Genomic DNA, 60,948 nt, shown 5'->3' with positions numbered 1-60,948 from the left:
TGTAATAAGAAAGAAATAGTTGAGTAAATATCTTGTAAAGCTTAGAGGAGTTATATACGTTTTAACAGCTTGTTTGTACATTCAGATATAGAAGAAATATATTGTGTGATATCGACAGTCAGCTCTGAAAAGTTTGGCTTTTTGCTGAACAATTTTGATTTGTGAATATAAAATTTGGTCAAAAATAGTAAGCAAATTAATTAATAATAACTGCGAGCAGAGATTTCTCAATACATTTTTTCCCCAGTGTAGCCTAATTTAAAATGAGGGTAAACCAAAATACATGTACCAGCGTTTCTTTGAGCTCCCCACAATGTTTCTTTCTGCAAATAATGATTAGTTGGATAAAACCCGTGAAGCATTTTAAAAGATATATTGACTTTGATGGTCAATTTCAACCTCCTGATCGTCTCCCAGAGCTGAAAGTAAAGGGTCGTCATGTTACCATGGCAACATAGAGTAACGGTTGCTCAGAGCCGTTGAGAGATTGTCGGCCGTTGAAAAACAGATAACGATAAGTAGACAGCATTAGCTAGCTAGATAAGTAGTTTCACCGCTGTGGGGAAACCACAAAAATGGGTACCCCTCCGACAGAAATGAAGAACACCAGTCTGGTGCTTAACTCGTAAGTTCACACAGATTCACAAGTCATTTTGACAACACGCAATGAATAAAGTTTAAGCTTGGTAGAAACACAGCGGTGGCTATGCTAACTTAATGGTTTTGTTGTCTCCATTAGATCATCTCGAATAATGAAGAGTTCAATAACAGGAATGCATCGAGTCAACCCAAGTTCACAAAGGTTCACAGGTTCACAAAGCCGAAGATGTTCCATCCTGGCTGGAGACAGCATATTTATGGATAAGAGCACCAGTAAAATAGTTCGGGTAATTTCTAATAGCTAAATGCAGCAGACTTATTACATAACTTACCCAAACCTCGCACTCCCATTCTACAATAATATTGTGACAACAGCTAGACACATGCTGTATTATTTTACAAATAAACATCACTTAAGTTTATATAACATTAATAAATAAGTAATAATAGAAGAAGAAGAATTGAAGACTGAAGGAGGATTAAAAAAATAAAACAAAACACTTCCAATATCAATAATTAATGTTGATCACATTCAAGATTCAAGATTTAGTTTATGTCATTTTCTTGTGTATTTGCATACACAAAAAAACAAATGCTGTTCCTCCCAGCCCACAGCAGTGCAACAACAACAGAGAGGATAAAGATATACTGTATATCTAAAAAATCCCTTAAATAAAAATATTAAAAACATATAAATCCCAAGGGGATAAAAAAGAACGAGCAGTTAGTAGCACAGTGCATTTAGAGAGAAAAGTGCCTGTCTCAGTTCGATGTAGACAGCTCTTGCATGTCAATAAACATAAACAATAAGTAATGGGGAAATAAACAGCACTTTCAGTTGTTAAGTTGACTCACTAAACAACTCTTAATTACTCAGTCATAAATCCTTTTCTATTTTATTGGTTGTCGTAGTGAATTTATGTATTATGTAAGTTCAATTCTGCCTAAAAGCAGTTTATATCAGAAGACTCTCAGCTTTGTATTTGTGTAATATATCCATCAGGAGCAAAACATTAACAGCAAAACTCAAAGAGTCAAAGTCAAAATTTCTCTCCCCACATTTGCAAAAAGAATGTTTTATTGAAAATAAATTACTGCATATCTCCCCAAAATTTACTTGATGAGGGGAAAACATACAATAAATAAATAACTGATTGCGGCTCTGGTTTCTCTCTTTGCAGGTGCTGAATGATGATGGCAACGATGTCACTCCTCTGACTCTGTACCAGGCCGAGTCAGGTGACATACAGCCCAAACCAGGCAGATACTTTCTGGATGAAATCTTTTCCAGCGCGGGATCAGACCAGTTGACATCCCTGTCAAGCTTCACTGGGACGTCTTTTGGGTAACTGCTAACAATCTTATACATCAGCTGATTTGATGATCACACAGCAGGTCTGAGACGGGATGAACGGAGGGTGTGCGTCCCGTTTGTTATGGCACAACTTGAATTCAAGAGAAAATAAGTAAAGCATTACATAACCACCAACTCTGCTGAATACGAACAAATCACCATCTCCGTGGTCATGTCTACCATTTATTGATGATATACAGATGATGGTTGTGAAATAATGTCACTAAAAAATTATGATTTATGGTCCTGTTTTAACTCTATCTGTTGCAAATTTTACTTTATTATTATCCAGTATAATCTCTCCATGTGATTGTTGTTTTGTGTCTATGTAGCTGTAGCAGATAAAATCTAAACACACATTTCTGACCACTGAAAATGTACAATGACGCAGTAATGACACTGTTTTGCAGCTCTTTTCTTGGGAGCAGCCACTCTACCAAAGCCTCACTGACCAAGAACACTGAGGATAGCGGTCTCAAATTGGACATGAAAAACATCCCACCAGCTCCATGCGGTTACTATTTATTTGTTTAATTTCTTATAAAAAATATGTGTTTATCATTATCACTTTTTTTGTTATTATCTTTCATCTTGGTGACCAGCATATCCTTCACCATTTATTTAACATAAGTATAATCATTCATTTACAAAATATGCTGTTACAATGTTATATGCAAAACAATATTGCCATATATACTGTAGCATAATATAATTACAGCATGCCTACAAGATGGAATGACACATTTTTGTAGCAGATTTTGAGTCTTTTGTTTTGTGTCATTATGTTTTGTTCTCTGCCAGTAGTACAGAAGAAAAAAGACAGTATGAAACAACATGTAACAGAGGAAATGTTGGATGAGGAAGTCCACATCTGCCTCTCTGAGACAGACACCATTTCACTGCTGGATATACCTAATACCTTGGTGTCAGAGGATGTGGATAATGCAGAAGCTATTAAGTGAGTAATTGGCTCTGTTGATTGTTTTTCTTTGATATGACGCAAGATATAAAGTGTGTAACAGGCATAGGAAGTGGATTGTCTTTTTCATGTACTGATACAGTGTATGTAAAGATAAAAAATAATTTATAGTCAGTGCAGACATGCTAGCCAGCAACTTGTAGTACTCTTCTTTGGTTAAAACAAGCTGTTGATATTTTCACCTTGTTCTTACAGACAGAGAAACATTGACTATGCTGAGCTTTGCAAGAACAGAATGGGCAATGATAAGTATGTAGCGCGATCAATGTGGACATTCAACGGAGCACTTAAAAACAAAGAGATCCAGAGCGATAAGATTGTCAAGGTGGATGTAGGTAAGGCTTAATTATACTCTTTGTGTACTTTTTTTTGTTAATGTGTATTTCTCAAGTTGTAGTAATCAAAAAGAATATATTAGACAGGACAGTGTAGTTTACTCAAACTTTAAGCTAACAATTTATATAAAATATTTTACTAATTCCCACTTCACAATCCCAACAGGAGCCTCTCAGCTGTAACAGATATCGCAAACCTTTTAAACAAAGAGTCTCACACTGCTTGAATGCAATAACTTATTCATTCAGTCAACAATAATTAAACCTGAACTTGGCAGTAAGTCACTCATTCAAACCATGGCGTTTACAGTCAAGTCCAAAGTTTAACCTCTGAAGACAGTAGCTAAGTTTCCTTTTTACAGTTTCTTATCTGATGTCAGGTGGTTTCAGTGAAAATAAACACTTCTAATTTATAATCAGTTGTTTATTCAGATTGCAAAGTTGGCTTTCCAACTTCCGACAGTTAAATTACAGTCAAGGTTGTTTGTGGACATAGAACCAGCACATTGATGCAGGCTTACAAATTTTAAAGTTTGTCATGTTCACAGGCGCAATGGCTACTGTCTGGGATATCTATGACTCTTTTTGTGAACAAAATAATACCCCTGAAAATGAGAAGATTCCCTATCCAGAGGGAACTGTTAAGACCAGCAGAGGTCTAGAGAGCAGCGGCAGCACATTCGGCACAGGTAACAGTAGCTGGGACAACACTGACTCAATCAATGTTCAATATATCAATGTTCAGTTCTTGGTACTTGGGACTGGAGGCATCTAAAGATTAACAAATGTGTCTGTTCTGAAGTCATTCATAGTACTTTATCCTAATCAATAATATAAATTTTGAAAGTTTTAATATTTTTTGCTGTTTATTGACTACCGTAATATACTAAATAGGTATTCATCATCTTCTCGTATTTGTCCTCAGGCAGTACCATTAGCTCACTGTTCGAAATACAGATGTGTGGAACCAGTTTAAATGCTGAGCCAGACCCACAGCAGATCATGCTGTCTGAGTCATTCCAGCACAGCTTATTAGTGATGGAGCGGAGCATCGTGGCAGAAGTCTTTCAACCCAAACTGGCTGCTTACAGACAGCTGCCCATTCTTGCAGGTAAAGTCAGGTTATTACTGTTTTCTTGCTTCATTGGTGCAAGTGCACCAGCCGATGGGTTAAAACTCAAGTACCTTTTTGCTTTTATTAGAACTAAATTCTGTCAGTTGTAAAATGTATAATATACTGCGTAATAATGTCTTTATTGTGTAAGACCCTGACTGCACGGTGAAGCCTGCGACCAAGGAGCAGGGCGAGGAGGATGAGGAGAGTTCTCCGATTCCAACTCTGGAACCTCTCTGGGCTTTCAGCTGTGAGCTCACCAGAGGACGCACCATTACCAGCATGGCCTGGAACAAGGAGAACCTGGTAACGCCACCAAACAGCGGGGTGTAAATATTTTTAAGATTTTGGGAAAGTAGAGAGTACAGGTATCGGATTACTACTCTGTATTGGCAGAGTTGAAGTATCTATATGAACACTGAGAGAGAGAAGGTATTATACAGATTTTATGGTAAGATGTGGACACCACAGACACTTAATAAACGACCAATACCAAGTAGCAGAATTTCAGGAGTCAGTGATCAAACATTTACTTTTTTATGGTTCTGTTGCTTCTAGTCTTAAAAACTCAAATCCAGTGCTTCTTGTTAAAATCAGATGTCTCACCTTTGACTTCAACATGTCTGTCTGTACTCTGCTCTCTCTGTAAGGACCTCCTGGCTGTGGGCTATGGTGACTTTGACTCCGCTTATCAGAAAAGAGGCCTAATCTGTTGCTGGTCCCTCAAAAACCTTACGGTATATTTAAATGGTTTTTTGCCCTCCATTTACTTTCATCCATCATCTTCCAGTGCTCTACGTTGGCTAATTAGTTTGTGTGGTAATAGGAAATATTTTGAATGCTTATGTTTTGATATTAGTTCATGCAGGAGTGACAGCGATTCAAAATGTTGTAATGTGTCCTCTGTGCAGTGGCCGGAGCGTGTTTTCCGCTGTCACAGTAGTGTAACATCCCTGGATTTCTCAGCCAACAACCCCAACCGGCTGGCTGTGGGGATGTATGACGGTACTGTAGCCATCTACAGTGTCCAAATTAGAGAAAACAAGGCATGTGTCGCCACCAGCAGGTGAGAGCTTTTATGTATGTGTGTGTGGACTGTTGAACACGGAAATTAAACCACACTACATTACACACTGAAAAAAATTGGTACTATTGCACCAAACCCCTTTTCTGTTTGCTTTTGTAGCAAGTGTTCCAAAAAGCACTTGCATCCAGTGTGGCAGGTCAACTGGACTAGACAAGAGATGAGATTATCAGGGGAGGACAGAGTAGAATCTCTTGTCTCTGTGTCAGCAGATGGCAGGATTACCAAGTGGTTCCTTCACAGCAATGGTCTTGACTGCATAGGTACTGTGGTCAGCAACAGACTATGATTTCAACAGTGTAATTACAGTTTTACACATATAATGATAAAGACTCTACAGTAAACATAGATTAACAAGTAAACATTGGTTCAGTATTGTAACCCACTGACATAACTGTAATGAAAATATACTAGAAATGTCATTTGAAAATTTCTTTTAGATAATTTAGTAGCACAACATGCTTAGATGAGCTTTGAGTTTAAAAAGTAGGAAAAAAAACAAAGTTCAAGATGTAGCAGTACACACACTTTGGTATCGTAATCTCTCCAATGAATTTAAAAATTATGTTAGTTAATATGTTTTACCATTTGGAACAAAATGACACTAAATTTAGGTATGTTGTTGTAGTAGTTAATATACATGAGATTTGCTTTAAGAATTCTTTCATATGAAGTCTGTAACAAGTATTTTCTTGCACTTGAATTGATAGCATTGCAGTGATTTAACGCAGTAATAATCAGAATCATAATATTTGTATCTTCTGTAAAATCATGTGTGTTCTTAGACCTGATGAAGCTGAAGAGGATTCAAGACGGCAAGAAGAAAGCTGCAGGCAGCAAGAAGAAGACGGACAACGTGTTGTCAGGAACGACTCCTGGTCTGTGTGTTGACTTCCATCCAACAGTAAGTTTGTCACAGCTGGTATGAAGCTGTTCTTTCATTCAGGCAGTTATAGTAGTAATCACCTCTTTCTCTGACTTCCAAATGACTTCAAAATAATTCATATATGTCTCTCCTGGATCACATTGAACCAACAGGATTCTAGCATCTATTTGGCGGGCACATGGGAAGGCCTCATCCACAAGTGCTCCTTTTCCAACAGTCAGTATTTTCTGGACACTTATCAAACGCACTTTGTAAGTCTTTCTGGATAAACTTTTTACTCAGTGATATTTTAAATATGTAAATGCTCACATGATAAATGACCATATATCCCATCACCTCCCTCTGATAAGAGGTTATAACACAAAAGAACAGGACAAGCTAACTTTAGGTTTCACAGTCACAGTCTCACTATCGATTCCTTGAACTCAAATCAAGCTCTGTTGCCACCGAGCACAAAACTTGCTAGAAGTTTTAAATGTTCAAATCATGATATATAAAAGAATATATAATTATATCCAAGTATCTGTGAGGAAAAGTGTTATCGTCTACGTGTTTCCAATATGGACATAAATACTGCATTCACATAAAGTGACAAGCACAGAATAGCAGTTTAACATGATCATATATTATAATGTTTGTAGTATAATCAGTGTTTCCCCAGGCTATAAAACAGTGAAGCCAGATAACTCGTAGTACTAACCTCAGATGTTACAAAATGCACTAAAGCTCTGAGCCACGACCCTTCAGTCATTTCACATTTATAAAAAACATGTAATACCATGTGTTGACTTCAGTGATGCTGCTGCACTTTTACTGCCATTTGATTTATTAGTAAAATTGGAAAATTTGTAAAATATATTGAGTATTGCAGTATATTCACTCCATATCACATCTTGCTGGCTCTCAGTGTCCTGTGAACCACGTTGAATGGTCTCCATTCAGTCCCGATGTGTTCCTGAGCTGTTCCTCTGACTGGACCATCCAGCTGTGGAAGCAGGACCACTTGACCCCTGTACTGGGCTTCGGCTCCACCGAGAGGGCCGTGTACACCGTCAGATGGTCCCCAAACTGGCCCACAGTATTTGCAGCCATTAATGGAAAACAGGTGGAGATCTGGGACATGAACTCAAGCATGTGAGTCAGATTGAGCGGGATCTGTCCTGAGCTCATTTACTCTCTATCTCTCTTTTTCACTGATTTAAACATGAGCCGGAAATAACTGTGTGTCCACTATATACACACACACTTCTCCTTTTAGCTCGGACCCAATCATTGTGCGCCCTGCTGCATCTGGTGTGAAGATGACGTCCCTGCTGTTTGCCAGAGGGACAGACAGCATCTTGGTTGGGGACAATGACGGGCAAGTGACTTTCTACGAGCTCAAGAACCTCAGTGTGGGAGAGGAGGGCAAACAGGTAAAACTGAGGTGGTGTACTGTACGTGGTTAGGCAGGAGGACAAATGTCTGTGATAGTTTTACATTCATACAGAAGTACACAATATATTTATTTATGCATTCATTTTATTTATTTTTCATGTATTTATTGTGTGTTTATATAGGATAGGTTTACTGAGGATACATGTTATTTGACAACAAAGCAAACAGCTAGTTGGAGGCAGGTTATGGGGCAGTAATCAACATCGGTCTTGAAGTTTCAGAGATGTTTGAGTAGTGGATTTTAGAGGATGTGAGCACAGTTCTGTGTTACGTGTTTACATCCCTTTTTACATCCGGTGAATTGTCTTTGTTTTACTTTGCGTTTTAAGCACATTGGGAAGTGAACCTGGATTTGAAAGTGTTTGTGCCATCCGCTGTCCCTCCGCAAATGCCATGTGATGTTATCACTTTCCCAAGACTGTTACTGTAGTTTTAAACCCACTGGCCTTGAATTTATACACTTTTCTCACTCAGAAAATACAGTTTCCACACCTCTGATGGGCTGATAGGAATATATGTTAAAGTAATTAGTATCAGATAATGTAAGTTATATGTGCACAGTGTCTTTGTTTGTGAAAAAAAGGAATATTTTAGGCCCTCCAGATGTGTGTGTGTGTGTTGTGAATTTGTATCTCTACTTGTTAGTCTGTCCCCTCCTGCAGAAACTTTACAGCAAAGCAAACAGGTAGTTGGAGGCAGGTTATAAGGCAATAATTAACATCGGTCTTGAAGTTACAGGGAGGTGTAAGTGTTTTGATTTTTAGGCAGCTTTCTGGAGTCTTTACAAGCCAGCCCTTGTACCAGGTTTCTGCAGCATCAGTTATCAGTTATCAGTTATTGGATAAGCGTTCCAGAGAAGCAAAGATGAGGTTAAAGATGATTTTCTACCATTTTTCTTTTTAGCCAGTGTTACGTAAAACATTTAGTACCCGGGTCAAACTGTCCCTCTTGCTCTTTCTTTCAGGTGGATTGTTTGGAAGACATCGTTCTCTCTGCAATATCCAGGTAGCTTCAGAGTTCAAAAACTACAATGTAAAACTTTATTTGTATTCACCACTTTACATACAGTATACAAAACAGTATACTTGTTTAGGTTTTTGTTTTTCTCTGAAGTTAATTTAATTATTTCCAGTTGTTGAAAATTTTGGAATAAATATTTAATTCAGTGTTTCATGCAGTGTAGTTTATATCTTTATAAAACAACAGAACAGATAAAAACAAATGGGCAAAAGAAAAAAAACAATGAAAATACAATAAAATACTTGTGGAAAATCATTTAAAAAAACCCCAAAAGGACAAGAAATAACAGCATGTAATTTCTACTGAATTCAAAAATCGAAAGGTCTGGATGAGAAGGTTTTTTTGCGTGGATGCACAACTGACTGTGACGCTCAGCCCATGAATTTATTTTACAAATAAAATAGCTTTCAATTTATTTCAGTAAACAACTCAGTCAAACTGTGAGCAGAACTCAAGAATGCGTCAGCTAACACAGTTATTCTGGATGACAGTGTTTTCTTTCATTCACACACTGACTCGGACAGATTGCATCACGCTCCCCAGACCAGCCGGTATGTCTATAAATGACAAACTCCAGTGCATGAAGTTGTGGAGACTTGCCGTCACATTCCACTGCAAAGAGTTTCAGAAGAGAGAATTCATATGCCATGAGTAATAGTGAAACTCTCGTCCCTCTCACGTACAACAACTTCCTGATTTCAGTCATTGGTTTCCAACCTGGGGGTCTGGACCCCAGCTGAGGGCTGTGGGATAAATTTTAGGGGTCATGAAATGATAAGAAAAAACATATTTCTGCTACACCATTTTTTTATTGTCAGACTGTAGTTTATGCAGTTGTTCCCAAACCTTTTAACCATGTCACACCTTCATAGGATTTTTGTTGTCATTGTGTCCCCACTCAACCCTAATTACCCGTTTCCCCCATTTAAAGTCTTTATGCTAAGCTAAGCTAACCATCACCTGGCTCCATATAGACATGAGAGTGGTATCAATCTCATCTAACTCAGAAAAGTGAATGAGTGTGTTTCCAAACTATTCCTTTAAAGGGGAACTCCACCAAACTCCACACATCAAAATCTGTCAAAATCAGGTCTTGGGGAGTACTACTACATGAAACCTTTTGTGGCTTCAGAGGAAGCCGCTCGAAGTCTGATCAGTTGCCTCAAGTGATGTCACTAAAGGCAACATCAGTTGGAGCTGAAGACCACAAGTTTGAAAATGTCAAAAATTTGGGGGTGTGGTGGTCAAGTAAGCTTGAGGCTAGCAGCTCGAGGCTATACTAACCACCACTAGCATAACAGACCCGAATCTGCAGTTGAGCCGCCAGCGGTCAAGTTGAATTGTGGGTAGTGTAGCCTCCAGAGTTTGGCGAAGCCCCCAGGAACAGCACCAGGCAGTGGCATAGGCTGTGTTTGGAATCACTAATGTACTATTCGTTCTAAATATGACGTCAAATTGAGTTTGTAGTGCAGTACAACTGCATAGTATGTGTATTTTGTGTTTGCAAGAAATGCCCAGATGTATACTAGATTAACAAGAGTATGGACATACTCAACTGCCCCAGAATGCATTGCGTCTCCTCAGACTGCACAATGGTGGAGATTTTGAGCCAGGCTAAAAGCTGTTGATAAGTCATTTTATGAAGTTTCAGTATTTTTCCAGATGAGAAAGTAACCATTAGATTCCCAATATGTGGTCATTTTATCCAAATAGGAAAAAAGGAAATTTGCTGTGATGTTTTTGGAGATGTTATGGCGTACTTAATCATTCATCATGCAGTACATACTGATTGGCCAATCCATGTAATTACAACTTCGAGGTCCGTTACATGATGCAAACTGGCCCAAAAAGCATTTTTCCCCACACACACAATCATTAGAAAAGGAGTGACTATAAAAGGTTGAATAAAGAGGGAAGGACTCTAGTGCGCATGTTCAACAGGCCCAAAAACATGGAAGTGTGAGGAAGCCTGCTTAAACTTTTTTTTGGCTTCACGCACCCCTGAGCAACTTTCATAGGGATGGACGGACGCCATCTTTGAACGCAGTATCCAGTTTTCCTTAATGCATCCATGGGTTTGACAAGGAAGAAGAACGTGTGGAATAAAAAGGAAGATAGCTCTATGTTTAACAGTACAATACTAATTCTGTGGAATACCCTTTCAACTGAAGATAATGTTTCTAACTATACAAAACCTGACACCAATAACAAACCTTCAAAATGGATCCATTTACACCAGAGGCTCAGTATTTCAGGAACAACAACAATAATAAAAGGAACTTGCCTGCCAAGAGATTCACTGGTTTGTGTTGTCATGTGAAAACCTCCAAAGACAAGACTCCTTTATACTTATTGAATCAACTCAGATATGCATAATGGACAAATTGAAATAAGGCAGCACCTAATTATTTTAACATCACCAGAGTCTTTAAATCCATTACAGCTTTATTACAGCTATAAAACCAAGACTGACTTCCTGTTTGTTAATGTGTACGGCCCGTGTCTGCTGACAGAGTGAATTCAGACACAATGAGTGTTCACCAGCAGGACACAGATTCACGTGAGCCGTAGTGAAACACGGTGATGACGTAAACACTCAGACGAGTAAACCGCTGTTATATTTTTACCCGGCCGTGATCTATGACTCGTTAAGGTCACACACTGTAACCTCGCGTGGAGTTGCTTAAGTAAGCGTTTCTGCCGGCTTAAATTATAACACAGTGAGCAACAACAGGGATGGGAAGATATAAATCTCATGATGACGGCAGGTCACAGACAGAGCATGTGATTGTGGTTGAGATTGACGATGTGATTCAAATGCAGAAAGAGGAAAAACAGCTGAATCTTATCCTGTAAAGCACTTTTTGGAAAAGTATCTTATCAACATAATATCTTTTTCTTTTTCTATAATAAACTGGGAGTAGTTTCATTTTGAGCAGTGGGTTTTAGAGGATGTGAGTACAGTTTTGTGTTACGGGTTTACATCCCGTTTTACGTCCTGTGAATTGTTTCTTGTTTTACTTTGCGTTTCAAGCACATTGGGAAGTGAACCTGAATTTGAAAGTGTTTGTGGCGTCGGCTGTCCCTCCGCAAATGTCATGTGATGTTATCACTTTACCAAGACTGTTACTGTAGTTTTAAACCAACTGGCCTTGAATTTAAACACTTTTTCCCACTCAGAGAATACAGTTTCCGCACCTCTGATGGGCTGATAGGAATATATGTTAAAGTAATTAGTATCTGATAATGTTATATAAGTTATATGTGCACGGTGTCGAACAGTCGGCAGCTCTTGTGATGAAATAGGAATATTTTAGGCCTTTCATGTGTGTGTGTGTGTGTGTGTTGTGAATTTGTTTTTCTACTTGTTAGTCTGTCCTGTCCTGCAGAAATTGTCTTGAAAGTCAGGACTGTTTTCATCTTTAAATGCTCTTTGTGAGCTCCTTCAGTGTGTCAAATATAAGAATTAACCTGTAAATAAATATACCTTGTTTTGTTTTACTTGAAAAATGAAAGCAGCGCAGCATTATTTCACCAGTGGCAGAATGAAAAGACTGAATTCCTTATTTGATATTTAAATGATGTCTAGTATCATAAAAGAGGAAGTAACTTTCAGTGGTGCTTTATTTAATATTTAAGTAGCTTTTAAAGTAGTATTGTGATTGTTCTTTACTTGATCATCTTCATATTGTTAGACTTACTTCTGTGTTTTTTACTCCTCTACACTCATCTGACAGCTGTGGTTATTAGTTACTTTGTGAATTCATATTTTACATTTATAAGTCTTTCTTGCAAAATGCAAGTAGGATGCTGAATAAACAACCTAGCTTGAATTTCATGAAAAAAACCTAGTGCTTCTCTCACTTTATTCAACAATTTTCTAGTGTATTTATGTATTTTAAATTATGTTGTTTGTTGATGTGGTGTCCTGTATTGTCAGCTGTTTTTTGGCGCTGCCTGGTGAAACCAAAGATGATTTTCTACAGTGTGAACAATAAAGTTTCTCCCATTCCTAAGGTTGTACAAAATGCTCTCTTTAGACACTTTCAACACTAGGAAAAGGAGCATTTTTTACAATATAAAATTATACAAAAGTACAAGTTGTACTTCTAAAATGTATGTACTTGATTAAACAAATTTGAGTACTTTTAGCTGAAACTGATTATTTGTCCATTTTTGTTACTTCTGTGAGGACGATGAAGACGCCTGGTAGTGTGAAGATTTTCTGTATTTAGACCTTAATGTTAAGAAATACAATTTACATAAAATATGTAAATTACAAGAAGTAAAACAGTTGAATGAATTAATGAATTAATGAATGAATACAGTATGAAAAACACAAATAACCTTAATGTTTTTGTTATTTTAAAATCAGGCACTTTCAGGGGACTTTGTATTTCTTAAATCCTGAGCTGGATAAAAGTTTTAAATAATTTTCCTGCAGTGTTCAAAACAAAACTGCAAATGAAAGTCTGAAAGTTGAACCAAAAGACATCAGTGCATGTGTAGCCATAATAACACAGTGACGTTAAACCTTCAGACTCTGTATACCAACATGCTCTCTGTCCACTAAACGTCACATTTTACCAGACATCATCATGTGCACTAAACTCGTGATTATCATTATTCCTTCCAGCAGCAGCAGCAGCAGCAGTTATGGACAGTCACTAACTGCTGGACCTTTTCTAAAAAATGTTGGACTGCACCTTTAATGGCCCTGGACGCGCCTGCAGCTGGGTTTGTCCAATTAGTGTGTAGGTGGAGCACAAACCGACTGCAGAGCGACAACAGACGGACTGACACACGGGTCTCTTCTTTTTTTGTAGTTTTCAGTTCCCGGACGCGGAGAAAAATAGTTTGCGAGTAGTTGTGGAAAGTTACAGATACATTACTGTTCTAATCTGATGCTGGTGGAAGAAGATTTCCTAATGATTGAAGTGTCGATACCATCGATGGAGAGGGAAGTGGATGACTCGGGAAAGTCTAAAAAGGTGAGGACGCTCTCTGTTTAATCTGTACAACTCACCTTTGTCGCAGCGTAAAGACTTTTTATTACTTCACCATCACGGATATTCGTTTGTAATGATAATAAAACTGTGTAGTGTGTAAAAGTGCGGTTGTAAAGGTGAAACTGTGACGCCAGGTGAGCCAGATAACCTGCAGGAAGAGTGACAGTGACATCAGCGCAGGTTTTCTTTGATTTCTTTCCAGAGGTGCACGAGGAGCTCAGATAGTGGAACTATCGATATTACAAAGGAGTAATACTTGAATAGAAATAACAGTCTTGTATTTGGAAGTAAAAGTAGCAACAACAGCCAATCAAATATTAATTTAGTTAAGGTTAAAGTCCCCATTCAAGCTTTTACTTTTAAAGGTGCAGTGTGTAGAATTTAGTGGCATCTAGCGGACCGAACTTGGCAGGAATGGAATATAATATTCATAAATATATTAAGATTAGTGTATAATGTTTTCATTACCTTAAAATGAGCCCTTTATATCTACATAGGGAGCAGGACCTCCTCTACAGAGCCCACCGTGTTGCACTGCCATGTTTCTACAGAACAGACAAACCAAATGTTGACTCTAGAGAGAGCTTTTCGAGTTTCTCATGAGTTTTGCGGCCGCTGTAGGTTCCCCTACACACCTGGAGGGTGGTGGTGCTGGTATTCAGTTTGTTGCAATCTACAACTTCACCACTAGATGCCACTAAATCCTACACACTGTACCTTTAAGTAAATTACAGAAGTATTGGCAACAAAATACATTTAAAGTACATTTAAAGTACATTTAGTATCAAAACTACTATTATTCAGAGCATTTAGAGCCTTAAGTATGTTGTAATTTGTTAACAGTAACTATGTGAAGACAATATGACAATAATTATATAGAAATTAACTACAACTGCTACAGAAGTGTTGGCAACAAATTATAATAATAGTATCAAACGGCCCCTGTCAGAGTTATTATATCACTGGATCATTATTATTGATACATTAACATGTAAGGAATAGATGCTTTAATGTTAGAGTTAGAGCTAATTTTAATTTCTTTGTGTACTTTTAGGTAATTTAATCTTTAACAGTGCATCATATGTTTTGTCTGTAAAAGTAGTCGAGTAAAAAGTACAATATTTCTCTCTGAATTGTAGTGGAGTAGAACTATAATGTGGCAGGATATGAAAATAGTAAAGTAAAAGAACCTCAGAACTGTATTTAAATACAGTACTTGAGTATTTAAATACAGTACTTGAGTATTTAAATACAGTACTTTCCACCACTGAAAAGTAATATATACTTAGTACATTAACACTGAAAAACAATATGTTTGCTGTGAACATACATGACCTCAGTTATACTCACACACCTCCAGGCATGTTGTTTGAGCTGCAGGAGGAAACCGTGTAGTCTGAAGCAGTGTCGGAAACATTCAGATCTTTTGCTTAAGTAAAAGATACAGAGCTGCAACGATTAATCAATTAATTGATCGACAGAATACAACTATTTTGATGATTTGATACATGTAACATTGAGAAACAAGCAAAAATGCCCAAATTCTCTGGTTCCAGCTTCTTAAATGTGAAGATTTTCTGTCTTCTTTTGTCCTCTATGATAGTAAACTGAATATCTTCGGTTGTGGACTCTCGGTCAGGACAAAACAAGACAATTTATGTTACATCTTGGGCTTTGGGAAACTGGAAATCAGTATTTTTTCACCATTTTCTTACATTTTATAAACACAAACGTCAAATCGATTAATTGAGAAAAATAATCAGCTCCCTCTGAAATGTGGTGACGTTCAAGTACAAAGTAGAATAAAATAGAAGCACTCAAACTGGTTGTAAGTGCAGTACATTAGTAAATGTACTTATAGTTAGTCTGATTCATTTATACACCACTGACTTGTTTAAATTGTTTAAACAGTTAACCCTTTTTTAATAAACTCAAAAAATCACCACTTAGCAAAGTAGTCCAGCTATCAGATCGTGTCTTTCTATCTAAAAAGTAGCAGAGTAAAAGCAAAAGTCTCACAAAGTAGAAAAAAATCAAGCTAGGTAAACCATTTCAAACCTGTTCTTCAGTATATGTACTCAGGTGTTGTAAGACCAAAACCTGTAGGACCATTTGATAAAGGAGCTTTTTCTTGTTAGATGTTTTTCTGCAGTTGGACGTAAATGCTGCATAAAGACTGTAAAACATTAAACTGCAGTACGCTCCGTCTCTCTTGATACACAAACACACAGAACCCAACATCTGGAACCGCAGACTCAGCTGTATCCTGTCTGGAGATTTGTTGAGACGAGGAAACCGGAAAAATGAGCATAAGTGGTTTAATAACTCTGTTTATGTGTTACTTAAGTTTTCCACACTAGTTTATTCTTGTGGCTATAAACTCATTTACAGTAAATACACGGAGCTGGAAAAGTTGTTGGTGCTGAAACAGACCAGTGTGGATCAGACTTGCTGAGAAGAATCACCTTGTTATGAATGTGTAACGAATCTCATTCACACGTACACATTTGGAAGTTGACACAAGTCTGCCTCGGGTTATCTCCAGTGAAGAGGATGGGTGTGCATGTGCTGAACTGACCTCAGTTACAGGATCGTTCAAGTTTATTCAAGTTTATTTTTGTTCCTCTCCTTACAGATTATTCAAAAAGCAGAAATGAAATATAATGAAAAGATAGTGTCCCCGGGGCCATAATGCAATACATAAAAACTATAAATTAAAACAAAGTAATAAAAACATGCATAACAGACTCAGAGAAGCCGCTGCGACCTTGCGTGCAATTAGTCAAGTCTGTCCTGAAACAATAGTCAGGAGCCCAAATGAACTTTGACACATGTTTTTCTTGCAATAATCATCCGTCCTGTTCATACTGACCTTTAGAAGATCCCTTCATAGTGCACTTACAATGTAAGTGACGGGGGACCAGTCCTCCTTCTGTGCAGAAAATATATTTAAGTTAATTTGAAGATAATATGAAGCTTCAGATGCACAAATTAGTCAAATCAAATAGATATCTTTCAAAGTTACTGTCTTTTAAGTGCCAAAGTCCCTCTTTTTGTGACTGTACTTCTGCTGCAGCTAAACAGGAAAACACTTGTCGAGACACAGTGAGGGACTAAAAAGACTGTAACTGGAAGATATCCACTTAATTTGACTTAACTCAGACAGCTGAAGCCTCATTTTAACTTCAGATTTAACTTTTGAATACATTTTTGCTCAAAAAAAAGGACTGTGGGTTTTGTCTCTTATCACTTTAATCATAACCACATTTGAAGAGGATCTTCTGATGGTCAGTATGAACATGAGGAATGAAAAAACAAAACGTGTGTCAATGTCCATACTGGCACCTGACTGCTGTTTTAAGACATACTTGAGAAATTATGAACCTTTAATCCTTTATGTTCAGTAATGAAGGTATAATCCTCCACAAGATGGTCGACTCATGTTAGTGTGACTCTTAAACCAGCATCCATCACAGAGACGAGGATTCGTCTCAGCACACATACAGCAGATTTAATATCAGCTGATTTCCTGAGGATGAACTGTGAAGATCTGCAACTCCTCCTGGTGGAGAAATGTCATTGTCTTTGTATCTGCATGCAAACTTCACAGGACAAAATCAACAAACATGCAGTTTTAAATGACTTTTTTCATCATACTAATATTTTTAAAAATATCACTGTACTGTGAGAATCTGCAGACTTTTCCCTGCTTTAAGTTGGTCTTTAATCTATAACATCTTCTCCTGCATTTTTTACAGAAAGGAAATTATTCAGTTCTACAAAAGGGAAACTATGATAAGATTTAATGTGTTGAATAGAAATCTATATTAGCTGAAGCTTGTTAGTTAGTTAGTTCTCTCTATAAATTAAAATTCATCTTTATCATTGTAATTAAAAAAAGATCTGACCAAATTGGAGAACCATGTCTGAACATGATGATGAAGCAAATACTACAGTATATAATAATAATTTGCATATAATATTTCCATCTGCAGCAACTTTAAACTCAGTAAATGACAGATTGTGAATAAATCTTCTGTTTATCTTCTTCTGTCTGTTTTTTTTTTTTTTTTTGCAGCTTTTCAGGGTGGAAGTCTTGTTTAATGGGAGGAAACATTATGTGCTCAGAAGAAACAGTGAATTCCAGACTCTGCACAGAAAAGTATGTACATGCAACCATCCCTGCTACTATTAATACTATTGAATGAATGTTATGGTATGAAATGTGTATGTGCACATATATATTATGCTGTTCAGTTTATATTTGTAACACAAAATAAAGACAGTTTACATGCAGCATTGGGCTTAAAATCACAAGGAAGCTTCACATTGAGCATCTCCAGATGTATTGTGTTTTAAACAAGATAAGGATTAATTAAAATTTTGCACAAACTGTTGAGCTATCACCCAAAAATCACCCCCATGTTGTTACTTTGACAGCTGAGAAGTGAAAGCTTGTTATGTTCTGTAAAACTTGTAAACAGATATTTACTTGAAATATTGTAGGTTTATGTTTTTTATGTTTAGGTTTTATTTGCGACTAATTTTATTCCACCTCATTTCTGTTTTTTGATTTCAGCCACTCTATATGTTGTGTGCTACTGTAGTCGCTTCATTACAGTCGATTTGAAGGTTCATGTTTATGTTTTGATACTTTCAGCTCAGGAAGATCATCCAGACTCCTGATTTCCCGAGTAAAAGGAATCAGCACCTGAGGACCAAACCTCCCGAGCAGAGGAGGCAGGAGCTGGAAGATTATATCCAGGTAACACATCGATGTGTACACCCAGTATGGTGTGAGAAGACTAGATTGGTTGCAAGGCACTTTTTTGTAGAAAAGTAGCTAAAGGGGACGCCACATCTAGCGAGAAAGCTGGCAAGTTAGCAACACTGCTGCCAAGGCAGTGTGTCAAAGATTAGTAGAGATCCCTAAATCTTAAGCATATGATGTTCACTGATGTGAAGTATGTTGCTTTGTGTTATGTCACTCGTTGTAAAATTCATTCATAACATCACATTAAGCAGCTTTAAAATCACTTTTATCAATAATCACTTTGTTGTCTGGCCAGGACATCATCTATCAGGACGAAGACGTGCCGCAGGTGCTGCTGGATTTCCTCCACCTTAAACACTTTCACACGGTGAACAAGATCAGCAGCGTGGAGTGAGTCCCCCCTCCGGTCCAGACTCCTCTGACTGCACCCAGAGATGCTGGAGATGTTATGCTATAATTAGATCCTCTGTTTTTTTGGATTAGGATCAATGCAGCAACATAATAAAACTGCAGAAACATTTTCTTCACAGTGGAGTAGAGCAGACGCAGTGGCTCCAACCCAAAATATACATAATGATCAAGGAGTGAGAGAGAAATGTGATATTTAACATTACAGCTGTGTGTTTTAATTGACTTCAACAAAATGTTTCTTTTCAATGTCGTTTTTGTCTCCTTTTTACTTAATTGAATATATAAGATATGATATATAAGATTTATTTACATGGTGTCCTTGCAGGAAATCTTAAATAGTTTTGTGCTCTAATTTCAGATCACTTGATGAACTGGACAGTCAGGATTACAGGTGAGATCTTTACTAGTATTTCTAGTTTCTCAGTATTTGTACAGTTCAGTACTGTGTCTACTGGCAGGGATGTACAGCAGTCAGGAGTACTGAGCTCTGTGCAACAACACCGTTAATCCACTTATTATACTTAAAGCAGAGCGGCTACTCATCCACAAGTGACTGATTGTGTATCAAACACATCCCTAATTGAAATTTTCTTATTGGTGCAAGTGTTAAGTTAGTCAGCTGTCATGACCATATTTTCACCTGTAGCTAAACCTCACCAACACGTCTCCAGTGCTTTTTCAGTTTGTCTTATAATCTGACTTTTGAAGACGGTTTATTCCTTTGCAGTCCTGCAAGTTTCATTCAAACCCAGCTGAAAAACAGAGTATAAAATAGAATAAGTGTAATGGCCGCCCCTCGGCTCAGGAAAGGCTTAAAATATGTGTGCCGCCACCGAGTCTGCTTATCAAGCATCTGGCGCAACCAAATTTGAATGTAAATACATGCCGCATTGACACAAATGATAAGTTCTATCACTTTTTTTTCTCTTAACTTCATGCAATAATGTTAACCTTAATGTGTCCTCAGTTATCAGTTACCACATCAGCGAGTGCTGGGATTTTTTCATGATCCTTATCTCTCCAATGGCACATCAGGTAGGAAAGAACAGACTGCAAATCTACTCTGAAATGTTTTGACCCACAGAAACAGATGTTGACTGTGTATTTTCACGTGCATCTTGTTGCTGAATGTTGGATTTTTTAACTGATATGCATTTAAAAGCATAACAACCTGACCCACACCGTATAAATCTAGATCGTCCTGTCCTGCAGGTCTCCCAGATGTGGTTGTGGACGGGGTTCTTCAGGGTTTTTACCCCCGGGACGTCAGAGTCAGCTTCACTGCCCCCACTCTCACCGAGCCCACTTCTATAGAGGGCTGAGATTATAAACATAGTTTTTAAGATTATATATATGTATATGTGAAAATATAGAACATACAATAATGCCAGTAAGACTGATTCATTACAAGCTTGTAGTGTACACTTGTAAGAAAAATGAGGCCTGAAATAGGTCACTTGGAGGCTGCCTTTGTCCAAAATGTCCTACAAAACCATGAATACTATTGTTTGGTTGGTCCCAGTGGGACTGAAACCAGTTACTCAGACTTTGTTGTTCTGCTGCTTCATATGTTGTTACAGCGGAACTTAGATTTGTTTGCAGAAGTAGTCGAACTCATTCAGTCGGTGTTTTTATACATGAAGCTGTCTGTTAGTTTAAATGACATACAAACTGTTTTTATAATTTTATTCATACTGTGGCTCAATTTAATTTTTAACTGAAATGTCACTGCGGGAGTGTTGAAAATCACTTGAAAAGATTAGTTTTTAATATATACTTGTTTACCTTTTTGTCAAAGTTTGTCTCATTTGATAAAGACTCTCAAGGCCGACCAAGAGCGTCCAGTTTCTTACATCCTCTCTTAATGGTAATTCAGAGTTTATTGAGGCTAATGCCAGTTACGTTTGTTACAGTAAGTCAAACACAACCTGCCTTAAACCTCTTATACCAATACTGGTGCAGAGGTTATAACACTTGTGATATTTTAAAGCACTTGTATGATGGAGTTGTGTATATATATATACTGTTTTTTTTATCATGTATATGTTGAAATTTTAATAAAGGAGGAAACATGACTCATTCTGTGTGAATTGTCTGTATAAACTTTTAACTGTAGAACAAGAAAATCCGCATTCTTCAGTTTTAGAGGCTGAAGGTTGGAGGCGTTTTGGACACAATAGTGCAGAGAATCTTTTTTTCCTTTCTTATCAGAGCATCTTTACAAGTCCTGCTTTTATTTCAAGTGTTACAGGACACTAATCAGCCAAACGGGTTGTAAATACTTAACTTTTTACAGTGAGAAGGAAAAAAAAAAACAAGAGCATTCCTCCAGAGGGTGAGGAGATCTGAACGATTCCTTTTCAACAAGCATTAAAAAGTGTTTCCTGTTGGCTTTTTCACACCTTATTAACCAAAAGGGTATAAAGTACAAGGTTCAATACAGCCTTGTGATAAAATTCTAAACTTTTGTTTCTTAGACTTTCTTAGATTCTTAGACTTTTTGAAATGATTTCTCAATTTGTTTTATATAATATGTGTGTTATTTTAATGACCTTAAACTCAGAATGTGGCAGATTCAAGCATCTAAGGGACCATTTATGGGTTTTTTTAAAACGGTGCCTCACTGAATTTAAAGCAGCTATTTCTGCGTAGAAAATGCATTTATCCCATAATTCGATTTCCCCCCTTTGAGAACTTGCATTGAAGCGAAACTCAATTCGATTCCATAAAGCTACTGTTTTAATCTCCTTATACTCAGCTAACATGGCTTTACTTGAAGAGTTAAGTTTCTGTTTAAAAACCACTCAGACTGGGGCCATCTTATGTAAATGTTTAAATGTTATCAGACTGAATGATTGCTTTATACTGAGGTATAAAGGGTGTCAGTCCTCCCTACAGCGGCTACACCACACCTCATCCTGGAGCAAAATAGTTTGCAAGCAGCAACAAGCAGTTCAGGTCGAACTCTCACACATAAACTGCCTGAAGGAGAAAAGAGAAGAAGAAAGGGTTTAAGACTTTATGTTGTTTGGTTGTGGTTCACTTTAGTCTTAATGGGCCTCACTTGTTAATTTCAAGACCAGGACCAAAGAGTTAAAGCAGTTTATTAATCAGATGTTACTGGTTACTACAACCTATCTGTTATCTTAAAGTAGAGAATCAAACAACTGTTGAATGTTGCATCCACGCATTTAGTCAGAATATCTGACCAGTTTAAAACATTATAACATTAAAACAAAGATGAGTGATACCATTAAACTCTAAATAAGGGACAAACAAAACTCTTCATGTACTATCAAGCCTTAAAACTTTTAAATCTGCTGATGCTAATTTTTCTGTTTCATCAGACTTCCTGTTATAAGTACAACTTGATTTAGGAGAACTTGATTTATCTTTAGTACATTGTCCATGTTATATTTTAAAGAGACTCTACAGCAGTTTAGTATTGCAGTTGAGAGGTCTATGAGACAGATTTTTAAAGAGAGTGGTCAAAAAAAAACACAGCAGAGGCAGAAAGATCCTTATTTTTAGACCCTAGTATGGGTTAAGCTCCAAAAAAACATCCCTTATTTTCCATAATGCAACTCAGTAGCGTCTCATTGGACCCTCTTTGCCTGGTAAACGCTCACAACTTCCGTAACGTTCATGTATGTGTACTCTCCAAACACAGGCTCAGACTCCTCACACTTGGCAAAGCTCCCACACAGCTGCACAAGTCATTTTACAGTAGCTGTAGCTCCTCACGACAAGTAAACCGATCATCAATCATGATGTGCTAAAAAAAAATGGTGGATTAAAATACTAGAAATGATAAATATATCATTCTAAATTGAGCCATTTTACCTTATGAGTACTTTGGATAATTAAAGTACATTTTGCTGACAGTACTTCAGTACTTTTACGTAATCAGAATCAGGCCACATGTGTTTAAACACACAAGGAATTTTACTCTGTTTTCCAGTTTACTCACATAAAATGTACCGAAGCTAAACAAGTACAGCAGGCTAACAGAGATGAGCACACATAAACATATAGCTTTTATACAAGCAAGCGGGTGGAAGAAGAAAATATTTATACAGTACTATCCAAAGGTTTGGGGAACTAAAAGTAAAGTGAGGATGCTTACAAAATAATGCCATGAATAGCTTTTATTTATCAATTAACTTCATACAAAGTGCACTAAACAGAGGAGATGTATTTGGTGTGACCACGCTTCACCTGCACACAGTTCTTCAAGGTATTTGGCAGGTCAGTTGTTCCTGCATCTTGGAGAACTTGTTTCAGCTGCTTCTGTCTTTTCATGTCAAGTCAATTTTATTTGTATATCCCAATATCACAAATCACAAATTTGCCTCAGGTGGCTTCACAGTCTGTACAACAGACTTTAGAGTCTTGATTCGAATAAGGAAAAACTCCCTAAAAAACTCCAAAACAGTGGAAAAAATGGAAGAAACCTCAAGAAGAGCAACAGAAGAGGGATCCCTCTGTGTACAGAATAGAACTAGAAAGACGTATTACAGAAATATAGACAACCAAATTCTAATGGATTTATAATATATATGAAGAATGTGATGAAGAGGATGCCAAGCAGCCTCCAGGTGCCAGCAGAAAAGAACAGGACCTGAGCCACATGACCTCCATCACCATGGATACCTGGCAGGAGGACAGACTACACATGCACACATCACACCAATCACATACACGGGAGAAAAGACACGAAAAGACATTATTCACAGAGGAAAGAGAGAAGGATAAAGACATTGTTCAGAGAGAAAGAGACATGAGGTGAGGCTGAACTCCTGCAGGATGGGGAACCAGATCCAAAACCTCAGGAAATGGCACCGACAGCCAGAGAAGTTGAGCGGCTCCAGGATGGGTGCTGGTCCAGCAAGAGGAGAAAATAGAAAGAGAGAGGGAGGAAATGTAGAGGGACACACAGCTCTGACGCTCATGTGCTTGTGGACCAAACAAACAGAAGGTTAGAGAGATACAATGGTTATCCTGTAATCCCAAACTGACTCGATGATGTTGAGATTAGGACTCTGAGGGGGCCAGACCATCTGTTGCAGGACCCTTGTTCTTCTTGTTGCTGGAGGTAGTTCTTTATGACTCTGGTTGTATGTTTGAGGTCATTGTCGTGCTGCAGAATAAATTTGGGATCGATCAGACACTTCCCTGATGATATTGCATAATGGATAAGAATTTAAACATCTAAAGTATGTTTATAAAGTATGTAGTGCAAATAGTATGAGTAATGTAATAAGTTCTTTATACATGTATATATAGTGGGTTATGTACAGTATATGCATGTAGATAGTACAGTATACACATATTTGTCCAGTATGTACAGTCATGCTTCAGTAAGATTTTGTCATTTTCATTGTGGAATTGCTTCTTTTACTTAAAATCTTTCTCCGTTAAAAAATATGTTTTTCTTCTTGTTCCTACAGTTGAATGTTTAAGCTTCATTGTGCAGAATGATGTACGTGCAGCATTTGACACTAGAAGACTTTTTTCACATTCGTCTGCTGAAAATGGAAAGTTTCTCTGTGCTCATTGAAAATCTGATTTTAAGAGGTGGGCCCACGAGCATTAATGTGACATCACAACTAGTTTGGAAGCCAATTCTGGTCCAATATTCAACATACAAGTGTGATGTAGAAACTTCAGAGCACAAACAAACACTGAGAATTGACTTTACACTGAAGTAGGAGACATCTTCTGTTCAGCAGTTAAACTTTTGAAAGGTTAAGGTTTAGGGCATGAGGAGTGAGATTGGTTAGGGTTAGGGCACTGTAAGCCAATCAGAGGCAGAGCAGGGCGGGTCATGACTTCGCCATCCTAGGATAAAAAAAATAGCGCGATTGCCTATGTACCCAGTAAGAGCGCATGCGCCGAGCGGCATACGGAAGACGCTGACTGCTGCTGTGTGCGCTGGCGGTATCGGACTGGACAGGCTGTCTTTCCAATCATTGCTCCTTCAATGACTTGAACCGACTCTGACTTCTACAGTTTCCTCTCCCAGTGGCGGTATTCAGCTAACTAAATGCTCTGTATGTGATTAACCAGGAAAGAGGGTCCTCTTCCCGACTAACAGACCTGAAGCCTTCACATTATCGGTACGTGTCCGCTAACAACTCTGAGGGTTTGACGACTAATCAATCAAAAGCTGCTTTCAAGTCGGATGTGCTGCCAAACAGAAAGTGCTCGCCTTTAAATTTAGACTGCTGTGCTAAGTCGAGCTGGCTAAAGCTACTTGCTGCTGTCAGATTAAGGATACACCGTGTGTTTGCTAGCTCAGTTAGCTAACTGTGTCCACGTTAGCAGCAACTTAACAGTCAAGCTGCTGTTTACTGAAGCATAAAGTCTGTAGCACAGACACTCAATGTTCTCATCCAGCATGAGTTTGCAAAGCAGAGAGAAGGTTTGAACCTGCACTGTCATCCAGGTGTAAATGTGGAGCTCATCAGCTGAAGTTGGTAACAGAGGCTGTAGATGGACATTTCTGCACAGAGGGACCACAGTACAACTTAAATATTACCGTACTTGAATAGAGAAAAGCTTAATTTCTTTTAAAAATTCTCAAATTATCTTTGACTCATTCATTCTTCTATAGTCATTATCACCAGATGATGAGCTGTGCTCAGCTATTAGATCATTCATCTAACAGGATGCAGAGCTGGAGCAGGAATAATGTAGAAAAACAGTCATACAGATGTGTAATCATGTACTAATGTGTTGTATGATTATATGATTTGTAGGCCTGCAACTAACCATTATTTTCATTATCGATTAATCTGCCAATTATGTTTTTCAATTGATAGATTAATTTAAAGAGGGATCAGTCATGTAGTCATGAGTGATCTGCTGTTTATTGTTTCATGAAACTTTTACTGTATCATTGTTTTGTGCTTTAATGAACAGTACGTACAGTACCAGTCAAAAGTCAGGACACACCTGGTACTGTTTATGTGTTGTTGAGTCTTGTGCAGGTCTATCTGTGTTTTACTGTTGAGTTTTATGTATTAAAGGCCCGTTTAGGGATGGGCATCGCAAACTAGCTCAGGCTATAAATGCCGTGGTAAGTGGCATGAGTTCAGGCTGTATACTTGTCCTTATACAAATAAACAAAATAATAAAAAAAAGGGTTGGTCTATAAAGTGTCAGAAAACAGTGAAAAATCTTTGTCATAATTTCCTAAAGCCTGAGGTGATGTCATCATATTGTCTGCTTTGGTGAATTTACTATCAAGCAAGATCAAGCATAGCAGCAAATCCTCACAAATGACATGAAATATTTGGCATTTTCTACTTTAAAAGTGACTGAAATGATTAACTGATTATCAAAATAGCTGCTGATTAATTTTCTGTCCATCGACTAATGAATTAATCTGGCTGCCGTCACAACAGCTCTTCATTTTACGCTCTCATTTACAATGATGCCATTATAGATTTGACCATTCTGTTTATGCTATAGTTAATATAATCAATTTGATGGCAAAACCATACAATTACTGTCTGGTTATTTTATTCACAAAGAATTTCTAAGCAAAAATGACAATTTTTACAATTCTTCGGTTCTGCTTTGTGAGGTTTTGCTTCTTTTCTCTGTTTTATTTCATTGTAAACAGAATATCTTTAGGTTTTGGACTGTTGGTTGGACAAAACAAGACATTTGAAGACTTGTCAATTGATTTTGAGCAGAATCCTAATATGATGATATGATCTGATCATGTTATCATGGTAGAAATTAGTAGAAGTAGTGATGCAAAAATTGTGGAACATTGTTCGTTGATTTGAACATTAGTTGGATTATTTCATGTGTGATTTCTGCAGTACCACTTCTTCCATATACATTGCTGTATACATTGATATCAAAAATATCCTCATTAATGATAATGGTTTCCATCATACCTCCTATCACAGGAGAGCGTCTGAGCTGAGCTGCTAGTCCAGCTCAACATAGTGAGGTTGTTTAATTTTGAGTCTTGTTCTCTGAATGTGTTTCTGTTTCTATGTTTGAACATTAACAACGCAGGTCAAAACTGGTAAATTAATTCTTTAACTGAGCTATTCTGCTTCATATAAACAGATCACCAGAATGCAGCTCCTTAATGCCAGTATCAATAACCAAAGTGAATACATCGATCAGTTTTGAATGCTTATTAGATAGGAGAGTAAGAACTGACTGATTTCCTTTTTCACAGGCGTGTGTGGGAGCATCATGTGGAGGAAGGCTTCAGCAGCGGCCCTGCTGGCGTTAGCTGTTGGATATCTCTACCATGGCAGCCCGGAGCTGCCAGAGCAAATTCTGCAGTATATCACCCTGCCAAACTTTCAGTCATCATCTCAGAGCCAGAACAGCCTCGAACAGGTCATCTCAGCTGCCTGGGAGACTCTGATCACTTTGCCGACGCGGCAGTGGAGCAAAGTAGCAGTAGGGTGAGTTGCAGAGTGTCACAGTGATGTAGGTTACGTGTTAGTCCCAAAACTGTCGCCTGAAGTTGATATTTATTGCAGCGTCTGTGCTCTCGCTGCTCTGCTGTACACTGAGGTATGTTGAGAGGCTCTACTAGTGAGAAGGAATGCGTTATCGTGAGTTAGTCCCAGCTCAGATGACGTGGTCCAAAATGGTGCTGCCCCATTGAATTATATTACTGTTTACACCTAGCCTTTAGCCTTTAGCCTTTAGCCTTTAGAGTAGCAAGGAAACTGGCTGAGTGTTTTAAAAAGGTGGCAGGTGATGATTGGCTGCACCTGAAGGACCGTCCACCAGGGGGATGGACAGACAAGGAAAGAAAATGAAAGTGTTATTTGGTTTCAGTATTACACTTGAAGGTACTTTTGGACTTGTTGAACCTTTTTTAAAGCACGTGTGTATCTGCACAAAACAACATTTATCCAGAAACAAAGTTTAACTGTAATGTCATCTCGATACTAGACGAGCCTTTTCTTCCTCATTGCTGCCTACATCCACAATTTTGGCAGTTCAGTCTGATTAAAAGGGTTATTGTGGAGTCTTTCCTTATTCAAATCAGAAAAAAATGACTTCACTTGCTAAAAGCCAGATTAAAAAAAAAAAACAATATGTATATCTTCAGGATTATTTTTACTTGGAGCCAGAATATGATAATAATCACAACCCACATTCAGTATTCCTCCATAACTGTCATTATTTCTTGTCTTTTCGAAGGGTGAACGCGTGTGTCGATGTGGTCGTCTCAGGAGTGGGACTGCTGCAGGCTTTGGCTGTGGATCCTGGCAGCGGCCTGGATCACGAAGTGTTGCACTCCAAAGAGGACTTGAGGGAAGCCTTCATCCATTACATGGAGCGTGGAGCAGCTGCCGAGCGTTTCTTCAGCGACAAGGAGTCCTTTCAGAGGATCGCACGTGCGGCAGCGGAGTACCCCGGTGCAAAGGCAAGGCTACCTTACTCCTCAGACTCGTGTAAGTTGTGATGTCTCTTTCGGCTTCCTGCTTCAATAAAGTTTACTGTTTTCCTTCTTCCAGCTGTATGTTGGAGGGAACGCTGCCCTCATCGGTCAGAAGCTCGCAACATATCCTGATCTGATGGTACAGTAGCATGAATTTACTTACTTTGTAAACTCTGACACTTACCCTAAATGATTGAGCTATTTAAGCTGATTATATTAATCAGTTTCAGGTATTTTAATAATGTTGCATAATGTTTTAAGTGCTTCGCTTTGTAGAAAATTGAACTGAAGATAATAAACATGAGAAAAATGTATGCTCCCAATTTACAAATTTCAAGAGAACTAATTATTATGAGATAAAAAAGGCAGCCTTTTAAACACAGTATTATAGTGTAATGCAGCATCCTTGACCTTCAGATTGAATTACATTAATTCTTCATGTTTGCAGATTGTTAGAGTTTAAATATACAGGACTGGTTCAAGATGATGTGCTTATGGTTGAGTGTAATATGGTTCTTCTTGTACTGCAGGTTTTATTATGTGGGCCAGTTGGTCCCAAACTTCATGAGATGCTGGACGAGCAGATAGTCGTTCCCCCGGATTCTCTCCAGGAGACGGACGAATATCACCTCATCCTGGAGTACAAAGCAGGTAATAATACAAGCGTGTAAAGATGTGTCATTTAAAACAGCTGTATCCTGCACTGTGTCTCACCCTCTTTGGTCTTCTTCTCATTTCAAGGTGAGCAGTGGGGCTCCACTCAGGCGCCTCAAGCTAACCGCTTCATCTTCTCTCACGATGTGTCCAACGGGGAGATGAGCTCACTGGAGACGTTTGTGGCGAGCCTGGAGGAGTTCGAGCCCGACCTGGTCGTCCTGTCTGGGCTCCACATGATGGAGGGTCAAGGCAGGGAGCTGTGGGAGGAGCGGCTGAAAGAGGTGATGAGCAACATTTAGCGTTTGTTAACGTCTTGTTTTAATCAATAGTGCTGCTGTTTTTGCATGTTTTAGCCCTCCTACATCATCATTGATAATGTATTTCTGTTGACCATTTTTCATTTTAATTTATTGGTTTTCAATCATTTCACTACAGTTTGTGCTTTTCAGGATGTCAGATACATTATTGCAGTGTTGTAATGCAGCGCAGATTTCAAATCCGTCAGGGTTGCGACTAATGATTAATTAATTAATCGATTCATTGTTTGATCTATAAAATGTCAGAAAATAGTGGAAAATGTCTGTGATAATTCCCAGAATCAAAGGTGACGTCTTCAGATATCTAAAACCCAAAGATATTTACTTTACTCTCATGTATTATAAAGTAAAGCATTAAATCATCACATTTGAGAGGCTAAAACTTGCATTTTTTTTGCATTTTTGTTTAAAAATTTACTCAAGACGATTATTCAATTATCGAAATAGTTGCCAGTTAATTTTATATCAAACGATTAATCGACTAATCATTACAGCTCTAAAATCAGTCCTCACTTTTAGCTGTAACCACCCACAATAATGTAACTTTCTAAGTGAAGTAAAGGCGATTAAAAGGTTCAGTGATGAATCACTTTCTATCTTTAGCAAGTCTACACACTGAATGAGCGGAAAGAAATGTCATTCAGCAACTGAAAAAATATGATGTGCTTTTGGAAATAGGTGCAATAAATGTAAAATATACTGCAGGTACATTTATAGTAAAACATACAAAAAAGCTGAGCCTTTTAACTCTGCCTACTTCTGTTTTAGCTGATGTTTCTGTTTCAAGCAAATTGGGAAACTTTACAGTCCTTGATTTTCAGAATAACAAAAAAAAAGGCAAATCAGCCAAATGAAGCTGCAACTAAAAGCTGAAAACAATGTTCCTGAGTATGTAATATGCTCGCACAGTCACGTGATGGTGTTTAAAATCTTGTACTTGCTTCCCCCTTTGCAGGCCGTGGCAGCCATATCTGACATCCGTAAAGATATTCCCATCCACCTGGAGCTGGCGAGCATGACTGACAAAGACTACATGAACAGCATCATGCAGGAGGTACATGTCAAACAGTTGGGCGAGTTTCATGTAGTGAACTTCACAAAGTGCCTCACAGAGAAAAAAATGAGGTTTTTTATATTTAATTGAAGTCTATTTTTTCCTGTTTCCTGTTAGCAGGTTATGCCCATTGTCAGCTCTATTGGGCTGAATGAGCAGGAGCTGCTGTTCCTCTCTCAGGCCGGCGAGGGGCCTCATGCAGACTTGGCCTCCTGGAAAGGCATCCCAGACGTGGGCCGAGTCAGCGACATCCTCCTCTGGGTTCTGGAGCAGCACGGCCGGAGCGACCCCTCATCTGAGGCCGACCTCACCCGCATCCACTTCCACACGCTGGCCTACCACATCCTCGCTACAGTGGATGGATACTGGGGGAACCAGGCGGCGGCAGTGATGGCCGGAGCACGAGTGGCCAGCAGTCAGGCCTGTGGCCTCCGGTCTGTTGACGTTAGCAAAGTGGAGCTGAAAGCCCCACTAGAGTTTCACAGCTCATACACTGAGCCACAGGAAAAGTTGTCCCTAAACCCAGCAGAGCCCGTTACTGTGTGGCGCAGAGGGAACGTCACCTTCCACCTGACACCGGTGCTGGTCTGCAAGCAACCACTGCGGACAGTCGGGCTTGGGGACGCCATCACAGCAGAGGGACTAGTTTACTCAGAGTTAAAGACCCAGCAGCCTTTCTGAGGTTTGCTTCAATCTGACCATCCAGGTGTCTGAAAAACGTTGATGGGATGTGCTGAGAAGACCCAGTGAAGTTTCACCTGCAGCCGCGGTTGTCGGTTCGGAGTCATGAACCCGTTCAGACCTCCGACTCCTGAAGCAAGTTCTGTGTCTTCCTTCCCAAAGCACGACTCCACTGAGCCTAAGAACACGATCCATGGAGACTGTTTTAAATCCTGCCTGATGACACTTCCAGTCTGCTTCAGTCCTGTCTCTTCTCCCTTCTCTAGTACTCCAGCAGACACAGAAATCGAGGTAGAACAGAACAGAACTGGATCTCACCGGTTTGTGAGGTGTTTCTGACACTATGCAGCTGGGCGCAGCTCAAAGCCATCTTCACAAACTCCAAAGAGTTTGGTCGGCTCACCTAATTTACTTTGACCTGCATATCTTCAGTATGCTGTGCCTTGAGAAAACAAAAGAATTTAAAAATATTTTATTTATATTTTAGAGCCAAGCAGACTTAAAATAAAGCATCACATAAGTTACCCTTCTAAGATATATATATATATACACATACATATATAAACATTTCTGTTTGACTGGAAACTGATGAGCTCTGTCGTAGAAGTGGTATTCTTGATGTTCCCTGTTTCTTTCCAACTTTTGGTGCATTCATGTAAAAATAGTCAGTAGAACACTTGAAAATTCATTGTCCCATGGTTTCAACCTTTTATTCTCAGAGTGTCTGACTTATTTACATGTAATAACTGTTATCTAGATATACTTGACATTTTTGTAATTTCTCCTGAGAGGATCAAAGTACTAAAGAGTGCGACGACAAAGTTTCTGTTTTTCTCACTCGTGGCCGAAACACTCCCATCATGAAGACGTTTCAGTTTGGAGTCTTGTCATTAGCACAAACAACAGGTATTATATAGTGTTATTATAATCTCTGATGTTTGTTAAATGTCTGATGCAGCGGTCCTTTTTCTTTTCACCACTTATTTGTGGTGTAGATCATATTACATTATCAGGGTTACTGTATTTGTTTCCTGTTCTTTTTTTTTTACAGTCTCTTTCTCTTCAGTTGTTGCTTTCCCTTCCTTTATAAAAATGTGATTTACATAACATGATTGGCTGGAAGATCTAAAAAAAAGCTGGCCAGTGTAACATACATGCAAAAAAAAAAAAAAGCTTTCTTATTGAAGTACAAACATACAGGTGAATTATGCTTTTTCATGGTTGTTTTTGTTGTTTTGTTGTTGTTTTTTCTTCTGAGCTTTCTTGGAAAAGCCTGCATCATGTTAAGATGTAACATGTCTGAACAATATGTTTGTATACCTCAAATGGCCACCGAAGCCATTGCAATAATGGAGTCTTAATGCAAACATACAACAAACATGTATGGCATTTTGTTTAACCGATTTGATTCTTTGCACTAGTAGAAAGTGGCAGGTGTGCCTGTAAAGGTGAATGTAACCTTAACTCCAACCCCCTCTACCCCCTCCCTCTTTATTTTTTAGCAAGTACAATCTATTCAACTTTACTCATTTCATGGTTCGTGTCTCATGTTTTTAACATTTGTAACTGTCGACCAGTTTCATTCCCTTGTAGTTTGTCATTAAAATGTGTATCTACATTCATCATTTGATGTTGAGTTAATTTCAAACGGACCCTCAAAACCGCCAAGTTTGAGTGATTTGCAGCAATTTGATGAAATGCAAATTTATTTGTATTACACATCACTAAATTAGTCATAATAAGGCCCTTTAACTGGGCTTTGCATTAATATTTAGACCTTTCCTATAAAAGTGCCCTTTGTCAAAGACTAGTTTACGTTACATTAACATAATCCAATACAAATGTGTTGACTTAAAGGTGACAAGATAAATACACAATGTACTGAGAGCTGCAATTAATGATTTTCATCATTGATTCATCTGCTAGTTATTTTTTTCAATTAATTGAATAATCGTTTAATAATAATAAAGATTAAAAGTCTTGATAACAGTAAGAAATCCATCAGTATAAAAGTCTACAAAATCGTTAAAATGATAATTTCTCAAGTTGACGTATTCAAATATCTTATTATTGATTATTATTTGTTTAAAAAAAATTGACTTAAATGATTCATTATTAAGATTGTTCCAGATTAATTTTCTGTCAAAAGACTAATTGATTAATTGTTTCAGCTCTACAGATGTTGGCAGTGCAGGGTGTCAGTAGGGTCCCACAGCTCATTTTTGCCTCAGGGCCGTAATGTGGGTTAATCTGGTCAAACTTGACCACCACTATGCAAAATCATAAGTTTATGCTTATAAAAGTGCTCTTTGTCAAAGACTAGTTTATGTTATGTTAACATGGTGCATAATCCTATAAAAATGCGTTTACTTGAAGGTGACAAGATAAATACACAATGTACAGAGAGATATAGAGCCACAACTAACTCTTTTCATTAGCAATTAATCTAATTATTACTTTTTTCAATTAATTGAATATTCGTTTAATAATAATAAAGAATTAAAGTCTTAATAAGACTACAAGACTACTACAAAATTGTTAAAAAGGCTCATCACAATTTCTCAAGTTGACATCCCTCCTCTGTTGCTCTTCCTGAGGTTTCTTCCCATTTTTGTTCCCAGTTAAATGTTTTTTTATGTAGTTTTTTCTTATTCTAATGGAGGGTCTCAGGACAGAGGATGTTGTATTGCTGTACAGACTGTAAAGCCCACTGAGGCAAGTTTCTGATTTATGTGGGCTACAGAAATAAAATTGACTTGACATATTTAAGTATCTAGTTTTTGTTTGACCAACTGCCCAAAGGAACTGTTCTTGTGTCGGAAAAATACATGATAAAAGGTAAAAGTATGAGTCTCATCGATGGATATGGGGAGCAAGTTCTTGCCCAAAGGTCTGTAAGCACATCAGAGTGAAGGAAAAAATGAGGAATACATTGTTTCTGATGATAACAAAAAGTGCAAAATGTCACTGAGATCTGGAGGATATTCAACAAAACGTTGTCACGCGTCTGCATGTGATTGGCTGAAACGCTCCGGTACGTGAACCAATCAGAGCGCGGTGCGTCTGGCACCAGTGTGACGGAGGCAGCGCAGCGCAGCCGTAGTCTCCACCCCGGATACCGCACTCCTTCTCCCCCCCCCACCCGGCTCGTATAAAGCTTGCAGGACTATCAAGCCTTTTCGGGCTGCTCATTTTCTTCTTGTTGATGGTCAGACTCTGCGAGAGAAGGATGAAGTTCCTTGTAGCCGTCACGGTCATTGTAGGATCCGTGATTTTCCTCGCTTTCCCTAACGGCTCGTCCGCTGACGAGAAGAAGAAAGGCCCCAAAGTGACTGCGAAGGTAGGTCTTAGCTCGCCAGCTAGCTCGCCGGCGGATCCTGCAGAGAAATCAGAGCTATTCCTCATTTGCTAAGCGTGAAAAGCTAACCGCTAGCTGCGGATCTTTTAAAGCCACGTCACACGCAAGTTGGCCCCTAGCGGCTACAAACCGGGATCTGTGGGCTGTAAAATGCTACTGGCTGGTCATAGCTAGCTACTTTCAGTGTTAGCTGGTGATTTCGGCCTTAATGCCAACTGTCCAAATGCATCCACATCCTTTTAAGCTTCCGTTATCGATGCGGGTTTAATCTATTGACTTATTTAGATAACCCGCTTGGCTGCAGCAGATGTCGTGTCTGGCCTTGTTGTGTCTGCCTGCAGCACGTTTGTCCACGTCCACAGTTACAAAGGAAGTAGGCATCATCTGGCAACTGACCAGGGCTGTAAGAAGTATTCAGATCCTTTGTTGAAGTAAAAGTACCAATACAGTACTGTAAAATACTCCATTACAAAAGTAAAAGTCTTGCATGTAAAAGTGCATACCTAAGTATTAGCAGTAAAAGTAGTGGTTTGTTCCCTCTGACTTATATTATTATATATGACATCATTAGATTATTACTACTATCATTGTTAGGGCAGCATGTTACTGTTGTAGCTGCTGGAGGTGGAGCTAGTTTCAACTACTTTACATACAGTTAGCCAGTTTAGTCCAGTGGTTCCCAACCTAGGGGTTGGGCCCCTCCAAAGGGTCAGCAGATAAATCTGAGGGGTCGTGAGATGATTAATGGGAGAGGAAAGAAGAAAAAAAAGTTCTGATACACAAATCTGTTTTCAGTTTTTTGGACTTTTTCTCTAATCTTTGATTTTATTTGAAATATTGGATCATTTGAACATTTATTGAAATGAAACCATGTGACAAGTTTGGAGGGAAAAATCACTGTTTGGTGGAGCTGTTAACAACTCATAGACATCTGAAATGTGACCCCGACGACACATTGTTTTTTTTTAAGACCTCAAAAGCCAAAAAGGTTGGAAACCACTGGTTTCATCTTTAACAATGTGTTGTATAAAAGCTTGTTATATTATCCATTGTGTCAAATCTTCATCTGAAAAGTAACTAAAGCCGTTAATAAATGTAGTGGAGTGGAAGTATAAAGTAGCATCAAATGGAGATACTCAAAGTATAAATACCTCAAAATTGTACTTCAGTACTTAAGTAAATGTACTTACAGACTAGTTTCTCTTTGCATAAAACTTAAAATAATTTTCTACTTGCAGCCAGTGTTTGGGTCACAAGTCTTTCCTTTTTTTGACACAAATCATTGTTTGTGGTGTAAAATGATAAACAAAAAAGGTTTGTGGGTTGAAAAAAAATCATTAGCATCTTATCATTTGACCAGAATATCACAAGTTATCTGTACAATCAAATGATTAGAATGAGTCACAGGCCGGTAATGCAAATACATGTAAAATACTGAAAGGTTGATTTGACTTTGTGCCTCATGGTGTGTCCTTAAACGTAAACTGAATATATTTGGGTTTTGGACAAAAGACATTTCAGGTCTCTTCTTTGTCTTTGGAAAATGGTGAACGACATCTTTCACCATTTTCTGACATTTTCATGCCAAATGACTAATCAATTAATTGACATAATAATCGACATTGATAATGAAAACAATTGTTCAATGCAGCTCTAAACATAAAATTAAGGCTGATAAAATCTTGGATAAACGTTTAGCACAAGATGCTCATATCTTTAAAATACGCATCACATCATACAGAAACAGCTGCAGGCAAATTCCCCAACAAAAGGCAGCTGCTGCAATTATAAATGAAAGATCTTATCTAACCTTTACCATCAGACTATAAGAGAAACATGTAAGTACTGGAACAAAAAAAATCACTGTATATTAATGAAAGATCCTGTTACTATGTAATTATCATGATGCTCATGTCAACCCAACCTTTTAGCTTGAAAATGTTATTAAAATTAAAACCTTAATTTGTGCTTCATCATGTGAGAAACTGGATTGATGAATAACTTTTATAACTTGACGTCTTTTTTTTTTTTTATATAGGTTTTCTTCGACATTAGAATCGGAGAGGAAGATGTTGGCAGAATCGTCATCGGGGTGTTTGGGAAAACTGTTCCCAAAACAGTCGACAACTTCGTCGCTTTGGCAACAGGAGAGGTGAGACCTTCAGGACCTTTTGTGGTCTATTTATCACACAGCTGGTTCATAACGTACCCAAACTGCTCCTCTCTGCAGCGCTTTGTTTGGCCTTATAGTCGCCCAGTCCAAGATAGAAAAAGAACAGTTTTGACGCACATTAAATGCAACATTTACTTGTTTTTACACAGTAACAGAGACAAGATACGAGTTTAAGGGTATTTCAGGTGAAGTAAGCAGTGAACTTCATATTTAACTTGGTAGCCACATCCTTGTTTACTTTCTCAACCACAAACCGCAAGTGCTGAAGATGGACTTTGAATAAATCTTTTTTCATGTGGTGTAAAATGTCAAATTCAGAGCTTTCAAGTGTTGTTTATGTTTTGTTTTTTTTTTGCTCTAATTAAACAGAAAGGATTCGGTTACAAGGGAAGCAAATTCCACAGAGTCATCAAGGACTTCATGATCCAGGGTGGAGACTTCACCAGAGGAGACGGCACCGGAGGTAAGATGGCTGCTGACACCTGCAGAATGACATTTATATCTTGTACTTTTTTTTTTTTCTTTGCAAGATCAAACTTGCTGGTGACTGTTGGCATCATTTCATGTTCTCAGCACTTCATGACTTCAGGGTGGTTTCTGTGGTATCATCGGCTCTTTTTTGTTTTGCCAAAAACAGTTTAGCTGTGCAAACTGACAGCAAAATGTCTAATTACAGCGGCTTTTCCTTCACCGAAGGTACAGGTGCCTTGTTTCCATCTGAGTCGGAAGATTTGACGATTCATTTTGTTTGTTTGTTTTTTTTTAATCACATTTTTTGTGCCACCACCTGTTTTGTAAGCTTCACTTTGTCATTTTGTTGACTTCACTAGTGGAGCATATTTGACTTTGGCGGATGCTCCCAGTCAGAGTGACTTACAGCTGTTCTCTTCAGTATTCATAAAGAAAAAGTTATCAGATAAAGTGAAGATAAACATTTGGCAGCAATCAAGTCGTCCAAGTGATGTGTAAAGGTTGCTAGTGAACATTTGTGGAAATAAAAAGCCAATAATAAACTAGAACTGTCTTCTACTGATTTCAAATGGTACAAATTAGATGTTTTTTTTCTTCTCTAAATGAAGGAAAGAGCATCTATGGAGACCGTTTCCCCGATGAGAACTTCAAGCTGAAGCACTACGGCCCCGGCTGGCTCAGCATGGCAAACGCTGGAAAAGACACCAACGGTTCTCAGTTCTTCATCACCACAGTTCAGACTCAGTGGCTGGACGGCAAACACGTCGTCTTCGGAAAAATTCTGGAGGGAATGGTGAGTGGGTTTAAAAAAATGAGTCACTAAGCATTCAGCTGCTATCCAAACACTGATCTGGTGTGTGTGTGTGTGTGTGTATATGTGTAGTTTGTCATCAGCTAAGACGTACCTGAGGAAGTGCCTCAAATAGCAGGTCTGACTTCAGACTAAAATAGACACAAGTCTTCTGCTCTGTGCCAGGAAATTGGTTTCTAACTCGGCCTATAATGTGCACTTCATGTAATTTTATATGCAAGGAAATAACAGGTCATTTTTGATTCATTGTTTTGTCTATAAAACGTCAGAAAATCATGAAAAATATGTTTATATGTTTATAATTTCTTAGAGCTCATGGTGACGTCTTCAAATGTCCTGTTTTTATCTGATCAACAGTCCAGAATGTGAAGATATTCCCTTTACTGTCATTTATGACACAGAAAAGCTTAAAATTCTCACTTTATAAGCTGCAAACAGCACATTTTTAGTATTTTTGCAAAAAATTACTAAAATATTTGTTCGATTATCAAACCAGTTGTGGATTGTTGCAGCTCTAATTCTGCACATTGTGAATTGTAGTTGAATCGGGCGATCTGTGCAGACATCCAGACTTATGATTAACATTCTGCAGCTCTGACAGCTCTGGCTTTTCTGAAGGCTTCTGCACACACTAACAACCTCCTTTCACTTTGACGTCGGTAACAAATGGTGCAAAAGGACTCAGGATTGCATCATGAATATAGATCACATCTAGATGGTAACACTGAGGTTGAATGTCACGCAGAAAAGCAGAAATAAAAACCAACCAAGCACATCAATAATAATAATAATAATAATAATGTCATAATAACAAACAGGTTGACCAGTGATGGGAAGTAACTCAGTACATTTACTCAAATACTGTATTATTTCTACTCTACTACATTTCAGATGGAAATATGATATTTTTCACACATTTATGTGACAGCAGCGTTACTGTTTACTCTGCAGATTATTTTAAATTAAAAAAAAAAAAACTGATATAATTCAGTGTTACAGATTAAGCTGCCCAATAGTATAAAATAGTTCAAATTGGCTCCACTTTAACCAGCAACAACATTAAAATGATCCTTGTACATTACTGTAACTGTAAAACTGATAATACGTATGTAATAAAGAGTATTTTTACTCTGTGCTATTAGTACTTTTTATGTAAAGCTGCCCTGTAGAGTTTTCTTATAAACAAATGAAAGTTATGTTTACATTCACTGTTACTCACCAGAACTCATAACAAATATGTTGAATCCATTTCCTTCCTTTTTATAAAACATTTGCAAAACGGTTTTTTAAGGTATTTTATATCCTGCACTGTTTACATCCATGTATACTAGCTTCTTCTTCTCTGCCTTTGCTGGTGCATTGCTGTGTTTCTCTGTATTACAGACACCTATAGATCAATGGAATAGTGTGAGACGATGTACAAGGCAAACAAAATGGGATCCACTGATTAAATAAAAACTGCTCCATAGCACTACTAGAGGTCACAAACTCCACAGGGAACATTTAAATAAAGGATCTGAAAACGCAGACCACTGAGGCTGACAAAGATATTTTGATATTGCTGACGTTGTCTGTTTTCATCTTGCAGGATGTGGTGAGGAAGATCGAGGGCACAAAGACAGACGGCCGCGACAAGCCTCTTAAAGACGTCACCATCCACGACTGCGGCAAAATCGAGGTGGAGAAGCCATTCGCGGTGGCCAAGGAGTAGAGAGCACTGCTGAGGGGGGAGAACAACAAGGGGGGGAAACAGGACTGGGGGGCAGGGGGGAGGGTAGGGGAGGGGATGGGAGGGGGGGTCGTTGGGGGAATCGTGCAGGCCACTTTGTTTTATCACTACCAGCCCTCTGGTCCTGGAGAAAGGGCTTTGGGTCATTCGGTGTCAGTGGCTGCCGTCTTAAAAAGCACCAGAAGAGCATAAACATCAAGCAATCATGACGCCGCTCTGGGTCCATTTACCAACGAGCATTCCAAGGTGCACTTAACTGTTGGTTGTTGTTTTTTTTTTTTTTGTAAAAAATGAAATCTCTGAATAAAGGTTTCAGTTTTTGTTAATTCGCTGAGTGAGTTTTATTGCTCCAGGTTGCCGTTAGCAACATGAACTGTGGATATTTAAACTTGAACTCGTGTGAGAGCCATCAATCACTTTGTCTTGTTTGTATCCATCCACACAATTTAGGCTGAGTAATTATCCTTATGACCACTAGAGGTCTACAGCAGTGCAAACTCTCTTGATTGCAGAAACAATCAGTATGAAACTTTATAAAATCATGACAGCAAAGATCAGGAAACAGGTGTAACATAAATCCTTGTTACCTGTGTGCTGAATAATAAGACAGTCCAAAAGTAGAGAATAGAAAAGACAAGAAATAATATAATAAAGGTAACAATGAAGATAAACAACATAAATAAAAGAAAAGAATGGCCAGAGATGTTTTGAAGCAGCAAAAGAATGAATCTGTTCTATAAAGGAACGTCACTGAGTTTTAATCCTATATTCAGTTAAATATTCTGTGAGTTTTACAGCTTTTCTGTTTTCTGAGCTATTAATCGGGGTGAGGTCTATGTCAAAAACTGCCAGAAACACTCTAAATACTTTCCTTGAGACATCCCATCTCATGAATAAAGAAGTTGCCCAACATGGTAAAGAACTGAATTCTGGAAAGCTTAATAGTAGCAGAACAGAATATCGACATCCTAAATGTGTATGTTGATGTGAGTGTCCGTGAGACTGAAGCAGTTTTGAATTGTGAATGAAACCTGAAGGTTTGAATGTACTTACAGTTAAAAGGGAGAGAGATTATCTCAATCAGCTGTGTCTGCATCTCCTTAGAAACAGTCTACAACCTTGTAATCTCATAAAGAAACTGACCATGAGAACATGAATGGTTGAACCACTGAGCCAGCAGACTGACCCTCACATGTTCAGGAAAAAAATCCCATTTTGTTGAGGAGAAATTGATTTGACTAAAGCTTGCAGCCCAGAGATTTGTACATCATTAATGGCAGCAGGATGAGCTGAGAATGAGGATCTATAATATCTGTACACAGTTTAAGAAACAGGAGGAACCACCTGCAGTTTGTATTGCAGTCAATGAGAGCCAGACTGTATGCTCCCTATCAATTAAGGTTTAGATCTCAAAAACTAGAACTCCTATGGGAAATATATTTACATTTTGAAAGAGAGGAGGCTTGTGGGAACATTTAGAGATATGATTTGTGCTTCGAGAGTTAAAAATGTGGCTCTCTCTGCCTGATTTCTCACACACTGATAAGATTTGAAAGCTGCTGTAAAAGCCCTCACTGTGGATTTAAATCTCTCTAAAAGTACAACAGGTATCACAACACAGAACATAACTTTGAATATTGAAAGTTTTCTGAACGTTTTAAGGTTTGAACAGGAGTCTAGGCCAACGTATGTCCAATCTAGTAACAAAGAGTCTATCATTCCTCCCATAGACTACCATTATACATTTTAATATTTTAAAAATGTATATAAAATCACTGAAATATGCTAGAAAAAATAAAAAATAACAGCACACATTGTGGAAACATGCTGAACATGTTTGAGGTGTTTCTAGCTGTCAGCGTGTGGGTGCCGGTGTAAACTGCAGAGGGCCCCCTCACACCAGAGACACCAGCTCTGCAGCACAACAGGGGCAGTCCGTGTTTGTGGTTTCACATGTGATTTTACTGCAATAAAATGAGGAATTGTGCATTTCTGTGGCGCTCTGTCTATTCATAATTGCTGAGGACATAAAATGGTTCCTCTGGCATTCCACTTGTTTGTTCCACTAATATCACACGTTCACTGTGGGGGGAAGAAAGTGGTTTTAAACACACACACAGAATGACTATTTGTCCTTTTTCTATTACTCTGTGAATAGAGTTCACTGGACCAGGACAGTGTAGGTAATGTTAGGTGGAGTTGTCAATTGCAGAAAAGAAAATGGACATCAGACACACCTTCCTGTGATTGTCCGATCTTCCTGATGCTCACGTGGCGAGAAAAAAAAAAACACCCCCAACTGGCGCTTCAAGCATGTTTCAACAAACACAAACACAGACATGTGGTCTGGTCAGCCATGTTGTCACGTCTGTACAGTATGTTCTGCTTCATTGGCTGTTGCTTAGAGCCATAATTAATAGATTGTCGATTGCAGCGACTAATTCATGTGTTTTGTATTCACACAGCTCAGGATTAGAATTGGTTTCCAGGTCAGATTGGTCTATATTAATGGTCAGACTGTCTTTGGTCCAGGCTGAACTATCTCAACAACCTTTGGATGGATTGACATTCATGGTCCCCAGAGGATGAATCCAAATGTCTTTGGTGACCCCCTGACTTTTCCTTTAGCACCATCAGCAGGTTGACATTTTTAGCTTTTAATGAAATATCTTGACAGTTATCGGACGGATTGCCATGAGATTTGGTTCAGATATCCATGGTGCCCACAGGATGAATCCTAATGACTTTGGTGATCCTCCGTCTAGCGTCACCAGCAGGTCAAAGTCTAAATCTCTAAATCTCAACATATACTGGATAGATTGGCACAAATTTTGTACAGAGGAGGTCAAAACTCAAGCAACACATGTAGTATTTAAAAAAAAAAACAACTATTTTGAGACCAATGTGGTTCGCCTTAAGGCCAATTTGTCACACAATAAAGCTATTTTAAGTGTTGCTAGAGTTTTGACCTCTTCAGACTTTATGCATCTTGGAAGAAGATTAAGTTGGGCCAGAAATCCCAAATCTACTATTAAAACTTTTGTACAGACATTTATGGTTCTCAATGAATGAATGCTGATGACTTTGGTGACCCCCTGACTTCTCCTCCAGCCCCCACCATGAAGTTCGCATTTGTGGTTTCGACTGAAATATCTCAACGACTATGAGATGTTTGATACACACACTCATGCCCCTTTAAGGATTATTTATAATAACTTTTATGATCCTCTGACTTTTCATATTTCCATCATCAGCTCAAAATGTGTCCAATACTTTGTTTTAGGTCCAAATATCTGCAAAACCGGTGAAATTCCAATCAGCTAAGAAGACATCCATTGTGAACATTATGCCTGCTTAACATCAACATGTTATCATTACCATTGTGAGCATTAGCAAGACAACACTGAGTCAGCATATGGATATACGATATATACAATATTTGACACTAACAAGAGCACAAGTGAAGAGGTTATTATCTTGCATAAGCAGTGTATTAAATTCCTTAGTGCTTTGCTACTTTTAGTATAGTAGCCATATGGAAATAATAATCTGTATAATAATCAGGGACGTAACTATAAATCAGAGGCTTAATAACAACTCTTTCACCATATAAAACTGTAATATTTACAGTATGTCACAAAGACCTCTGCCCAACTAACAACCCCCCTGATAATAATTGATATTATTGTAACATCATGTACAGATAATAATAATAATAATATTGTTGTATTCCCATGAAGCCATTTTTAGAAGCAATGTCTGGAAAAATGTAGAGGCCATGGGAACAGTGCTGGGAATGGTATTCCTAAACACAACTGACCTCATCTGTTTTTGTGAACTCGTCTGCAGACATAAGGTAATCTGGAATCAAGCATGGAAAAGTGCTACACACTCATCTGTGTGTTTGCTACCATTCTTTGGAGATGAGAAGTGTCTGGTCTGATAAAAAAAAACATATTAGTTATCTAAAAAGTATGATGATATGATGTTATATACATTGGAAGAGGCCCTCGCTGTTGTGAAGATGTTTTCATCTTTATATTTAGATGCTGATGCCCATCTCTGGACTAATTTCTTAATGGTGTTGGCAGACGTGTAGAACTGAGACTTTACTTGAGTCAGATTTAAGCCTGACTTCAGTCTGCTGTGAGATTTGACTTACATGATACTCGACTGCCTAAAGACCTGAAAAAAATTAAAGTCTCATGTTTTGGGTAAAATCCTGGAACAGTAAAACATAAAAGAAGAGCTAAACTTGCATAATCAAACAGTTGAGGGGTCAGTTTATCCAAATTACAAAAAAAAAGCTCATAATCTCCTCACTTACCTCTAGTTTTATCAAGATATGCAGATCGCTCTGGCTTTATGCATCCAGGTTTATCCATCTCTGATATTTCTGCCTCGACCTCACTAAAGTGGAAGTGAGCGGAATTCCTGTTGCTCACAGCGTTGAAAAATTATATCCGAAACATTTCAACAGCGACAACTCTTTCCAGATACAATGTCGTGGTTATTTGTGATAATACACAAAACACACAGATTTAACATGAGCATGGAAGTCCATTCTTGACCCTTGGATCTGTATCTGAGAAAGAATAATATCAACTCTAGTCCCACTTAGAAGCTTTCTCTTTTGAGAACAGGTGTCGTGATAACAGGTGGTCGCAGTATTGACTGGGAAGGGGTCAAACTCATTGATCAGGTCTCTTTGGTCGAGAAAGATCAAGAGAAGGCCATTTACATCTGCTGCCAGAGACCATCTTTGGACAGAGTCCGACGTTCTACTTGCCTGAGATTTGCCCTCAAAGAATGGAGACTTGACTTAAATGAATAATTAAGCATTTTAGGAAACTCGCTAATTCACTTTCTTGCTGAGAGTTAGATGAGAAGATTGATACCAGTCTCATGTCTGTACAGTAAATATGAATTTAGGGCCGGCAGTCAGTTAGCTTAGCTTAGCATAACGACTGGAAACAGGGGCTACCACCTACCAGCACCTCAAAAGCTCACTAACTAACACTTTATATCTAATTTGTTTAAACCTGCATTAACTAATTTTTTTGGCCACTTTGTGAACGCAACAAGGTGTGAACACAACATTGACATATCATCACCTTTTAAGTTGATATGTTGAACTTAGCAAACAGTTGCTTATTGACACATCCAGCAGTTACGGAGCAACATTATTATTCATTTGGAGTCGTGTTTCTGTCCACCTGGTGAATGTAAGTCCAATATTCACTCTCTCTGCTTTTGCTCTCTACCAACTACTGAGGAAAATATCTGGCTCTTCAGCTGCTGAACGCTCCACTGTGTTTGAGAAGGGTCTTTCTGTCTTGCAGACCTACACGACACAACCACTTCACTACACGACACCCCCACCCCCCCCACACACACACGCACACACACCCTTGACCCCTAACCCTGAGCTGCTCATGCCTAAACCAAACCAAGTGGGTGTGTTGTGTTGATAGGTACTGTGAGGAGCAGATAAACCTACTTGCTATGTTCGCCAGCAAGTCGCTAACTGTGTCTGTTTGCCGTTTGGTGCCAACGTTGCCAGATGGGAAATGTTGAAATGTATTTCGAGGAAAATTATCATACAAGAGTCATAACCAAGAAAACAAATAGGTGTAAATGCAAAACAACTTTTTGACACCACCTACAAATCTTAACCTGACACGTCAGATGGTTTGTTACACAGAACCATCTGAGAAGTCGTCCTTGGAAACTGTTTGGAAAAGGGCAGGCACTTTAAAAAAATACTTGCAAGGTGATTGGATGAACCATCTGTCTATCACCATCTTACCTCGTGAAGCAGCTGGATTCGTGAGCTTGTGATATCACAAGATCACACGAGAATCCTCACAGGATGCTGATTGGTCCAAACCACCAGTGGTTCGGACACAAGTGCATAACTTGAAGCCTAACGAGATGGATTCTCATATGATCTCATGATGTTGTGATCTCACGAATCCAGCTGCCTCGCAAGGGTAAACAAATCTAGCCACATTGTTTAAAAAAATAAAAATAAAATATTGCTGATGTAGTTATATGACGCATGGAAAGGGGGTAGTCTCTAGGGACTCATTCAAATTAAATTGTCCTAATGTTAAAAATAAAAGCATAGCTGTTCAATAAAGTAAGGAGCAAAAACATTCCTGTATGTTTGTTGGCGTCGCGTGAGAAAAGATGCGTAAACAAAGACACACAGGATACATATTACTTTATTACTTTATTACTATATTTTTCTATCCTGATTGTGTTGGGCAATTAATTAAAATGAGCTGGTGTAGACTGATTTCAACTATTAATGCTAAGTGTCACAAAATGATCAAATTATCGTACATTATGGGACTTTTGGCATTATTGATTGTAGAACGTACAGAAGGCAAAAATATCGTACAAATACGATCATTATCATACATCTGGCAACGTTGTTTGGTGCTGGGCAGGTAGTGTACAGTGGGTAGAGCTTTTTCTCTGAAAACAGCTGTGTGAACATGACGCTACCAGCGCTGAGAGTGAATAAAAACAGGAAAGTTGCTGCCGGACAACTAAACAATGAGCTGAAACTCTTTATAAAGCTCCATAAAGCCAAGAGCAGCTGCAGAGCCACTGATAATTCTCTGTAGGTTCGTCACTACGAGTGACGCCGCTGACGTTACACATTGTCATTAGATACATTATTATTATAGAAATATCGATTAAGCGGAATGGCGTGTCGAAGTCTCAACACTCAGTAAAAAAGTGAATAAGATTATTTCCCAAAAGGTCCAACTATTCCACAAAAAGACAATTCTTGGGGTTTCAGTTCACGTACATATAATCGATCAATCATGCTGAAGAGTTTCAGTATAGTATCTTTATTAAAATCAGCCATTGGAATCAAAAACAAGTTTCATAAATGTTTATAATCATCTGACACAAATGTCAAACATGGTTTCTGACCAGCTGTAAAATGTTTCCATGTTTCTATAACTCTGCAGGTACACACCCTGACTAAAAAGACTCTCACAGGGAAAGTCCATCTTTATTTTCAGACGTGGTTTAGCATGAAGTTGCATAATTACAGAGGAGTGTGTGAACGCTATATCATTTTGAAAAATTATCTCACTAAAATATGAAATTATATATGCTTTGATGACCTGTGATTTAAGTTTTTATGTGTGTGAGGAATTTAAAGTTGAAAAAAGTTGATATTGTGCCTCTAGAGGCCTCATTGTGGACTTACTGCTAAATTCTCTTTATGTATGTTTTTTTTGTGATAACGGGGCTAAAGTTGCTCCACAGAATCCAGCCAAGAAGATATTTTGGATGAGACAGAAAGCGAGTGTTTGCCCTGCAGTCCTTGTTTTGCCCAGATTCACTCAGGCATCGAATGACTCACCAGAAGGAAAATATGGAAAGAATTCCCTGGAGTCGGCACAACCGTGGTCTTGGTTAAACCCTCTGTTGTTCAGATTGGCCTTGTTTGTGGCGATTGGGGATTGTCCGGTGAAACAGTGTTATTCTTCACTTACTGGCTTTGCTGGAAAAGCTGTGACGAGCCGGACATATCTGGCATAGCTTCCTGCAAGAGGCTTTGTCAACGAGATTAAAAGAACACTGGAGAGAATCACAACACGAAGCGTGGAGGCGTTCGGTCACAGCGGAGGACCAAAACGTCCACATCCTGCCCTCCTGTCATGGACCAGTGGAGCATATTTTTATGTTTGACGCTTAAAGTTTGAAAGTAGCAGGTATATCTGCTAAACTTTAATATGTTGAATCCCCTATAATATAATTAGATCACTCAGTTAGAATATGGATTCTTTCGAGGAAAAGAAAAGGCCTTTGAGCTTTTTTTTGCACCTTCCATAAAATTTATCAAAATATGTGGCTTCAGAAGTATTCAAACCCTTTCATCTTGTCTACACTTTTTACCTGTTAGCTTAAAAGATATGGCTGCTTTCTCTATTTTTGTTATTAACAACAAATCTCATGAGCAGAGCCAAACCAACAATGAATTGACCTTACTTAGTATCGTGTGTGTACCCAGAGCCTGATATATCTTATTCTTCTGTTCTGTAGACCTCCGTTGTTGTCCAAAAACTATTAAAAACATGTCAGTGAGCCACACCACTGCATTTGGTGACATGTTCCTTCACCATGATGAGTTTGGGTAACTTCGTTTGTTTAGAAATGGCTACAAAGACTAATAACAGCAATCAGGTTTTCATTCACAGGAGAGTAGTTCAATGTAAAGCAGACACCACTGAGCATGTGCGGGAACAAGGTTCAGATTACGGAGCTATGCTAGCTTGTTGTGGTACATATCACAACCCTGTTCTATATTGTACATTACAAAGAACTTACAAGAGATTGTGATATGTAGCACAACAACCTAGCGAAGCTCTGTAAACTGAACATTACATGGAACTACTCTCCTGAGACTGAAAACCTGATTGCTGTTATTAGTCTTTGGAGCCATTTCTGAACAAACTACCAAGCTCAAACTCTTTGTAATGAAGGAACATGTCACCCAGTGCAGCAGTGTGGCTCGCTGATTTGTTTTTAATTGTTTTTGGACAAGAACGGAGATCTATGGCACAGAGGGATAAGATATATCAGGCTTTGGATACACACACAATACTTGTAAGTAGATCAGTTCATTGTTCTTTGGCTCTGCACATGAGATTCATTGACAATAAGAAAAATATAGAAAATTGCCAGACTTATCCTTTAGAGCTGCACTAATAATCAGTATTTTTCATTAACAATGGGTCAAATGACTACATGTAATAACGTGAAAAGAGTTACTCATGGTGACAAACACACAGAGAATCATCAGCCGACTCTGCAGTTCCCCTCAGATGTACTGAGCTTTTCAGCTGATTGTTTTGGTTTGATGCTCACAACTTTACTGATTTGGTTCAGTCTCATTGATAAACCTCATTTTCAGCAGCTGTAGGAAACTGTTTTCAGTGAAAAATCTCTGATTAACCCACTATATGTTACCTGCTTAGCATGCTGACAAAGTTAGTGAACATAATGGAGCATCAGCAGCTAAAGAGACAGATATTTTTCCAGGAGTTGGTGGAGACCAAAACAGAGCTAAAAGCACAGGGAATATTCAACCTGAGTGGCCAGAAACATGACTCCAAATTAATACTAATGTTTCTCCATGTATGTTGGTTGTGTAAATAGCTGAATAATTATTGGCTAACAACTTTTTAAGGCCATAATATGTCAAACATGTGTGTGTGATTTTCAGTTAGATGTGGAGTTCCTGAAGTGGCTGAAAAAATTCACCAGATTAATGTTGCTTTAAAATAGATTAAATGTCCTTTTTGAATTAGATAGATATGTCATTTCTATTTGTATTCAGATGGTTTATTATTAATAGAGTACTTTATTAAAGCATCTGTACACTTTGATGCCTCTCAGTTACAGTTTGCCTCTTTTGGAAGAGTTGGCCAGTTTCTCACATGTCCTCTTCGTACAGTAAATCCTCCTCAGCTCTTTGAGACTGGACCTGTAGCATCTATTAAGTGAACTGTGATATTTATGTCTCTCTACAGAATTTCAGTCACAGGGTTCAAGTTTGGGTTTGGGTTGCTTTGGGACACTCAGAGGTGTCCTGAAGCCACGCCAGTGTTGTCTTTCTTTGTGTTTTGCATCAATGTTGTGCTGAAATTTGAATCTTCGCCCCAGTCTGAGCTCGTGTATATACGTGTATCATGTATATGCTCTGGTTCCTTTAAGCCGCTATCTCTCTCTCTCTGTATAGCAAAGAGCTCATGAGATAAGTGCTGCAGAGGTTATCGTCCTTCTGGCAGGAGCTCCAGTCTCTGCAGAAGAAGTCTGAAGTTGTCACCTTGTTGGTCCGCTCTCCCTCTCAGTTAGTTTTGTAGGATATGAGTCTTGATGTGAGTCTTGTGTTTACATATTCCTGATGGAGCTCACTGTGCCTTTGGGGCATTTTCATTGTGTTGGCAATTCATTATTGATGCCCAAACACAAATGTATCTCAGAAGTGTGCAGAGAGTTGAATGGACGTCATGGGTGTGTGAACTTGTATAGACAAGTGTGAGTATTTCTAAAGCCTGTCTTGTGAGCCGGATTTGTCAGATGTACTCCAAGTCAACTTTGTGAGTCATCTCAAAAAGATCAAATTAAACAGGATCAATTGAATTTGGAGACTCTCGACAGACAACTACAACCCACAAGGAGAGGATGACATGAGCAATGTGGATACCCGAGCTAGCACCTCTACTAGCGAGCTTGTTTTACAACTTACTGTGTGAGCCGATACATCATCTTATAGACCACACTGACTATGGGTTTTCCAATGTTGACTCATGAGTTTTTATTTTAAAATGTTACAACTGACACATTATGGTAGGAGTTTATTGTTAAAGATGAGGTTTATTGTGTTTTACTTCAATGGCGTTGAGCTGCGTCCTCATTATATGATTATATGATTATCGTTCAACCCAATCGCCAGAACAAAACGTTGGCATCGTACATTTCTTCAAACCACGGATATGTTAAATGTCTACGTTTCAATGTTAGCCATTATCAGTTGAATAATATATTTTATAATTTTACAACGCTGTGGTTAAGGTCTGGTTAGGTTTATGCACAAAAACCACTTGGTTAGGGTTAGGGAAAGATCATGGTTTGATTTAGAATAAAAAAATATAATAAAAACAGCTGCGAATGTCCTAACGTCTCCATAAAAACACCCAGCCGGTTGAAACAGGAAGCGGGCATTGGTTTCAAGGTGGTCTCAAACCGTGCTCTCTGCTGATTTCCAACCTTCTTCCAACTTCCTTCCAACAAACTTCCTAACCATCCACCGACCCCTCCTCCTCCTAATGAGAAAGTCAGCTCATATAGATTTATGTGAACTACGTCACTTTAGAAATGTTGATATGATACATATTACACGTGTTGAAACGTAGATATTCAGGTTTGCAGAAACGTACAATGCCAACGTTTTATTCTGGCAACCAGGCTGTATCGTTATACAATCTGAGTTGGTGGAAGTGTTTTGCTGCTGGGCAATGCACATTAAAGAAATTGAAGGAAAAAATTTTAATAGAATTGTGATACAGAAACTAGAAAGTAACTAATACTGAAGGATCCTTAAATGTGGTTCTCAAAATCGGATAAATTAGACATCATGTTTGCATGAATTGATAATGAATATGTCAAATTTTACAAGGAGTTTAGCTGCTACAAGTGTTTAGTTTGTTTCTCATCATTTAAACATTTTATTATATTTTAATTCATATTTTGATTTTGTGTTCCAATCATGATTTATCCAAACTAAACTGAGGTGAAAGAATAAAGAAACAGCAGTTTTAATGTGCTTTTCTATTTGCTGTAGTGTTTTACTCATTTTCCTGTGACAGTAGTGTTTTGTTCTTCACTGTTTCCTTTACGTTACAGTACAAAAATACAAGCTAGCAAAGCTATCGAAAACTAGCATGCTAACGCCTTCGACTCTCTCCATCGGTCACATAATCATCCCCTTGTAGAGGATGACTATATCCTCTGAGAATCTCCCACATATACTGCATATAGATATAAACAGCAGCTCATTCTACAATTAGGAGATCACATCATCATCCCAAATTAATCTGCTATCTATAAGTGTTTTAAATTAGACTATATCTCACAAAATCTCTATATATATAATACATAGTTTCACCATTTTTTGAGGTAAAAAGATGGGTATTTTTGTGTATAATGTGCTGTTTTCAGAGCTTGTTTTTATCTGTATATATAACCTGGTTATAAACATGGATGTTTGCATGACGAAGAGAAAATGCAGCTTGTTACTGCGTGCTTCTGTCCTGCACCTGCCCCGGATGTGCACATTATCCAGCTTCTTTTATTGTGTTTATATTAAAAGCAAAATATGCATCAATTTAAATTCAGATACGAACAGCTTCAGAGAAATCTCTGCAGTTAAAAGGCCTGAATAAAGCCAGGTTCAAGTTCAAAACAACAACAGCATAAGCACGTTCACAAAGATAAGGAAACACAAACATGCGATGTAAAAATCAGAGGGGAAACAAGAGAAGTATAAATATACAATATGAGCAGCAGCGTGGGAAAGGTCGCCGTGGGAACTGGGCCTTGTTTTTTGTCAATGAGTTTGGAAAGCCAGTTTCATGACTCCAGTACAACAGACTTTTGGGTTCCCACCCAGACCTATAGCCAAGCAGCAGTGTCACATCCATTTCTTCATTGTTCTCCAGTTTCCTCTCTGGTTTCTTTTCCCTCCTTTGCTGCTTGCAGAGTTTGTCATGTTCTCTGGAAGGAGCTTTCATCGGGACGTGGTCGAGGCTGCGGTGACACGCCGGTTCCCACGATCTCCTGCCCTTCCTCCAGAGTTACTGCTTGCTCACCGCTCCGGACAGGAAGACAGTGCAACAAGGCCACTCATAGTGTGTGCTAATTTAGGCAGGGTCTCTGCTGGGTCTCTATTGTCTTACATGGGAATTACGCGAAAGACCATGTGCCTGTGTCTTCTCTGAAGCTCATCACCAGTAAATCTGAGGCCTGTGTGTGTAATAAGACATCTTTCAGTCCTTGTAAGGACATTTCAGAGGAAAAAAAATGTCACTGTTTATTTTCCAGGGAAGGGGGCTAGGTCAAGGTCAGGGGTTAAAGGAGAGTACAGTGCTTCCTCTAATTTTATCTCTTAAGACAGTGGTCACAACCTGCGGGTCGCAAGATGACCAAGAAGACAGGAAAGTAAAAGATTTCAAATCTGCTGAGTTGTGTTTATCTTTTTGGCATTTTTTTAAGCATCATTAGCTACAGTGTCCGTCTGTTCCACTTTGGTCCAGACTTAAATATCTCAATGATTATGAGCTGCTATGAACTGAGGATGTTTCCTGTAATGACTTTGCTGATTCTGTGACATTTCCTCTAGCGCCACCATGTCGTAGACATTTGTGGTTTTGAGCGAAATGGATGGATTGGATGGATAAACATGACATGTGGTACACACACTCATGTTCCCCTCAGGATGAATCGTAATCATTTTGGTAATCCCTAAACTTTTCAATATATTCCCATCAGCCTCTGTTGTGCTTTGTGTTTTGTGCTGATTAGCAAATGTTAGCATGCTAAACTAAGATGGTGACAAATGTAAACATTATTTTAGTATATAACTAGAATTTTTGTTTTCTTAGATTTAGTTTCCTCTTTACATTTCTATCTATCCAGTGGTGGAAATTCTGATACACAAATCTGTTTTCAGTTTTTGAACTTTTTCTCTTGATTTTTGGTGAAATATTGGATCACTTGAACATTTATTGAAATGAAACCATGTGAGAAGTTTAGAGGTAAAAATCACTATTTGGTGGAGCTGTTAACAACTCATAAACATCTGAAATGTGACCCCGACTACACACTGCTTTTTGTAAGACGTCAAAAGCCAAAAAGGTTGGAAACCACTGGTTTCATCTTTAACAATGTGTTGTATTTTAAAAGCTTGTTATATTATCCATTGTGTCAAATCTTCATCTGAAAAGTAACTAAAACTGTCAAATAAATGTAGTGGAGTAGAAAGAACAATATTTCCCTCTGAAATGTAGTGAAGTGGAAGCATAAAGTAGCAGAAAATGGAAATACTCAAGTACCTCAAAATCGCACTTAAGTACAATACTTGGGTAAATGTACTTAGTTACTTTCCATCAATGATATTCACTGTTGATTTAACATCATCCCGCTGCCATATTGAGTGATATCAGAGTATCTGCTTCTTGGTGAAGTCATGTGCATGAAATTGGCCTCTTGAGCTCTTGAGCTCAGATCTCGAGAGAGAGCTTCCATCATACTTTTTCACGTAAGAGGTCAGATACTTCAGAGTTCTGAGTTGTCTGGAATGCAGTATAAGTACAGCCTTACAGGGCCACTTTATGGCTTTAGACTGTTTGTCTTGTTTTGTTGTGAAACATTGGATAGTTTCGCCTCTTCGGGCCTCTAAAATTCCTTCAAATAACTATCTGAGAATCTTCAGTTCAAAGCCTTTGATTGAGCTTGTCGACATAAACAACCTAACAACAGGTCATAACTAGTTCTTCGTTGTGAATCACCGTCTTACGGTGCCAAACTGGTTGATATTTGCTTCCGAGTTATGTTTGAAGTTGAGTGTTAGTGCTGAAAATGTTTTTAGTCATGACAAAACCATTACTAATAAAAGATTTGGACTACTTTTCTCTGGTACTCTTGTGAGCATTTCTTTTACACCATAAATAAAGGAAACAGTAGTACAATATATAAGTAGCTCTTGTAGGTTCTCGCATTCATTTGATCTACAGCATCTAACTTATTGTACATTGTTCAGCCACCAATTGTATCAATCTGACTGCATTTTTTTTCCATGTTTCACTTTAAATAAATTGTCTTGAGGCTTAAAAATCCATCATTAACTCATTTCCTCTTCCTCTTCATCTACCTCTCAGCTTCAGGATTAAAATGAAAGTGTAGTTAATAAGTAAAATCACAGGGGATGATAGCTTTCTACTTTCTCAGAACACACCAGGTGGCCTTAATGCTCTGTGTGCTCGGTACAGAGTACATGGCTAATTAAAGTCACTTCCTCCCGGACTGGATGCATATTTTTGGGGACAAGATAAAACATTAAAGCGGAGACATGGGGATGCTGGTAAGTGCTCTCCTAGAGACAATAAAAGTTCTGCTGTAAAGGCTGCATTCCTTCCCAGTCTCATGTTGTTGGGTAATAGCAGTTGCACTGGTATGCTGACTAGCTAATTGAGGGGGTTGTGTAAGAGTATGAAATATTTATCATACAGAAGTTCTTCAGGCTATGGCCCTGCTGCCAGATTTTCAGGTTTGAGTTTCGTGTTTGTGTGCAAGAGACAGAGGCAGAAATAATGTCTGAAATTAAGTGCCTGAATTTCATCTAATATTTATGAGCTCACATACAGAAGAAAGGAACTTTAACATGCGATATATACGCTGAAAGTCTTCCGGTTCGTTCATGGTGGTGGTGGGCAGAAATGGGACAGCAGGACTTACGTAATGAAGCACAGAGCTGAGGGGCAAGATAGGCTTCTTTTAGCAAGAGCAGCTCTGTTGGCACTTCAGGCACTTGCATATCTAGTCAGATATGGAGCCCACTGAGAGATTACCCACTTACACAGTTCCTGCAGACTGCCTCACCCTCCCTGATACGACCATAATCCTACAATCTGCTCTGTGAGACTCTACCGGTCTCCTGAATGATGCCAGCAGCGGGGTGATTGCTCACGTGGATCCACATTGAGACTCTAACAATATCATGACAGTATCTTAATGAAGTCGTCAATAAAGCGAACTTTCATCCCTATTTCACAAATAAAATCACTGTGGGATGGATAGATCTCCCCAGCAATGTTACATTCTTGTCCTAAAATGTGTTTGTTTTATTACTTTAGTCCAAAAACTTCCATCACACAAAGTTATGGTAATTTACTGTCAGCTGTATTAAACTAGTTCTACATGAGGAGAATGAAAGATGACCCTCAAACAACAACTGATGTCTGAGAAGAACAACATGTTTTTATTGAGTATTTCTGTGGTTTTATTTATGATGATATTATAAAACACAGTAGTGAAGCATTATGTTATTTATACTCAAGCAAGACAAACAGTTTTTCATCACCTGTGTAACCTGCTCTATCGGACAATATCACTGAACAAGAATCTAAGTGTGATAATAGTCATGTTTGTACTAATCGTACATGTTTTAAGATATATATATAAAAAAAAGAAAATACTCTGCTTTGAATGATAATATGTGTCCAATACGGGTTTTCCACGCAAAAAGTTATTTTTTATTCAATAATCAACAATTAAATTCTTCATATGATGTCTCTTTCATTGAAAAGTCCAGAATCTATACAGTATTAATATTGTTCATTTCAAAAGTTTCAAGACGTCGCCTCCTTTATTGTAAAGTCTACTCTCAGTGTTTGTGCACTGGAGGCTTCAAGTTTCCACATCACACCTGTGTTTAATACTGGACCACGATTGGCTCCAAACCAGTTGTGATGTCACAAATCACGCTCGTAGGTAAACGTCCTGAACTCAGGTTTAAGGTGAGAACAGAGAAACTTTCCCTCAGCAGATAAATGTGAAAACAAACTCTGCACTCACATCATTCAGCACAGTGGAGGTCAAACATTCAAGAGAAGTAACAATAGGCGAAACACATTTTTGAGTGAAGAGGGAATTTAAATTGCTTCACAAGAATTTCCCCCAACCTTAAGGTCAGCCAACAAGAGGATTCGTCATCTCCGATTTTCATCCAAATGACACCAGCTGTGCTGCGGTTATGAGCTGTGGTTCAGATTTTTGAAATACCAAAGTCATGAGTCCAGCTTTATTTAGCGCAACGCCACCACCCTAACAAATGTATTTTCTTAATATTTTAAAATTAAAATATTGGTTAATTTACCTGTTCAATTACAGTTTCAGTCACATTCAAAGATATTTATTCTAAAAAATATTTAAAAATATCACAATCAGACCTTAAGAAACTCACCAGCACTGTCCAGAAAAAAACATATATCACCAAATGAGGTTATTATGAGGGCAGAGAAAATTCTCTTTAAATAAACTATTTTGAATAACAGTGGATTTGCCAAAAAAAACAAAAAAACATTACCACCATACCACCAAAACAAGCGTGTTTTCCTTAGTGCATGAAAAGTTGATGTTTTGTAGATACAAGGACAGCGATTATATGTAATTTGACCTCATTTGTAAAATGTAAAACTCCTCCAGATGTAACATCTGCCTCTTGCATGTTACATTAAATACATTAGTTGTGCTTTAAATGGTCACTATGTCTAACAGCAAAATCTTTTAATATACAATATAATAAGTGTGTGACTATTAAATGGAAACCTGTAAATAATAATGTATAGCTGACCTGAGATAGACTTTATTACTAATTATAATTATATTGACATTCAGAGTGATTATCTATGTGAACTGATTCATCTGTATCAATAGTGTGTTTGTGTAATCTGTAATATAGTGAGTTTTTGATCCTGGTCAAGATTAGACGTCTGCCCTGTAATTTGTCATTTAACGGTTATTAAGCTTCGTCACAGAAATCATTTATTGGTATTGTAAGTTTCCTTTGATTATGATTTTATTTATGTTAAATAGTTTTACTCAGACCGGGCTTGTATCCCCCAGATCCTGGAGTGCTTGTAAGCAATAAACAGACATCATTGAATCGACATCGGAGCTGTCTGATTGTCAGCCGTTAGTCCACCATCATCATCACAACACAACACAGAGACTGTAGGCTGTCACTATTATCAGCGATATAAAGGAAACTTTACGGGGGCGTTATAAACTGTGAGGCTAATATAGTCCCCCGTTACACAGACATCATTGAAACACTCAAATTCCCAGAAATAATGCAGAGGACATGATTCAAGTGAATTAGCCTGATATGTTAAATGTCAGACTACAGTGACAGATATGTATTGTCCCTCCAGGTTTTGCCAGAATTTGACCAGCAGTGTCTGAGAGGAAACATTAAATATTTGATAAAACCGCAAATGGCCTCAGATGTCACCTGAGATATCACCTTGGGAGTTACTGAGTCAGTTAACCGCCTGTAACCAAGCATTGGTCACAATCATTAATACGTCACCGTTATTAATGGGTGCGGTGAGACTGAGATTACACACGTCTGAAGATCCAATCACCTGCAGGGCACACTGACAGCTCTACCTGGAAACACCGGGACGCGCCTGCAGGGAGACAATCAGCTTATAAAAAGGTGCTGAGTATGACGGCAGGGAGAGAACAGCGTGGCTCTCAGCACGCGGGTGAGTTTTGTCACGTGAAGACGACTTCCTGAGTAAAACAAGGTGACACATGTGGGAACGATGGGATTGGATCCATGTGTTTCCTTTTCCCTGAACACTCTCTACACATTGTTACTGTAAAACACACGACGGCAGCTCCGGTCTGACACTTTCCCTCTGAACAGAAAGCAAAACCTCTAAAATGCACTTGAGAACAATGCAGCTTTCATTTAACAGCACTCTTCACTAATTGGAGGCAATCTTTAAAGGCAGACAGTGTTGTTTAAACTTATTTTTGATAAAATTACGCAACCTGATTTGACCGTAAGAAACTGAATACAAAGGAGAACACAAGAAAGAACGTGAGGAGAGTATTTTCCTACTTATGACAAATTAATATGATAACTATGTGTATACGAGGCATGTTTCTCCAAAGGATATTTGGTTTCAGTCTCAGCAGCAGCCATTACAAGTCCATGTGCACATTAACAACCAGACTTAAGGTAAAAATATGGATTTTTAAGATGTTAAATGTCCAGTAAACATGTATCATGTAACAGGGAGTCATATCACTTTGTTTGCACATTATCAAATAGAAGATGAATCATCAAAAGTTAGATAAAAAATATATATAACAGGTTAAAAGGCAAGGAAACGCTCATACAATCACAAAAGATGATATGCAGTCAGAGCCAAACAGCCAAGAGGTTTATTGTGTGGCTCCGCTAAGAGAGAATCAAATTTATCATCACAACAGCATCATATTTCTGGAGCATAATAACTACATCTGTTCAATCAAAGTCTACAAGATTGTTCAAAGTAGACAGGTATTAAGAGTTGACAATAAGGAATTTCTCAAATTATTTTGATAATATTTGACTTTGTCTATTTTGTGGAGCAGAGCAGGTGGACCCAAACGCAGGAGACTATAGGCAGAGAAAGGCTGAAGGATTACTTGTTTATTCTAGGCTTGCGCAGGCAAAGCAAAGCTGGCAAAACAATGCAAAGCAGAAACAGAACAACACTGAACAAAGGATCCAACAATACTGAATCAAAAACCAGGAATTAAATACAAACTAAACTGACCGGGGGGGGGGGGGGAGGTGCAGGTGGATCAGGAGATCAGGAAAGGAGCTGATTGGCTGGAGAAGACAGCGGGAGCAGGGCAGGGCTAACGAGACTGATGCCGGGCAGGTGTGGAGGGAAAAGCAGGCTGGGAAATCAAGAAAAACACAAAAGGCAATAGCTGCTCTGAGCTGAGGACAAATCAGGAATAAACTTAAATACACAAGTACGCTATAACCTGCAAACGCTCTAATTTACACTTTTGTGATGATGCAGTTCTACTAACATGGCACATTGAGGCTGTAAATTTATTCAAATCTACAGAAAGTAATGTTAACAAACTCCTTTTACAGAGAGTCCAGCCATTGAACAAACAGTCTCAGGATAAGAACGTCTACTAAATGTCCTGAATGGAAAAACAGACGACGTGAGGAATGAACCGCCTGCTGTATAAATCGCTGCATATCTGATGTCGAACTAGGTGTGTCAAACTCCTCAGTCACATTTCACAACTAGTGTGTAAGCAAACCTCAATTTCCTGTACAAGGGCCCACTCCCATTCAGCCCAGTTCAACAAACGGGGGAAAAAAGTCTGAAGGCATCCGGTGGACTGATGGAAGGACGTAGAGCCAAACTGGAACAAAACCATGACTCAGTCTTTGAGATTTTCTTTTCAAGACACCCATTGATATGTAATTTTTGGTGACTTCTTGTGCAACATAAATGTAAATCAATGAAATTATCCAAATCTAGTCAGATGTTTTGATGTCTAATGGAGCTTATCACAAAATTAAGCACCTTAATTTGATGAAGTGTGAATTAATACAGATGGTTGGATGCTCGTCTTTGGTATAAATGAGAAAGAAAACAATACTTAGGATCTGAAAATGCATCATTCCTTTTCAAATGTTCCAAAAAAACTGCATCAATTTGCCTTTCAAATCGAGAAACTGCACAGGCTGTTACTCATCTCGTCTTGAGGTCATTTAAAGTCAAACCTTCAAAACCTGTTTTGTGTAAATCTAATCAACTTTACCTGTCGTGTTAATGGATATACCATCATTACAGAGTTGGTTTGGACAGAGAAAGCTACCACCCTCCCCTCCAGACACAATGAATATCCAATGCTTGAGTCATTCAGTCAAGTTCTTGTGCTCCAAGTGAACTCAGTGAAACTGGAGTTTTGCCATGGCCAGCTTGAATTTCAGAATATATATCTAATGGTGTAATGAAGTTTGGCCTCTATTTTCTACCTCTCTCTGGAGTTTAAGTAGTACCAGGAGTAGAGTAGAGCTACAATGATTAGTTGATTAATATACCAGTCAATTAACAGAAAATTAAGGTTTTAGTCATTTCTCAAGCAAAAACACCCCAAATCCTCTGATTCCAGCTTCTAAATTGTTCTAAATCTTCTAAATTTCCAGCTTTTTCTTTGTCATATATGAGTTATCATTCAGTGAACTGAATGTATTTGTGCTGTTGGAACAAGATGTGAATACATCTCATGAGCTGTGGGACAATTCATAGACTAAACAATTCATTAAAAGATTAATGGATAATAGGTCATGTTACATATATTTTATCCCTCTGTGTCTCCAATCTGCGATAAATAAAATGATGGCACATTGTTGCATTTATTTTGTCCACTAACTCACTCATTCTGTTCAAGTATTTTCTTCTGGTTCACCACAGGACTGACGGAGACTTGGCTCTCTTTGGGTGCTTTAACTCTTCCCTCACACATACAAACAGCTCTGCTGATGGGCTGAAAAACTGATTCTCAAAGACTGGAAGACACCAAAACCTACGTGCTTCAGAAACTGGCTGCATGAACGATGTTTTGGTTGTCCACTTAAAATCTCATCATAAATGGAAAGAATCTTGGACTCCTTTTCCTGAATATTTGGTCTCAATTTGACCGTATTTGTATTCATATATAGATTGAGGCTTTTGTAACAATCACATGTAGATGATATGTACTGTTATCATGTTTTGTGTCCTTGATAGATGGTTAAGAAGAACTGCTCTCAGTTACTTCTGATGTGTGTGTGTGTGTGTGTTTCAGTTGTGGACATTGACGTTTGTGTGGTTTATATGAAAAATCTGTCAATGAAAATAATGCTAAAAAAAAAAAGACGACTCATGGATAATGAAGATAATGGAGAGTGGAAAGTAACACACAGTATTTACAAGGATCATCCCCTGAAACAACACAACACAGTAATGGTTTTATAACAGGATCCAGCGTGCGACTTACAAAAGTACAAGTAAACATTCTCCAAACATCTCCAGAACAAAAGCGGACAACATCTCCTTCCTGCGGACACCTACATGCTTATTGTTGACGACGACCTCA

The 60,948-nt window shown here is 38.3% G+C and overlaps 4 protein-coding genes and 1 long non-coding RNA gene across 8 annotated transcripts in view; all 5 read left to right on the top strand.

Moving 5' to 3' along the window:
• Nucleotides 1-321: 321 nt before the first annotated feature.
• LOC121898012 (dynein axonemal intermediate chain 4-like) lies at nucleotides 322-8,877 on the top strand. 3 transcript variants are annotated; one of them, XM_042412863.1, is made up of 17 exons: nucleotides 324-625; nucleotides 740-887; nucleotides 1,782-1,945; nucleotides 2,365-2,468; nucleotides 2,756-2,912; nucleotides 3,129-3,268; nucleotides 3,817-3,957; nucleotides 4,194-4,379; nucleotides 4,534-4,688; nucleotides 5,033-5,119; nucleotides 5,294-5,448; nucleotides 5,569-5,729; nucleotides 6,252-6,370; nucleotides 6,505-6,603; nucleotides 7,260-7,486; nucleotides 7,611-7,767; nucleotides 8,754-8,877. In XM_042412863.1, exons 1-17 carry the CDS (start codon nucleotides 576-578, stop codon nucleotides 8,796-8,798), a joined length of 2,295 nt encoding a protein of 764 aa, XP_042268797.1. In that variant the 5' UTR covers nucleotides 324-575; the 3' UTR covers nucleotides 8,799-8,877. The 3 variants fall into 3 exon arrangements, with proteins under 3 accessions (XP_042268799.1, XP_042268797.1, XP_042268798.1); XM_042412864.1 differs by having other exon boundaries at nucleotides 325-625; nucleotides 2,759-2,912; XM_042412865.1 differs by lacking the exons at nucleotides 7,611-7,767; nucleotides 8,754-8,877 and having other exon boundaries at nucleotides 322-625; nucleotides 6,505-6,568; nucleotides 7,260-7,372.
• A 4,666-nt stretch (nucleotides 8,878-13,543) lies between these two features.
• snx22 (sorting nexin 22) lies at nucleotides 13,544-21,078 on the top strand. Its single transcript, XM_042412130.1, has 7 exons — nucleotides 13,544-13,800; nucleotides 17,897-17,980; nucleotides 18,479-18,583; nucleotides 18,888-18,982; nucleotides 19,362-19,394; nucleotides 19,971-20,038; nucleotides 20,216-21,078. The coding sequence occupies exons 1-7, from the start codon at nucleotides 13,714-13,716 to the stop codon at nucleotides 20,323-20,325; spliced, it is 582 nt and encodes a 193-aa protein (XP_042268064.1). The 5' UTR covers nucleotides 13,544-13,713; the 3' UTR covers nucleotides 20,326-21,078.
• A 3,825-nt stretch (nucleotides 21,079-24,903) lies between these two features.
• On the top strand, nucleotides 24,904-32,770 carry adpgk (ADP-dependent glucokinase). Of its 2 annotated transcripts, none has more exons than XM_042412039.1 (8): nucleotides 24,904-25,122; nucleotides 27,210-27,444; nucleotides 28,196-28,421; nucleotides 28,513-28,575; nucleotides 28,967-29,087; nucleotides 29,178-29,374; nucleotides 30,366-30,464; nucleotides 30,585-32,770. In XM_042412039.1, the coding sequence occupies exons 2-8, from the start codon at nucleotides 27,227-27,229 to the stop codon at nucleotides 31,143-31,145; spliced, it is 1,485 nt and encodes a 494-aa protein (XP_042267973.1). In that variant the 5' UTR covers nucleotides 24,904-25,122; nucleotides 27,210-27,226; the 3' UTR covers nucleotides 31,146-32,770. The 2 variants fall into 2 exon arrangements, with proteins under 2 accessions (XP_042267973.1, XP_042267972.1); XM_042412038.1 differs by having other exon boundaries at nucleotides 30,582-32,770.
• Nucleotides 32,771-34,250: 1,480 nt separating this feature from the next.
• Nucleotides 34,251-39,857, top strand: ppib (peptidylprolyl isomerase B (cyclophilin B)). The gene is made up of 5 exons (XM_042412040.1): nucleotides 34,251-34,485; nucleotides 36,542-36,655; nucleotides 37,046-37,139; nucleotides 37,756-37,940; nucleotides 39,547-39,857. Exons 1-5 carry the CDS (start codon nucleotides 34,351-34,353, stop codon nucleotides 39,667-39,669), a joined length of 651 nt encoding a protein of 216 aa, XP_042267974.1. The 5' UTR covers nucleotides 34,251-34,350; the 3' UTR covers nucleotides 39,670-39,857.
• An 18,855-nt stretch (nucleotides 39,858-58,712) lies between these two features.
• The window catches only part of LOC121897707, a 2,422-nt gene continuing 186 nt past the window's right edge, over nucleotides 58,713-60,948 (top strand). The window contains exons 1-3 of the long non-coding RNA XR_006096273.1: nucleotides 58,713-58,818; nucleotides 58,946-59,073; nucleotides 60,285-60,948. The exon at nucleotides 60,285-60,948 is cut by the window's right edge and continues 186 nt beyond it. This is a non-coding gene — a long non-coding RNA (uncharacterized LOC121897707). The remainder of the gene's footprint in view (nucleotides 58,819-58,945; nucleotides 59,074-60,284) is intronic.

The sequence above is a fragment of the Thunnus maccoyii genome, chromosome 5, assembly GCF_910596095.1.
Source record: "Thunnus maccoyii chromosome 5, fThuMac1.1, whole genome shotgun sequence".
In the NCBI taxonomy this organism is placed as follows: domain Eukaryota; kingdom Metazoa; phylum Chordata; class Actinopteri; order Scombriformes; family Scombridae; genus Thunnus; species Thunnus maccoyii.
The sequence above is the reverse complement of the archived record's forward strand: the minus strand, read 5'-3'. Positions and strand labels throughout refer to the sequence as shown.

Bases quoted from the DNA above. Each gene is read 5' to 3' on its own strand.
- ppib (XM_042412040.1), top strand. From the start codon at position 34,351: ATGGTCAGACTCTGCGAGAGAAGGATGAAGTTCCTTGTAGCCGTCACG. The intron at 37,140-37,755 runs GTAAGATGGCTG...CTCTAAATGAAG, and splicing joins CAGAGGAGACGGCACCGGAG to GAAAGAGCATCTATGGAGAC. The intron at 37,941-39,546 runs GTGAGTGGGTTT...TTCATCTTGCAG, and splicing joins GAAAAATTCTGGAGGGAATG to GATGTGGTGAGGAAGATCGA.
- LOC121898012 (XM_042412863.1), top strand. From the start codon at position 576: ATGGGTACCCCTCCGACAGAAATGAAGAACACCAGTCTGGTGCTTAAC. The intron at 4,689-5,032 runs GTAACGCCACCA...TCTCTCTGTAAG, and splicing joins CCTGGAACAAGGAGAACCTG to GACCTCCTGGCTGTGGGCTA. The intron at 6,604-7,259 runs GTAAGTCTTTCT...GCTGGCTCTCAG, and splicing joins ACACTTATCAAACGCACTTT to TGTCCTGTGAACCACGTTGA.
- adpgk (XM_042412038.1), top strand. From the start codon at position 27,227: ATGTGGAGGAAGGCTTCAGCAGCGGCCCTGCTGGCGTTAGCTGTTGGA. The intron at 27,445-28,195 runs GTGAGTTGCAGA...GTCTTTTCGAAG, and splicing joins TGGAGCAAAGTAGCAGTAGG to GGTGAACGCGTGTGTCGATG. The intron at 29,375-30,365 runs GTGATGAGCAAC...CCCCCTTTGCAG, and splicing joins GGGAGGAGCGGCTGAAAGAG to GCCGTGGCAGCCATATCTGA.
- snx22 (XM_042412130.1), top strand. From the start codon at position 13,714: ATGCTGGTGGAAGAAGATTTCCTAATGATTGAAGTGTCGATACCATCG. The intron at 13,801-17,896 runs GTGAGGACGCTC...TTTTTTTTGCAG, and splicing joins ACTCGGGAAAGTCTAAAAAG to CTTTTCAGGGTGGAAGTCTT. The intron at 18,584-18,887 runs GTAACACATCGA...TTGTCTGGCCAG, and splicing joins AGCTGGAAGATTATATCCAG to GACATCATCTATCAGGACGA.